A 72,089-nucleotide genomic window follows, 5' to 3' on the forward strand; every position below is an offset into this window, starting at 1 on the left:
GGATGATAGGAGTCTCAACAAGTTTTAAAGTTTTAAACTTTTTAGAGCAACAAGGGAAAATTATTTCTCTGTATAGCTTGACCACTCCTCAGGTATTCCTTACTGGCAGGCAAATAGAATTTTCACATGGAGACCAAAGCTTAGAACTGAAACTCCCCCAATATGATTTGTAAGCATGGGTTATTGCAGGGGGCCTCTGTCGCTGTTGTTCTTGGTCACTAAAACGACTTTGTTTATTTATTTATTTATTTATGTATTTATGTATGTATTTATTTATTTGATGTAAAGTTCGATGATTCATTAGTTGTGTATAACACCCAGTGCACCATGTAATACGTGCCCTCCTTACTACCCATCACCGGTCTATCCCATTCCCCCAGCCCCCTCCCCTCTGAAGCCTCAGTTTGTTTCTCAGAGTCCACAGCCTCTCATGCTTCATTCCCCCTTCTGATTACCCCCCCCCCTTTCTAGGAAGATTAGTAGGGGAAGAAAGGGAAAACGACTTAATTTTTAATTGTACTGAAACTTCCAACCTAATTTAGAAACTAAAAACAGTCTTTCTCACTTTCTCACTAACTCTCACAAGTTAGTCTTTCTAACTTAAGTAGAATGTTATTCTTCTAAAGTTGATCTGTGTACATGATATTTAAAAAGATTCATCTAAGAAGTTTGGCATCAAATCTCAGATTCTGACTTCTTGCATTTATCTTAACCCCCCAAAATTAATTTATTCATTTAATAATTAATTTAAATTTTTCCAACCCAAAGAGAATATCTGGCAAAATGAGAAAGAGAGAGAGAGAGAGAGTGAGAGAGAGAGAGGCAGAGAGAGAAATACAGAGGGAGAACTAGGGAACAACATTAAATCCAATTAAAAAACCCCTCATATTCTCTAGATTATTATTTGGGAGAAAGGAACTATAGGCCTAAGTATAACAGAAACTCCAATGTGAGTCAATAACGTGGTAAGAAAATTAATGGTGAGAAAAATATCCATTAATTATGTTTAAGAAATATGAAGAATTTCATCTCCTATTTAGCATCACTTAAATATTTTCATAAGACTGTTCCTGTTAGGCTTCACCATGCTTACAGTGGTTTATGATATTTATTTATTTTTGCAGGGAACGAGAGCCACCAAGCCAGTATCATCTGGGTCCCCACAGAAGTGGCTAACAATGTCACTGAGTTTATATTCCTAGGACTTTCCCAAGATCCTGGAATGCAACTGATGTTCTTTGCCTTATTCCTCCTCTTCTACATCGTGGTCATGGTGGGAAATCTGCTCATTCTGCTCACGGTCTTTTCTGATCCCCGGCTCCATACACCCATGTATTTCTTCCTCAGTAACCTCTCCTTTGTGGACATTGCCTATTCCTCAGCCACAGCACCCAAGATGATTGCAGACTTTATTTCTGAGAAAAAGACCATTTCCTACTGGGGCTGTGTAACTCAGATGTTCACCTTCCACTTTTTTGGTTGTGCTGAGATTTTTGTCTTGACCGTTATGGCTTTTGACCGCTACGCTGCCATCTGCCACCCTCTCCGTTATACCACCATCATGAGTGCCAATGCTTGTATTGTGCTGGCATCACTGTCCTGGTTAGGAGCCCTGGGTCATTCCTTTGTTCAGACCCTCCTGACCTTTCAGCTGCCTTTCTGCAATAATCGGGTCATTGACCACTACTTTTGTGATGTCCACCCAGTCCTAAAACTTGCCTGTGCTGATACAACCCTGGTAAATATGTTGGTGATTGCCAACAGTGGTCTCATCTCTCTGGGGTGTTTCCTCATTCTTCTGGCCTCCTACACCGTCATTCTATTCAGTCTTCGCAAGCGGTCTTCAGAGAGCCGGCGCAAGGCTCTCTCTACCTGTGGGTCTCATTTCACTGTAGTAACTTTCTTCTTTGTCCCTTGTATTTTTATTTATCTGCGTCCATCCACTACTTTCCCACTGGATAAGGCTGTGTCTGTGTTCTATACTACCATCACCCCAATGTTAAACCCACTCATCTACACTCTGAGGAATGAGGATGTAAAGAATGCCATGAAACGGATATGGAGTCTCAAGGTCTCCTTGAAGGAAAAGCAGAAGGCATAGCTCTTCAGAATTGCAAAATCAGAGAATTAGCTGATACCTTCAGTAGTCTATAACTTATTAATGAGCTTAAAGGATAGTCTTTAAAATTCAACTGTCTTGTACAAAGTTTTCATTGAACAGGCAATAATTTGAGACAGTTCTCTTTTTCTGTCTTTTGGTGGGCTAAACTTAGACGTTTCCATACTGTCAAGGTTTATCTTCTTTTACTTTTAGAGTAGGAGGGTAAAAACTCCAACTCAGTATCTCAGTTAAAGGGGTCTCATGTTGTAGACCCCTTTAATTCAAATTAAGATTTCTTAATCTATAATTGAATGATTTAGAATGAGGTTACAAGAGAAAACTGTCTCTGAGGAATCTGACCATTTCTCTTAAAAACGGAAGTGTAATAGCTGAGTAGAATAGCTGGGTGGAAAAGGCAATTTTATTCTGAAGAACTTTTAATTTACTTTTTATTTTTTTACTCTTAAGATTATATTTTATTTATTTTTTTTTTTTTTTAAAGATTTTATTTATTTATTCGACAGAGATAGAGACAGCCAGCGAGAGAGGGAACACAAGCAGGGGGAGTGGGAGAGGAAGAAGCAGGCTCATAGCGGAGGAGCCTGACGTGGGGCTCGATCCCATAACGCCGGGATCACGCCCTGAGCCGAAGGCAGACGCTTAACCGCTGTGCCACCCAGGCGCCCCTATATTTTATTTTTTTAAAACATTTATTCTACTTATTTTGGAGGGAGAGTGTGTGCACATGGAGGGAGGGGCAGAGGGAGAGAATCTTCAAGCAGACTCCCTGCTGAGCCCAGAGCCTGATGTGGTCTTGATCTCATGATCATACCTGAGCTGAAACCAAGAGTTTGACACGCATCCACTGAGCCACCCAGGCACCCCAAGATTTTATTTTTAAACTGTCTCTACACCCAATGTGGGGCTTGATCTCACAATCCCAAGATCATGAATCGCATGCTCCACTAACTAAGCCAGCTGGGCACCCTCTGAGGAACTTTTTAGATCTTGTTTCATAACTCATATCTTCCAAAAATTCTGCCCTGATTATTTTCATCAAACATACATTTATTTATTTATTTATTTATTTATTTATTTATTTATTTATTATTTATTTATTTATTTATTTATTTATTATTTATATATTTTTCTCTGTGTGCTTTAAGCACACCTCCTTATAGTTCATAAAATGCTTTCAGACACTTCTTTTCTTTCTGGTTTTTGTTCCCTTAGTGTATTTAATCTCATTTCTACAACTTATTAAGGACGTAAGTAATGTATCTTACTTCTTTTCCACTCCCCGTATATGGCACGGGGCTGGATGCACCATAGATTCTTGTGACACAGTCTACCTGTTGTTACCCCAGTATCCATGGTTCCTTTTTCCTTAGTAACAGAGACTTGACATTACTTATGGTGGCCCCACTGAAACATAACATTTACCAGTCTGTCCCTTTCACGGGAGGTGGATACTATGATGTTGGTTGTAGTTGGTGAGTGAGACTTTTGAAAACTCTTTAAAATGATTTCTCTGCCCTTAGGCTTTCTATACATGATCACCACTAACACTTTTTTATGTTATTTTCTTACATGTCACTATATTTTTATCATATATGTTATTTTATGTCATTATATTTTTCATATTATTTTTTCTCTGCAGAAAAGGATGTCTATCCTTTTTATTAATACCTATTTAAAAAATAAATATATTGAACTTATATTTAAAACTGTGGGCTACATTAGTTTTCCCTTTTCCCTCTAAGATCTAAATAAGTTAACAACAATAACAACAGTGATGGGGAAACAAGTTTATACTCAGAGCAACAAAGAAAACAGGACAGAAGTTAGACTGTGCAGACAGAAGATTCCAACAAATATTTGGAAAAGAGAAGACAAAGGTGTAATTGCTTTGGCCATATAAAAAGGCTAACACTAAAATAGCAACTGAGGGGGATACTGAGGAGAAATAGACAGATTTATCTCCCAGAATCCCTGACATGTTTGAGATGACAGGGCACCACGTAAAGGAGATGGTGGCATTCAGGGCTAGTAATAGGGAGATTAAGAGAAAGGAATGGTTCAGTCTCCCATCCTCTCTCTTCACTCCCAAAGGCTCACACAGGCATATGCTGCACATACAGAACATTGACATCTTTGCATTAAGAAATTAAATTATATTAGAGAAAAGTCTTTCACATTCTGCCTTTGGAGATCATAAATAGGATGGCTGTTTCTCTGCTAGAACCCTGACCAGAATCCGACCAGTTCGTTGGCTCTGCTCTATTGATCGATCCAGAGTTTTGGTCAAAATTTTGGTGCTAAATTCTTTAATACACATAAGATGTTAAAGTAAAAAGTAAGACTTTAGGAAGGCCCACAGGAATTTTGTGGAATCCAAGATAACACAGAAAAAAATTCACTTTGAAAACCACTGATATCTTTACATTGATCAGAGATAATACTTGCAATTCTGAAATGAGAACATGATATTAAAAAAACTAAACAATAAAAATATTATTTTTGGAAACAAAATAAAAGGAGTAATAAATAAAATTAAGACAAATCAACAGAGGTTGAAAGATAGAGTCAAAGAAGTCTCCATGAAAGTAGAATTTAAAAAATCAAAGAAATGAACAATAGAAAAAAGTATGAAAAATCTAAGCAAAAGGTAAAACATTCAACTCATATTTGTTTCCAGAGAAAATGGAGGGGAAGAATTTAAAAGAAACAATGAAAGGAAAACTCATAGCAGGAAGATTTAAGTCTCCAGATACAAAAAATGTATTGATTGCCCACCCTAGTGATGTGAAAACAAGAACTAAGGTGCATTATTATGCAATTTTATTCCCCTAGAGGTTGAGAAGATTATAAGATTATTGAGAGAGACAGAAAAAAATATAGGCCACAAAACAATAAGTAAAATCCAAAGGCATTAGAGTATTTAGTAACAACACTGGACCCTTCAATACGGTAGAAAAGTGTCCAAAACTGATTTTCAGCCTAGAATTCTAGACAGAACAAAACCATCAGATATGAAAGTAGTATAAGACCTTTTCAGCCATGCAAAGATTTATAAAATTTATAAGTACCCTTTCTTTGAAAGTATGAGAGGATGTGTCCCAGCAAAAGCAACAAAGAGAAAGAGATAAGCTCAAGGAATCAGTGTAGGGGGTGGCCCAAAGCACTTTTATGGTGAGAGCTGTCTAGCAGGCATAGGGGGCGATAGAAAGCAGAAGGATAGAAGCCCCAGGAGGCGAGGCTTCAGAAAACAGAGATAAGTGGGAATTTTATTATCTATGATGATGGAGCATCTTAGTCATAGGGCATAGTCAATAGGATGGAACAAGTTGATGGGCTTAAGGATACATTTATGGAAAATTATCTATATCATTTAGGACCCTAAGAGAAAACTGATGACACACTCCAAATAGAATAATTCACAAAGAGAAACTCACAGATGGACTGTCTATAAAATGTTAGATATGGAGGAGTCATATGGGGCAGTACCATAACCAGGGATTAGAAGCAGTAGAGCTGTTAACGCCATTATGCCTGAAGGGATTGGCAGAAAGAGTAGATAAAGAAATGCAAAAGGAGAGAGATTTTCTTTTTCTAGATTTTTTAAAATTAAGACTTAATTTTCTTAAAGCAGTCTTAGGTTCACAGCAAAATTAAAGGAAAGGTACAAAGGTTTTCCATACCTCCCCTGCCCTCACACACACATAGCTTCCCCCGTTTTCAGTGTCCTCCAGCAGAGTGGTATATTTGTTACAAAACATCATAATCACCCAATGTCCATAGCTTACATTATGGCTTACTCTTGGTGCTGAATATTTTGCAGGTTTGGACAAATGTATAATGACATGGATCTATCATGATATTATTATACAGAGTAGTGTCATTGCCCTAAAAATTCTCTGTGCTCTGCCTTTTCATCCTTCCTTATCCCCACCCCCGCCCCCTGCCCCCCAAGCCCTGGCAACCATTGATCTTTTTACTGCCTCCATAGTTTTGCCTTTTCCAGATGTCATATAATTGGAATCATACAGTATGTAGCATTTTCAGATTGGCTTCATTCACTTAGTACTATGCATTTAAGTTTCCTCCATGTTTCCTTTTTTTTTTAATTGAAATATAATTGACACACAATGTTACATTAATTTTAGGTGTATACCATAATGATTTGATAAGTCTATATATTATGCTACACTAACAACTAGCATAGGTATCATTCGTCATCTTACAACACTATTACAATACCATTGACTATATTCCCTATTCTTAATCTTTTACCCCTGTGACTTATTCATTCCACAAATGGAAGTCTGTATCTCCCACTCACCCATTTTGCCTATCCCCCCAACCTCCTCTCCTCCAGCAACCACCTGTTTTTTCCCCCTGTATTTATGGGTCTCTTTCTGCTATATATATATTTCACCTCTGGGTAAAATCATATGCCACTTGTCTTTCTCTGTCTGACTTATTCCACTCAGCATAATACCCTCTTGGTCCACCCATGTTGTTGCAAATGGCAAGATCTCATTATTTTTTATGGCTGAATAGTATTCTATTGTAGATATATACCACATCTTTTTTATCCATTCATCTATCAGTGGACACTTGTGTTGCTTCTATATCTTAGCTATTGTAGGTAATACTGCAATAAACATAAGAATTCACATTATCTCTTCAATCTTATTCTTTCAAAGAACCAGTTCTTAGTTTCATTGATCTGTTCTACTGTTCTTTTGGTTTCTATTTCATTGATTTCTGCTCTGATCTTTATTATTTCTCTCTTCTGGATTTAGGCTTTATTTGCTGTTCTTTCTCCAGCTCCTTTAGGTGTAAGGTTAGGTTGTGCATTTGAGACCTTTCCTGTTTCTTCAGAAAGGCTTGTACTGCTATGTACTTCTCTCTTAGGACCACCTTAGCTGCATCCCAAAGGTTTTGAACAGTTGTCTTTTCATTTTCATTTGTTTCCATGATTTTTAAAAATTCTTTAATTTCCTTGTTGACCCATTCATTCTTTAGTAGGATGCTCTTTAGGCTCCATGTATTTGAGTTCTTTCCAAATTTCCTCTTGTGATTGAGTTCCAGTTTCAAAGCGTTGTGGTCTGAAAATATGCAGGGCATGATCCCAATCTTTTGGTACCATTTTCCATTATCTTTAGGTATATACCTAGTAGCAGAATTACTGGATCATACGGAATTTCTATTTTTAATTTTTTGGGAAACCTCCATGCTGTTTTCCATAGTGGCTGTACCAATTTATATTCCCACTAACTGTGCACAAGTTTTCCTTTTTCTCCATATCTTCAACAATACTTGTTATTTCTTATCTTTTTGATTCTAGCCATTCTGACAGGTGTAAGGTGATATCTCATTGTGGTTTTGATTTGCATTTCTCTGATGATTAGTAATGCTGAGCATCCCTTTATATGTCTGTTGGCCAGGTGTCTTCTTTGGAAAAATGTCTATTCAGATTCTCTGCCCTTATTTATTTATTTATTTATTTATTTATTTATTTATTTGACACAGAGAGAGAAAGAGAGAGAGTGAGCACAAGCAGGGGGAGCAGCAGGCAGAGGGAGAAGGAGAATCAGGCTCCCTGCTGAGCAGGGAGCCCAATGCAGGGCTCGATCCCAGGACCCTGAGATCATGACCTGAGCTGAAGGCAGTCGCTTAACCAACTGAGCCACTCAGGTGCCCCATCCTCTGCCCATTTTTAAATTGGACTTTTTTTTTATATTGAGTTGTATAAGCTTTTTATATATTTTGGCTATTAACCCCTTATTGGATACATTAGTATTGCAAATATCTTCTCCCATTCAGTAGGTTACCTTTTTTGTTTTACTGTTTTTTTCCTTTGCTGTGAAGAAACTTTTTATTTTGTCATAGTCCCAATAGTTTATTTTTGGTTTTGCTTCTCTTGCCTGAGGAGACATATCTAGAAAAATGTTGCTATGGCTGATGTCAGAGAAATCACGTCCTATGTTCTGGTCTAGAAGTTTTATGGTTTCAGGTGTCATATTTAGGTTTTTAATCCATATTGAGTTTATTTTTATGTATGGTATAAGAAAGTGGTCCAGTTTCATTCTTTTCTATGTTGCTATCCAGTCTTCTCAACACCATTTGTTGAATAGACAGTCTTTTTCCCACTGTATATTCTTGCCTCCTTTGTCATAGATTAGTTGACCATGTAAGTGTGAGTTTATTTCTGGGACCTGTATCCTGTTTCATTGATTTGTGTATCTCTTTTCGTGCCAGTACCATAATGTTTGGATTACTACCACTTTGTAGTATATCTTTAAATCTGGTATTGTGTGATACCTCTAGCTTTGTTCCTCTTTCTCAAGATTGCTTTGGCTATTCAGGGTCTTTTTTGGTTCCATACACATGTTAGGATTATTTGTTCTAGTTCTGTGAAAAATGCTGTTGGTATTTTGATAGGGATTGCATTGCATCTGTAGAATTCTTTGGGTAGTATGTCCTTTTTAACATTAATTCTTCCAACCCATGGGCATAGAAAATCTCTCCATTTGTTTTTGTTGTCTTCAATTTCTTTCATCAGTGTTTTATAGTTTTCAGAGTATAGTTCTTTCACCTCTTTGGTTAAGCTTATTTCTAGCTGCTTTATTCTTTTTGGTGTAATTGCAAATGGGATATTTTCTTAGTTTCTTTTTCTGCTATTTGTTATTGGTGTATATAAATGCAACAAATTTCCATGTATTAATTTTGTATCTGCAACTTTACTAAAGGTAATTCTGTCATCATCACTTCACAGAGTATAATATAAAGATAATTTTAGGAAGAAAAATTTCTGAAAAACATGAAATGGAGATCACGCTGATAGAATTAAATTGAGATAGAACCTAAAATTCTTTTTTTTTTTTGAAGTTATCATACACAGGTATTAATCATAGTTCTAAATCTTGTGGGCAAGGTGACGACATTGCCACAAAACTAGGTTTATCCAATCCTTCCCCCAAGATAATAAATGAAGTGGGATAGCAAAAAAGAAACAAACAAAAAAATCCAGAAAACGTCTTCAACAAAAATATGTGACAATATTTTTCTTAAAATACCAGATTATGAGCTAAAGGGGCCAAACAATATAAAATAATTATATACTACTATTTACCCCCAAAAGGAAGGTCCCACACTTTAATTGAAGTACTCAACAGATAAATCTATGTTGATTTATAAATCCAGTTGAACCTTAGGGAAGCTTTCAAGTTTTCAGCATTAGATTAGATAGCAGGGCATAGGAAAAAAGGCTGTCTGAGGAGACAACTGACATCTTCAGGCTCTCAGAAATATTCTGAGAAATGTGAAGTTTTACCCTGAGTAGAAATTTCCCAGGATATAATAGAAATTCACAGACCAGGAACTCTGGGACTGAAGGAGAGATATTTGGTTATTGGTGGGGGAGGGAATAAGAAGGGATATATCTCTGTAAGTATGGGAGAGACGATCATCCTGAGATTATACTAAAAGAAATAAGCCAGGCAGAGAAAGACAAATGCTGTATGATCATGTGAAATCTAAGAAAAATAAATAAATAAAGAGAGAGAGAAAAGGAAATGAGAAAAAGCTAATTCCATAGAAACAGAAACTAGAATGGTGGTTGCCAGGGGCTGGGAGAGGGGAAATGGGATGATGTAGTCAAGGGTGCAAACCTTCAGTTATAAGAAGAGCAAGTTCTGAGGGTGTGATGCACAGCATGGTGATTATAGTTAATAAGTGGTATTGCAAACACAAAGGTCCCAGAGAGGAGGTGTTAAGACTCCTCACCACACTTACAAAACAGCTCACTCTGAGGTGATGGATATGTTAATTACTCTGTTCTTGGTAATCGTTTCACAATGTATGTGTATTTCACAGCAACATATTGTACACTTTATATGTATACAATTTTATTTGTCAATTATTTCCCAATAAAGTTGGAAAAAAATTAAGCCCTGCAGCAGTGAGACAGGAAAGTTATTCAGGCTCATCTTATTTTCTATAAAGAATTTCATTGTAATAATATCTAAAAATTCAAAACGATGTGCTGCATACAACACTGAAAAGGAATACATTCTGTACTGGGAAAATTGACCAAAATGGTTAAAATTGAGGCATTTCTAATAAAACTATTGAAACTTAAATAGAAGGAAAAAAATCTCTGCATGCAAGCAAAAAGACAATATTTCTTATAATTGTTTTTTTTTATAATGATTTTTTATTATATTATGTTAGTCACCATACAGTACATCCCCGGTTTCCAATGCAAAGCTCGATGATTCATTAGTTGCGTATAACACCCAGTGCACCATGCAATACGTGCCCTCCTTACTACCCATCACCAGCCTATCCCATTTCCCCACCCCCCTCCCCTCTGTAGCTCTCAGTTTGTTTCTCATAGTCCATAATCTCTCATGTTTCATTCCCCCTTCTGATTATCCCCCCCTTTCTTTATTCCTTTCTTCCCCTACTGATCATTCTAGTTCTTATGTTCCATAGATAAGAGAAATCATATGATAGTTGTCTTTCTCTGCTTGACTTATTTCACTTAGCATTATCTCCTCCAGTGCCGTCCATGTTGTAGCAAATGTTGAGAACTCGTTCTTTCTGATAGCTGAGTAATATTCCATTGTATATATGGACCACAACTTCTTAATCCAGTCATCTGTTGAAGGGCATCTCGGTCCCTTCCACGATTTAGCTATTGTGGACATTGCTGCTATGAACATTGGTGTGCATATGGCCCTTCTCTTTACTACGTCTGTATCTTTGGGGTAAACACCCAGTAGTGCAATGACTGGATCACAGGGTAGCTAAATTATTAACTTTTTAAGGGACCTCCACACTGTTTTCCAGAGTGGCTGTACCAACTTGCATTCCCACCAACAATGTAGGAGGGATCCCCTTTCTCCACATCCTCTCCAACAATTGTTGTTTCTTGCCTTTTCTATTTTTGCCATTCTAACTGGCGTAAGGTGGTATCTCAGTGTGGTTTTGATTTGAATTTCCTTGATGGCTAATGATTTTGAACATTTTTTCATGTGTCTGTTAGCCATTTGTATGTCTTCATTGGAAAAGTGTCTGTTCATATCTTCTGCCCATTTTTTGATTTGTTTATTTGTTTCTCGTGTATTGAGTTTGAGAAGTTCTTTGTAGATCTTGGATACCAGTCCTTTATCTGTAGTGTCATTTGCAAATATATTCTCCCATTCCGTGGGCTGCCTCTTAGTTTTTCTGACTGTTTCCTTGGCTGTGTAGAAACTTTTAATCTTGATGAAGTCCCATAAATTCATTTTATCTTTTGTTTCTCTTGCCTTTGGGGATGTATCATGAAAAAGGTTACTTTGGCCGATGTCGTAGAGGTGGCTGCCTATGTTCTCCTCTAGAATTTTGATGGATTCCTGTCTCACATCGAGGTCTTTCATCCATTTGGAGTTTATTTTTGTGTATGGTGTGAGATAGTGGTCAAGTTTCATTCTTTTGCATGTAGCTGTCCAATATTCCCAGCACCATTTATTGAAGAGACTGTCTTTTTCCCACCGGATGTTTTTTCCTGCTTTATCAAATATTAGTTGCCCAAAGAGCTGAGGGTCCATTTCTGGGCTCTCTATTCTGTTCCATTGGTCTATGTGTCTATTTTTGTGCCAGTACCATGCTGTCTTTGTGATCACAGCTTTGTAGTACAGCTCGAATCCGGCATTGTGATGCCCCCAGCTTTGTTTTTCCTTTTCAACAGTTCCTTGGAGATTCGGGGCCTTTTCTGTTTCCATACAAATTTAAGGACTATTTTTTCCAGTTCTTTGAAAAATGTCCTCGGTATTTTGATCGGGATAGCATTGAAAGTGTAGATTGCTCTGGGTAGCACGGACATTTTAACTATGTTAATTCTTCCAATCCATGAGCATGGAATATCTTTCCATCTTTTTATGTTTTCCTCAATGTCTTTTAAGAGTGATTTATAGTTTCTAGAATATAGGTCCTTTACGTCTCTTGTTAAGTTAATTCCAAGGTAACGTATGGTTTTTGGTGCTATTGTAAATGGGATGGATTCCCTAATTTCTCTTTCTTCGTTCTCGTTATTCGTGTACAGAAATGCAACTGATTTCTGAGCATTGATTTTGTATCCTGCCACGTTACTGAATTGCTCTATAACTTCTAATAGTTTGGGAGTGGCTTCTTTTGGGTTTTCCATATAGAGTATCATGTCATCTGCGAAGAGAGACATTTTGACTTCTTCTTTGCCGATTTGAATACCTTTGATCCCTTTTTGTCGTCTGATTGCTGTTGCAAGGACTTCTAGTACTATGTTGAATAATAGTGGCGAGAGTGGCCATCCTTGTCGTGTTCCTGATCTTAAGGGAAAGGCTTCCAGCTTTTCCCCATTGAGAATAATATTTGCAGTAGGCTTTTCATAGATGGCTTTTACGAGATTGAGAAATGTACCTTCTATTCCTACACTCTGAAGGGTTTTAATCAGGAAAGGATGCTGTATTTTGTCAAATGCTTTTTTGGCATCGATTGAGAGGATCATATGGTTCCTGAGTCTTTTCTTGTTGATATGATGTATCACGCTGATTGATTTGTGAATATTGAACCACGCTTGCATCCCAGGTATGAATCCCACTTGATCGTGGTGGATAATCCTTTTAATGAACTGTTGGATTCTATTAGCAAGTATCTTGTTGAGGATTTTGGCATCCATATTCATTAGGGAAATCGGTCTGTAATTCTCCTTTTTGAGGGGGTCTTTGCCTGGTTTGGGGATCAAGGTAATATTGGCCTCATAGAATGAGTTTGGTAGCTTTCCTTCTGTTTCTATTTTTTGAAATAGCTTTAGGAGAATAGGTATTATTTCTTCTTTGAATGTTTGGTAAAATTCCCCAGGAAAACTGTCCGGGTCTGGAGTTTTATTATTTGGAAGGTTGTTTATCACTGACTCAATTTCTTCATAATTAATTGGCCTGTTTAAGAAATCAATTTCTCCCTGTTTCAATCTAGGTAGTTTATAGGTTTCCAGGAAGGATTCCATCTCTTCCAGATTGCTTAGTTTATTGGCATATAGCTGTTGATAAAAATTTCTAATAATCCTTCCAATTTCAATGGTGTTCGTCATGACCTCTCCTTTTTCATTCATAATTTTAATAATCTGTGTCCTTTCTCTTTTCTTTTGGATAAGTCTTGCCAGTGGTCTGTCAATTTTATTGATTCTCTCCAAGAACCAGCTTCTAGTCCTGTTGATCTGCTCTACTGTACTTCTGGTTTCTGCTTGATTGATTTCAGCTCTAATTTTGGTCAACTGCTTCCTCGTGCGTGGATTAGGCCTGTCCCTCTGTTGCTGTTCCAGCTTCTTGAGGTGAGAATATAAAAACTGCATTTTAGATTTTTCTATTCTTTTGAGTGAGGCTTGGATGGCTATGTATTTCCCCCTTAGGACTGCCTTTGCAGTATCCCATAGGTTTTGGACCCTTGTGTTTTCATTCTCATTGGTCTCCATAAATTGTTTAAGTTGATTTTTGATTTCCTGGTTTATCGAGTCATTCCTGAGCAGGATGGTTCTTAGTCTCCAAGTGTTTGAGTTTCTTCCAAATTTTTCCTTGTGGTTGAGTTCCAATTTCAGAGCGTTGTGGTCTGAGAATATGCAGGGGATAATTTCAATCTTTTGGTATCGGCTGAGACCTGTTTTGTGTCCCAGAACATGGTCTATTCTTGAGAATGTTCCATGGGCATTAGAATAGAATGAGTATTCTTTGGTTCTGGGGTGTAGTGTTCTATATATATCTATGAGGTCCAACTCGTCGAGTATGGCATTCAAAGCCTTTGATTCTTTGCTTAATTTTTGCCAGGGTGTTCTGTCTATTTCTGAGAGTGGAGCGTTGAGGTCCCCTACTAGTAATGTATTTTTATTTATATGTCTCTTTATTCTGGTTAAGAGTTGGCTTGTGTATCTTGCTGCTCCCCTGTTGGGGGCATATATATTTATAATTGTCATATCCACTTGTTGAATACTTCCTTTAAGAATAATATAGTGCCCTTCTGCATCTCTAACTAAAGTCTGTAGTTTAAAATCCAGTTTATCTGATATGAGAATTGCTACCCCAGCTTTCTTTTGAGGTCCATTTGCGTGAAAGATGGTACTCCATCCCCTTACTCTCAGTCTGAATGCATCTTTGGGTTCGAAATGAGTCTCTTGTAGACAGCAAATGGATGGGTCATTTCTTTTTATCCAATCTGCAACCCTGTGGCAATATTAAGGAAGAATTTAAGCCATTAATATTAAGACTGAGTACTGAGAGATATGCTTTTAATGATGCCATGTTATCAGTAAAGTCTTCGTTTGTATTGGCTGTGACTTTCTGTTCGGTATCACTCTTGGGGCCTTTTTACTTTTACTTAGAACCCCCCATAATACCTCCTGTAGGGCTGGTTTCTTGGTTATGAAATTGGTTAGTGACTGGCGATTCTGAAATGTCTTTATTTCTCCATCAATTCTGAATGACAGCCTTGCTGGATAAAGGATCCTTGGCTGCATGTTTTTCTCTGAAAGAGCTTTAAAAATGCTCCCCCAACCCTTTCTCTCATTCCAGGTCTGTGTAGACAGGTCTGACGTAATTCTGATGCCTTTGCCTTGGTACGTGAGAAATTTCTTTGCCCTGGCCGCTTTCAATACTGTATCCTTGCATCTAATATTTGCGAATTGCCCTATGACGTGACGTGGCGTAGGTTTGTCGTGGTTGAGCTTGGGAGGGGTCCTCTCTGCCTCTTGGACACGAATGTTTGTTTCCCTTGCTAGATTAGGGAAGTTTTCAGCTACAATTTGTTCAAATATCTCTTCTAGACCTCTGTTTTTCTCCACCCCCTCGGGGATGCCGATGATTCTAACATTGGATTGTTTCATTGAGTCAGTAATCTCCCGTAGCCAACATTCGTGGGCGTGGATTTTTTTAAAAGCATCTTCTATTTTCATTTTTTCCTCTATTAACCCATCCTCCAATTCACTAACCCTTTCCTCTGCTTCGGTGACCCTGGCCGTCTGAGCCTCTAGTTTTGCCTGCATTTGGCTCATAGAATTTTTAATTTCTGTCAAATTCTCTCTCATTTCCGCCCTTAGGGATTCTATATTCTCAGTAACATTTCCCTTAATACTTTTTTAAGTCTACTCATCATCTTGACCATTGTTACTCTGAATTCCACTTCTGATAATTTGGTTACATCCATATCTATTATTTCTGTGGCGGAGGCCACAGACTCACTGTCCTTTCTTTGCTGGGGGGGGGGGGCTTCTCCTTCTTGTCATTCTGATGAGGAGAGGTTGCGGGGTTGTCCAGAGCCCAAATTATTGACTGGGTCCCAGGCCGTGCCCCTTGTTTTATAGGGATCTTAGAGATGTGGGCTTCTTCTTTAAAGATTTTATTTATTTATTTATCTGAGAGAGGGAGACAGACAGTCAGCAAGAACGGGAACAGAAGCAGGGGAGTGAGAGAGGAAGAAGCAGGCTCCCAGCGGAGGAGCCCGATGAGGGACTCCTTTCCGGAACGCTGGGATCACGCCCTAAGCCGGAGACAGGCGCTCAATGACTGCGCCACCCAGGCGCCCCCGGGTTGTGGGCTTCTTGATTTTTCAGCCTGCCTTCTGTGTTCTGGGGGAGGGGCCTGCCGCGCCGATACTCAGGCAACCCTGTTTGGGTAGAGTCTCCGTGTCCCCTGCGAGGGGGGATGGGGATGGGCACTCTCTGAGCCAGTATTTCCAGGCTTTTGTTCTCTGGCCGCTTTCCCTGGCGGTTTGCTGTCCCTCTTCTGAGAGTCAGAGCAGCAGCGGCCGAATTTCAGCCTCTGTCACAGAACAGAGGGATTGCGGCCCGTTCTCCACTGATGTTCTGGCCACTTTAACTCTATTACTGTTGGTGCTGCTCAACCCTGCAGCGTCCCGGGATGTGCACCCCACACCCGGCATCCCTGCCCTCACTTCCAGGGCCGGCGCATCTCTGTCCTTTGTGTTTCTAATGCCGCCAGCCACCGGCCGCCCCGCACGCTCCCGGGTCTCCTGGTCTCAGTCTATGCCCAGTGAGCACACCGCGATTCCGGAGTTCCGTGAGAAGCCTGGTGGCGTGCGCACCCGGTTCAGGGTCTCAGTCTGCTGTTTCGAGGGTGCCGACCACGAGTCCGCCTGCTCCCCCGTGCAGGTGGCCCGCCAGCCGCCAGCCGCCCCGCTCACGCTCCGGGAGCTCCCCGTCTCATTCTGGATCCCGTGAGCACACTGGGATTCCGGTGTTCCGGGAGATGCCTGGTGGCTCGCGTTCACGGCTCACCGGTCTCAGTCCGCTCTCTCCCGGGTGCCCTCCGTGAGTCCACCCGCTCCCCGGTGCAGGTGGCTGCCGCTTCCCGGCGCCCAAACGCGGCGGCTCCCTCCCCCTTCCGTTTATCTTCCGATATCTGTGCGCGGTTTTAGGGCTCCCCTCTTGGTACCTCAATACTCAGCGCTGGAAATGTTCATTTGTAGAGATCCAGATGTATCTTCCTGCGTCTCAGGCTGATTCCGTGGTTATTTAGGCTGGTCTGTTACCTATCCAGCTCGACTCAGGGAACCGGCTGAAAAAGCGGTCCCCTACTTCTCCGCCATCTTAACTCCTCTCCAGAACCTAAAATTCTTTATCAGAGAACATTTCTAGGTGAGAGGTATTGACAAGTATTTGTGGATTCATAGATGGGACAGTCAGTTACCGGTTGATTTAGGGAAATAAGGAGTTTCTATCTTATTCATCATTATATGCTTGGTGCCTAGTACAGTGTCTGACATACAGTAGCTAATCATGAAGCACATGGAGAAGACACTGAATAAAAGAAATATTAAGGAGTTATTACTTAAGGCCTGTAAGCTGTTCAAGGAGTTCGTGTAGTATTAGGTTTGGATAGGTCTCCATTTTCCTAAGGATCCAACATCTCTAAGCGATATAGTCCTTTGGGACAGTAGAATTGGAAATGCACATCACAGTCTAGAGGGGGTATCACACATCATAACATTTTCTACTTGTAACCTAGGGAAATGAGCCATTTCCTTACTTGTTCTGGGAAATTCAGATGTGTTTCTATGCTCCTTGGATGAAGCACACACATCAACTTTTAAATTATTCCCTCACTGTTTTGATTCCTAGCTGGCTGACCCTGGCCTCCAGAGAATTGATTTTCTTAGTCACAATCCATGATACTAGTTAGCTCACTGTTACATCATGGAAGGAACTGATGTATCCCAAAATATAGAAGACAGAGCTTTCTGTTGTAGATGGGGGAAGAGGAACCTCTACCACTCTACAGTCCCTGACTACACCAAAACTGTCGCCAGCAACTGGTAGGTGGAAGGTTGGCATTATATTATTTACATAAACTACTCTATTTTTTGAGACAATGGGGTAGATATAGTAATGGGAATAACTCTGTAAAGTACTCAAAGAATAGTGGTAAGAAGCAGAAGCTTCTAGTAAGGAAAGGTGTTAGGGAAACAGTGATCCTATAGAGAAGACCTTAACCAAGGTGGACAAACAAGTTCTTCTTTTGTTTCATGCCCACAGGGAAGGCATTTTGAATCAAGGCTGAACAGGGCATTGAGAAGGATGACTTGGTCATCTCTTATTTACAGGGTGAGCCATTCTTAAACAGTCTCAATCAGGGAAGGTTGTTCTGATTTAAGAGTCTTCAGGGAGTGCCAAATCATTAAAATAATCTTCCAAAATTTTGAATCCTGTCATTCCTAAAATGAAGTCAGGAAAAACCTGACCTTATGATGGTTTCTCAAGATGGCCACTGTGAAGAAGATGGGGGAGATAGGGCCTGACATGTTTCAACTGGAGTTGGTAGTAGCAACAACTCTGGAAGTGATAAAGAAAAAACAACAACAACAACAACAACAACAAAACTTAAAAGCAAAGAGACTCGACTCTTATTTGAAATTAATATGGGTAGAATAGGTATCTTAAAAAGAGGATTCCAGGAAACAAAATCCAGATCATGAAGCAGAGTCAGAAAACTCCAAATGGATTAAGGAAACAATTAAACTTAGAAGTATTTAACAGTTTTTTCCTATAAGGTCATCAACTAGTTTATTCACTTACAAATCCATCCATCCATCCATCCATCCATCCATCCATCCATCCATCCATCCAACAAACACATATTAAGGACCATAGTGTGCACGAAATTATATTAGGCACTAGATAGATATATAAGTGAGACATGCCTTCATATTTTTGAGGGGCTCAGAGTTTCAGTTGTATTTTGGCTAAAATAGAAACTGAAAACCTACAATGCTATGAGTACAGGGTTTTTGTTTTGTTTGAGATGTGAACAGGGTATTACTTTGGGAGTCCAGATTTGTCTAGTGTTCATTAGAAATTATTCATACAGAATTTCAGGCATTTTGGTAAAAAGGCCTTCTGAGACTAGCCAGATGATTTAACAATAGTGATTTTTTAAAAAAAAGATTTATTTATTTTTAGACAGAGACAGCGTGTGCACAAATGGGGGGAGGGGCAGAAAGAGAAAAAGAAGCAGACTCCCCACTGAGCGGGCAGTCCGATGCCGGGCTTGATCTCATGACCCATGAGATTGTGACCCATGAAATCATGACCTAAGCCGAAACCAAGACTTGGACTCTTAAAGGCCTGAGCCACCCAGGATCCCTAACAATAGTAATTTATCAACAGTCGCATAGGATTGTAGCCTGGGGAAAACAGGAGGAGATGGTAGTGTCTAGAAGTCAGATTTTCTTGGCCTCTTCTCTAAGCTGTTTCTCAGATTTAGTCTTCTGGATCCAAGGAGAGTAGTTGGGGATAGAGTAGGAATAAAGACGTCTAAACAGACATTGAAGGGCAATATTTTCGACATCATATATAAAAACAGTAGTTTCTCTAATGAACTTGCTTCTTTGCAAAGGAAATACAAGCACCATTATTATCATAATGACGATAGTGATAATAATTTAAGTAAGTATAAATTATATACCAGGGTTTTTTTTTCCTGAGCTTTACATGCATTAGCTCATTAATCCCCACAATAATACCTATGAGGTAGGTACTATTACTATCTCCCTTGCACTAACGGACACATTAAGGGAGAGAAGTGAGTGAGTTGCTCAAGGTCACATAACTAGTAACTTATCAGCTGTGATTAGAGCCAAAGCACTCACACCCTATATCTGTCTATTTTAAGAGAAATGCACAAGCAGCAGATGATTCTCTCGTATTGAAATCTGCCCTTCTCTGATCCTAATGCTTTCTTCTTGCCTAGTTTCCTTTGGGCCACAAAGAATATAGGAAATCAAGATAATTACTACGCTTTGGTATTCTCTGCTGCTGGTTTATTTGTGAGACTAAAGATTCCTGGTATCCACATATCCTTCTATATGGTAAAGATGTGTTTGTATGCTGCCTCCTCACAGAGTAGTCTCAGAGGTCACAGAGTAGTCTCAGAGGTCACAGAGTATCTCCTTACAGAATAAGATAGGTAAGCTCGATGTCCTAGCAATCGGAAAAATGAATTTATTTCTTTTACATGTTGTCTGTATCCACAATGATGATTAAATCACTGTCCCTGCACGTTGTCCCCCACATTGTTCTTAATATACCTTCCTGGGGTCTTCACTCTCAATCCACTTTTTTCTTCATAGAATCATAGAATTATACAGCTAAATTATTCATTAAAATTCTAGTTGAAATCCCTTATGTTGCTACGAAGAAACTGTTGTAGAGGGAAGTTGAATGAGCTTCCTAAGGTCACACAGATTTTGGTGGCTAAGCTTTCATGGGAATCCAAGTGTCTTAATTCTTCTTCAGCGCTCTTTATAGCTGCCTTTCAAACTGGAGTACATGTCACATAAGTACCCCACACTTTCTAAAATTCAATTCTTTATAAAGATTTTAGAGAAATTAAAGGAATGTATAATATTATATGTGCTTGTCTATATACAACAATATAAGACTCATAAAGATAAAATGTTTCAAATAATGACTGTTTTTGTGATTCCTTAACCTATGTTCTAAAAATATCCTTTTTTGAATGGTTTGCTCTAACATGGATCCTACTGAGGTAGAGTACTCTTTAAAAATAAACACATATTTCTGTTTTCTAAAAATCTAGTACCTTCCTATTATGCTTGCCTCGAGGCTCCCTTCCTCACTTGACCTTAGTCCCGTTTCTCAGGGTTTCCTTTGTTCTGTTCCCTAGCTCAGGGAAGGCTTAAGTTCTACCACAAAGCCTTCACCACAGTCCCATGATCGGCAGGTTTGAAAGGCTAAAGTACTATTCTTCTCTGGGGAAGAATTTTCAATAAATCTTCATTTGAATCTATTTATCATCATTTTCTTTCTTTATTTTATAAAACTATTTTGCTTTTTCGTTTAAATGAATACTCACCAGTGGCAATGTGACCTATAATGATGACTGTTTTCATTATCAGAAGAAATGCAGGACTAATAACGGCCTCTTTCTTTTACAGCTTTCTTCCCCTTCATCAGTACATTTCCCTTTCTTCCATTTTCCTAGCCTCTCAGTTTCAGCTTGCTCCTTCTACATTATGTTATTAAAGCAGGGTCTGAAAGCAGTTCTTTGCATTGTGAGCTTTTGGTTTCCAGGAAGGGCTAAGATGAGTGACTTTTACTCTGGGAGACACTGCCTTCTCATTCACATCTTTATGTGGGGAAAGAGAATCAATAGTGCTCATGATGATAGCTAACATTTTAAAATGCCTCTTGTATGAGGGTAATCCAGTATCTCTTGAGTCATTTAATCTTTTACTATTTCAGGATCTCTGTGCTAGACTCCCCAGTTCCTCAAATTGGCAAGATAACTATTCTCCGTGTGGTTACTAAGAGCTTGGCTAGACACATGGACAAACACTGCATTGTTGGTAAGGAAGAAGTTCTGCACAGATTCTTACTTTTCCCCAAAGCACTTGTTCCCTTGAGGAGAGTTCACGGTTCACTCACCTGTAGGGAAAGCTTCTGTACTTCTAGGTTTCTCCATAGTCATCCTCTAGATACTATATCCCTGCAGATTAAGCACGGAATGGGAATTCACTAGATGTTATTAAAAGAGGAACAGGCTTTTTTAGATTTCACATATAAGTGAGATCATGCAGTATTTCTTTGTTCGGCTTATTTCACTCAGCATAACATCCTCCAGGTTCATCCATGTTGTTGCAAATGGATGATAGCTAAAATTTCAGAATCTCTTTTTTTAAAGACAGAATTTTATATATATATATATATATATATATATATAATTATTATTATATTATTATTATATCACATTTCCTTTTTCCATGTGAGTGTAGAGTGGTTGTTACCAGGGACAAGGAGGTGGGGGAAATAGGGAGATGTTGGTCAAAAACAAAGTTGCAGTTATGTAGGATGAATGAATAAGTTTGGAGAGCTAATGGACAGAATACTGACTGTCATTAGTAATACTCTATTGAATGCTGAAAATATGCTAAGAGGGTAGGTTTCAGGTGTTCTTGTAACTGAAAAAACTGTGAAAACTGAAAAAACTGTGTGAAGAGATTCTGTTAATTAACTTGATGATAGTACTTATTTCACTTTGTATATGTGTATCAGATGATTGTGTTGTACACCTTAAATATATACAATTTTTACTTAGAATAAAAAGAGGAGCAGCCTTGGGGGGTGTAGTGTAGGCAGGATAAAGTAAAACCTGCCGACCAACCAGTACAGCTGCTCTAAGAGTAAGTGCTGGCTCAGGATAGCTAACTCTTTCTAGATGACAGCCTAGGAAGGAAATGCCCTAACCCAGCACCCACGGATGGCTTATCTCCTCCCAGAATTCCCACAAACAGAATTCCTTGCTCCAGATTATATTGGCACATCCCCAAACTTTTCTTAGAGTGTGGACAGAGTGTTCCTAAATATTTACGGCAGATTCATTCAAATTTTATTAAAAACTTGAATGTGTTGGATGAACCTCATTTTAGACATAGAAGATATAAAGTTACATTTTTAATAGCTTAGCAAGCTATATAACATAACAATATATTCCAAAATATATTGGAACCTGTTAAAATCTAATTTTCTTTTTATTGACCACATTACTTGGTCTTTGGCTATTTCTACTCTGTTCTTGTACTTCAGTAAGTTGCAGGTCTTCTGTAGTTCCTACAAACTTTTCCCTGCCTCAAAGCCTTTGTATTTGCTATTCTCTGTTCCTAAAACGCTTTTCTCCTATTTTCAAAGTTAGTTGAAATGTCACCAGTTGAAAGATGCTTTTCTAAAAAAATCCTCACCATCAGTACCATGTGCCACTACCATTTATTTTCTATCATAATTCCCTTTTTATTTCCCTCTTGTCTCTTATTAATAGTGGTAATTATTTATTTTGCTTATTTATAATTCATTTACTTATTGATGTTTACTAAGTTGTTTGTCTATATTTCTAAAGTGGAAGTTCAGTGAGGCAGAAACTGAGTCTTCCTTGTTCATTGTTCTGTTCTCAGCAGTTAGCACATGGTAGATGTCCCCTAAATACTTGCTGAATAAACAGTTTATAGAAGTGACACAGAAGGTGTTTATTTTGGGATAGAGCTTTCAATGTCATATGTAAAGTTTTATGGAGGCTATCAGTCACCTTCTCCAGGTAAATAGGATGAAAGCATTGCTTTCTGGGTTGCTAGGAAATATGTCATTCTGGATAGTCATGCTCTTAAGAAAGTTGAGGATTGAAAACTGGCAGCATTATCTTTCTTTCGACTAAAATCTTTCTAAACTGAATTTTAAATTTCCTTCCTTACTAAACATGATTAATTAAATCACTGAGGCCCACCCTGGGCTATTCATGGATGTGGGAATATTTACCCTTTTGCTAAATAGTCCCATAATGCTGAGCTTTCTGAGTGTTTTTGTTTTCTGCTTTTTGTGTCAGATTGCTGCTAATTACTGGTCTTTTCTCTGTGTGTCTACTTGTAGTGAACCATCCCTTCTTTATGAATGCTTTTTTAACAGATCAGGAAGGCATATGTCTATGTTTGATAAAATTATGCACAAATTGAGTCAGTAGATTGCAGGGAAGAAACATTGGGTTTCTTTAGTCAATAGTATTCATAAGCTTTAGTGCCTGGATGCTGTTAAATCTATTTGGTTTTATAGAATCTTTTTTTGTTTGTTTGTTTTGTTTTGTTTTTTTGTTTTATAAAATCTTACGTTTGTTTTTCTATGCTTACCTCCTGAAGAGAGGCAATATTATAAAACTGCACATCAGTAGAACAGAAACAACTCTTCAGTATTGGCTGTTGGTTACAAGAAATGCTTGCTTTGATGGGCAGTTTTTATATTACTTAAAAGAAGAAGCATATCTGGTAAAGTGAATGATTATCTTATTTTTATTTTATGGGTTTTGTTCTATCTTATAGTGGTAGGTTCAATACTAGGACTTGAGCAAAATTTTAGCAATAATCTTATTCCCACTGTCACCTTGAATTGGCAGAATGGGTTAGCTTGGGTGGCAATCATACCCATTCCTCAGATCACTATATCTTCTTCCTACCTTCATGGAACAGTGGATAAACTGCATGGTCAGTGGAATAATGACATCTGGTTACAGCTCGAAGAATTTTCATATATGGCCCTGCATTGTTGCATATTGTGGCTGCTTACCTATTGCCAAGGATTAAGCTGTATAGGCTTTGGTTAAGGAAAAAAATGTCTATTCACCACACATGAAACCCTGAGATCTTTTTGAAAGATTAAAATGAAAATACTGCCAGATCAGTGTACCTGATATTAGACAAGAAGCATAAGTTTTCAAGTTTGCTAGATTTGTCAACAACAAAAAATCTAGAAATAACTAGATTTACTTATTACCAGTCTACAATTTAGCTTCTCTCATAAGTAGTTACACATAATGCTTACTAAGGTAGATATACGGGGAAAGGATCAGTGCACTGCTGAGTTTCATAAAAAATAGAAATTAATAACAGTAATAGATTGGGATTTTGGTTTCAGATATGTGACATACTTCATATGGTTTCAGTGTTTCTAATTTTCAGGTCATCACTTACTCTTTCCCTGTCTTGGCTTATCAGACATCAAATGGAACAATCAAATGTATCCTAATACAGTCCCTTAATGACACAGAACAATCTGATGATTTCAACAGCAGTAAAATAAATCTAGTTAAATGCTATTTGGAATAATTGTAATTTCTGTATTTTTTATAGCTATATTATTAAAAAAAAAGTGAAGAAATGGAACCCGTAAATTACACCAGGGTGACCGAATTTGTTCTCACTGGCTTATCCCAGACTCGAGAAGTACAACTAGTCCTATTTGTCATATTTCTATCCTTCTATCTGTTCATCCTTCCAGGGAATATTCTTATTATTTGCACCATCGGGCTTGACCCTCATCTGACCTCACCCATATATTTCCTGTTGGCTAATCTAGCCTTCCTTGACATTTGGTACGCCTCCATCACAGCCCCTAAAATGCTCGTAGATTTCTCTGTGGAAAATAAGAGAATTTCCTTTGGTGGGTGCATTGCACAGCTCTTCTTCTTGCACTTCACTGGGGCCTCCGAGATGTTCCTGCTCACAGTAATGGCCTTTGACCGCTATGCCGCCATCTGCCGCCCTCTCCACTATGCTACTATCATGAATCGACGTCTCTGCTGTATCCTGGTGGCTCTCTCCTAGTTGGGGGGCTTTATTCATTCTATAATACAAGTGGCTCTCATTGTTCGACTTCCCTTCTGTGGGCCCAATGAGTTAGACAGTTACTTCTGTGACATCACGCAGGTAGTCCAGACTGCCTGTGCCAATACCTTCCCAGAGGAGTTAGTGTGATTTTTAGCAGTGGTCTGATCTCTGTGGTATGTTTCATTGCTCTCCTAATGTCCTATGCCTTCCTCCTGGCCATGCTGAAGAAACACTCAGGCTCAGGTGAGAGTACCAGCTGGGCCATGTCCACCTGCTATTCCCACATGACCCATTGTGGTATTTATGTTTGGACCATCCATCTACATTTATGCTTGCCCATTTGACTCTTTTCCCCTAGATAAGGTGGTGTCTGTGTTCCATACTGTGATATTCCCTTTACTTAATCCCATTATCTACACCTTGGGAAATAAGGAAGTAAAGACAGCCATGAGGAAGTTGGTCAACAGATGTATTTTATGCAAAGAGAAGTGAAAGATAAGTGGCATATTCTACAATCTTTCTGGGTCATCCTCCTAAAGTAGGAAGCATTTGCTGCAGTAATAATGTTTTCACTACCTCTTTTCATCTGAGTTCTTAAATTCTCAGATTTTTCCCTCTACTTGGGGGAAAAAAAAACAAAGCAGTTAAGATGGAAATAAGTATCAGTGACAGAATTCAAGATTTTGCTATATCCTAGAAGCAATTTTTAAGAATTCATAGCAGAGTTTGGTTACTACATGAGACCCCCTCTTATTCCAGAGGAAGTTGCCAGCCAAGTAGTGGTTTTTATAGGCAGTCTCTACTTACATGCTCCAGTGTGAAAGCAGATTTGGAGGAAAGGGAGTCTAGGTTGACTGGAATTGACAGACATCTAGCTGTGTGATTTTTAAAAGATTATCTCCTTTGTCGTTTTTGTGTGTTTTCTGTATTTTCTAATTCTGTTTCTCATGTTAAAATTACATTAGTAAGGTGCTGCTTTTGTTAGCCCTGTAATCTAGAGTTCTTTCCCGTTAAACCATTTTTTTAAGTACCTATGAAAGAGACCTGGGTGTACTGGTTCTCAGAATCTTTTAGTGAATTATTTAGTAGAGATCAATTTATTATTCCCTGATACTAAGAACCCAATTACTGACCGTGCTTCAGAATATAAAAGATAGACTAGTATATTTGAGTTTGTATAAATTTATTTACTTATATTAACTTCCAATTTCAAAACTAGGATAGTGTCCATCAAAGAGTGAGAGGATTTTGTGTGTTCTGAGCTTTAGTCTTATGTTTTCTTTGATAACATAATATGACTAGACTTTGAGGGGAACAGGTATCTGTCAGCATCAGGAAAGAATATATATAAATGAATGATGGAAACAATGATGAAAACCTCAGGTACACAGGATAGAATGATTGCACATAAAGTTTATTCTTTGCTTTGGGATTTTTTTCTCTTTGACGACCCTCTTTCATCTTCAAAGTTAGAGTGACTTCTCTTCTAAGAACCCAGATACGCTGATCGAGATGATGATTCCTGAATTTTGAGTTGACTGCTCATTGGAAATGAATAAAATAGTAGACTTCTCTAATATTTCACAACAGAGCATGGAAAAAAGGATCTAACATACAAAATAGATATAGATATAGATGTAGATATATAATAAAAATGATTTATGTTTCTAGATTTTATGTTTCCTCATTGTTATTTCTCTGTATCTGAAATAGACTTCTATTCATTTTGTCACTTATCCTTCATTTAGCTAGGATTAATGTTTTTTGGGAAAAGACTATGGACTCAATATGCTCTGCAAACACCATTATACTGCTACTACATAAGGGCATTTATTGAAAATAGGGAAGCTAGGAATAAGAAGAAAAAACATCAAACAGCAGTGTAATGAAGATATTAACAATATCTCAATATTAACAAGATGAACTTTACCGTAACATTTGGTAAAAAAACATCTTTATTATCCAAACAAAAATACAATTCTTCTGTTTTTTAATTAATAAAATAATATGTTCATTAAAAATTAAAAATATGTGAACATGTAAGTAGAAAAACAAACATTACTGGCAATCTCTTTTTCCCTAGGGATCGGGGTTTTCATGTAACACAATTTGTGAAGTCCCACCCACCCAGCTCTACCGGAAGCAGACCAGTTTGCCTGTCTGCATTGCTATAAAATATAATGAACTAACAATAAATGGAGGTGAGGTGGAATAAAAATCTTCAGACAAGTAAGGGTAACCTTCAGATTATATACCTAGCAAAAGTGGCATTTAATTTAAAAGGCTACCAACTGTTTCAAACATTAAACAAAATTCTGGGAATGTTGTTTCCAAGAACTTCTTGAAGAAACTATCAATAAATCATTCAGTCACGAAGACTGAGAAAGGAGACTGAAAAAGGACAGAAAGGTGGATACTGAATATTAAACATATTAAAACTACATCTAAGACTGAAACTGATGTGATGATTTGCATGATTGAACAGTATGACGTGCCGCATGCCTCGGTAAGACAGAAACGAGAGAGCTGCATTCCATTTCCACCTGGTGGCATATTGGAGAGCTTTACTGAACCTGTCACTAAAAACGAACATACATGTTGGATAACATTTTTTGAAATACTTTGATTAGCTAGCCAAAAAAAAAAAAAAGTGGTGTAAAATATTGAGAAATCAAATGAAACTGGGAACTCAGAGAAATAAATGCTGACTAGAAATCAGCTTTTATTGTGAAAATTTGTGATCTGTTTTTAAGGCCACTGTGTCGATGGTAGAGACAGAGATGCATAGGTAACAAAGCCCAGGGCAATCACAAGGAAATCCTCCACAACAAGCTGAGATCTCAGAGGATATATTCTCAGGGTAGTGGTGAAATAGAGTTTTAAAAAAATCACCACCTGAAAGGCTAAAAAGAGAAGAAAGAATTATAAACTGTAAGTGGAATCACACATATTTTTTGAGTTTGAATTTATACTATTGAGTTGTCTGAATCACTGCTAGCTGATAATTTTATTCACAGTGTCTGATTCCAGAGATGTAATGCCTCTTGATAGAAGGAACTACAAATACCCTATGGTGGATGCTGCCATTATTCCAGGACTTAAAGTATTCTACAGATAAGAAATACGCTTACAGTCTGACATCAGTGATCACACAAGACAGCAAGGCTCTGGGAGCAAGAGCCAGAAGAACAACAGAAAGAAGAACTGAAAGCACAAAAGAATCACAGAATATAAATTGCATACATTTAGTATTTTTCAAGAAATAAGAAAAGGGCTGGAAATATGAAAAAGGAGGAGGACACTATAAAACATATAGGAAAATTATATGAAAAACAAAGAGAGCTTAGATTCAGTTTAAAAATCCTTCAGATGCATCTCAATGCAAATTAGACACATTCAGAGAGAAACAGGAATCTAGAATATAGATCTGGGTAAATTACCGACAATGCAGGGCAGAAACAAAATGGATAGAAAGAATGAAAGAGAGGGTAAGACACATTGAGAACTGGAAGTTCAGAGTTCCCGGAGGAGAGGATAGGTGGCAGAGGCAATTTTGAAGAGGTAAAGCTGAACAATTTCCCAAACTAACAAAAGACACTAATCTCCATACACAAGGATCCCACCAAAATATTTGTGGGAAAAACTTTTAAAAACACACATTGAGACACATCATAAAATCCATAAAGACAACTCAGCAGATGTTGAAAGTATCTGAATACAAAAGCAGAGATTACTCTCTAGGGAAAGGCAGTTAACAGCAGATTGCTTTAACAGCAAAAATGTAAACTGATGATGAATTATATTCAATATTCAGAGATAAAATAATTATCAACTCTGTAAGAATAAAATAAAAACTCCTTAGAAAAACAGAAACAAGTTTTGCACTCGCAAACAATCAACTAAGAGAAATTTCATAGGATATACTTGAAACAAGAAAGTGATCCCAGCTAGGAGATTTGAGGTGACAGAAAAAGAATGGCAAGTATGTGATAAATCTAAACAAACGTCTACTGTATTAACTACCAAGAGTGACAACAAACTTCTGAAGTCTAGAAAAATGTTAAGAACCAAAGTTCATGGAAATAATATTTACATAAGTTAAGAGTTGTATGATTGGAGTTAAGTGTAGTAGTCCTTATATTTCTCTAGAAGATGATGAGGATGCGGATTTACTTTTAACTTTGGGTTGTTATCAGTTTTGACAGGTTACACCATAGAAATGACAGAAAAATTTCTTTGGTGTTACACATCAGAAGTTTCTTTCTCACATAAAGCCTGTTGTAGGTTTGGGTGACACTCCAGAACACTGAAAAAACAAAAAGGTTAAAATGAAAAATAGCAGATAGATTGGAAGGACTGTTAAGTTAAATGAGTAAAGCTTCTTATATTATTCTAGAGCTGTGCTATCCAATACATTGGCTACATGTGCCTTTTAAAATTTTAACTAATAAAATTTAAGATTAATTTCCTCAGGTTATAGCCACATTTCAAGAGCTCAATAGTCACATGTGGTGAGTGACTACCATATTAGCACCTTTCCGGGGTTTATATTTATATCATATAATAAAACCATTTCTGGAATTTTTAGGCAATATCTCTTAGGTTCACGTTATGAGCAAAGATAAAATTAGTATATACCTTCTTTCCTCTTCTTCAACTCAGATTGTAGTGATTAAAAGTTTTATCTTTCTTAATTGACCTTTCTAGGACTTGTACTTCAATTATTTAATTACAACTTTAGTAACAGACTTTGGCTTCTAGAAATGACATAGGAAGCGATTATTATAAACTTTCTCTCACTTTTTTACTCAACTAAATAAAATTTTGTTATAGCACTTCTTTTTATTATTTATGGAGTCTTATTATCTATTAAAGAGATATGCTAAGCATAGAAATTATAATGATATATTTTTGCATCCATGTTCATCAGGGATATTGGTCTGTAATTCTCCTTTGTAGAGGGGTCTTTGTCTGATTTTGGGATCAAGGTAATTATGGCCTCATAGAATGAGTTTGGAAGTTTTCCCTCCATTTCTATGTTTTTGGAACAGCTTCAGAAGAATAGGTATTAATTCTGCTTTAAATGTTTGGTAAAATTCCCCTGGGAAGCCATCAGGCCCTGGACTCTTATTCGTTGGGAGATTTTTGATTATTACTTCAGTTTCTTTGCTGGTTTTGAGTCTGTTCAGGTTTTCTATTTCTTCCTTGAAGTTTCAGTTTTGGTTGTTTCTATGTTTCTAGGAATTTATCCATTTCTTCTAGATTGCCCAATTTATTGGCATATAGTTCCTCATAACGTTCTCTTACAACCGTCTTTTTTTTTTTGTATTGGTGGTGATTTCTCCTCCTTCATTCATGATTTTATTTGGGTCCTTTCTCTTTTCTTTTTGGTAAGTCTGGCTAGGGCTTTATTGGTCTTATTAATTCTTTCAAAGAACCAGCTCCTAATTCCATTGATCTGTTCTATTTTTTTTATTTCTCTATTATTGATTTCTGCTCTAATATTTATTATTAAAAGCATTTGCACAGCAAAGGAAACAGTCAAAAAACTAAAAGGCAACTGACAGAATGGGAGAACATACTTGCAAATGACATATCAGACAAAGGGCTAGTATCCAAAATCTATAAAGAACTTACCAAATTCAATACCCAACAAAGCCAAAAATCCAGTCAAGAAATGGGCAGAAGACATGAACAGACATTCCTCCAAAGAAGACATACAAATGGCTAACAGACACATGAAAAAATGCTCAACATCACTTAGCATCAGGGAAATCAAAACCACAATGAGATACCACCTCTCACCTGTCACAATGACTAACCCAGGAAACAGCAGGTGTTGGCAACAATGCCGAGAAAGGGGAACCTTCTTACACTGTTGGTGGGAATGCAAACTGGTGCAGCCACTCTGGAAAACAGTATGGAAGTTCCTCAGAAAGTTAAAAATAGAACTACCCTATGTCCCAGCAATTACACTGCTTGCTATTTATCCAAAGGATACAAACACAGTGATTCAAAGGGGCACATGCACCCTAATGTTTATAGCAGCAATGTCCAAATAGCCAAAATATGAAGAGAGTCCAGATGTCCATCGACAGATGAATGCACACACACACACACACACACACACACACACACACACACACACCACACCCATACATACTCATCCATCAAAGAGAATGAAATCTTGTCATATGCAACAGTATGGATGGAACTAGAGGGTATTATGCTAAACGAAATAAGTCAATCAGAGAAAGACAAATACCATATGATTTCACTCATATATGGAATTTAAGAAACAAAACACATGAACATAGGGGAAGGGAAGAAAAAAATGATAAAAACAGAGAGACTCTTAATTACAGGAAACAAACTGATGGTTGCTGGAGGGGAAGTGGGTGGGGAGATGGGATAACTGGGTGATGGTCATTAAGGAGGGCACTTGATGTAATGAGCACTGGGTGTTACATGCAACTGATGAATCACTAAATTCTATCCCTGAAACTAATAATGTACTATATGTTAACTAAACTGAATTTAAATTAAAAAATATTTATTTTTTTTAAGATTTTATTTATTTATTTATTTGACAGAGGGAGAGGCAGCGAGAGAGGGAACACAAGCAGGGGGAGTGGGAGAGGAAGAAGCAGGCTCATAGTGGAAGAGCCTGATGTGGGGCTCGATCCCATAACACAGGGATCACACCCTGAGCCGAAGGCAGACGCTTAACCGCTGTGCCACCCAGGCGCCCCTGTGCAAATTTTCTATTCCTTCCTGCTTTAGTTTTGGTGTGTTATATGCTTTTAACAATTTATCCATTTCTTCTAAGTTGTCCGATTTGTTGACATATGGGTTTTCCTAATATTCTGCTACAATCCTTTGTATTTCTGTGGTGTTAGTTGCTATTTCTCCTCTTCATTAGTGATTTTATTTATTTGGGTCCTTTCTCTCTCCCTCTCTTTTTGATGAGTCTGGCTAGAGATTTATCAATTTTGTTGATCTTTTTAAAGAATCAACTCCTGTTTTCATTGATCTGTTCTTTTTTTTTTTTTCAGTTTCTATATTATTTGTTTCTGCTCTAATCTTTATTACTTCCCCTCTTTTGCTGGGTTTGGGTTTTGTTTGTTGTTCTTTTTCTAGGTCATTTAGGTGTCAAGTTAGGTTGTTTATTTGAGATTTTCCTTACTTCTTGATGCAGGTCTCTATTGCTATAAACTTTCCTCTTAAAACCACTTTTGCTGCCTCCCAAAGATTTTGGACTGTTGTGTTTTCATTTTCATTTGTTTCCATATAATTTGTGATTTCTTCTCTGATTTCTTGGTTGTCCCATTCCTTATTAGCATGTAATTTAACTTCCATGTATATGTGTCTTTCCAGATTTTTTCTTGTGGTTGATTTCTAGCTTTATGCTGTTTTGGTCAGAAAATATACATGCTATGACTGATTTTTTTAGATTTGTTGAAACTTGTTTTGTGGCCTAATATGTGATCTATTCTGGAGAATGTTCTGTGTGCAGTTGAAAAGAATGTGTATTCTGCTGTTTTAGGATGGGATGTTCTGAACATGTCTGTTAAATCCATCTGGTCCAATGTGCCACCCAGAACTACTGTTTTCCTTGTTGATACTCTGTTGGGATGATCTGTCCATCGATGTAACTGGGGTGTTAAAGTCCCCTACTATCATTGTATGAGGATGAAATGTCTTTGATTGTGCACTGTATTCTTTAAGAAAACATTTTATGTTTAGTATTTTAATTTTTTAAATAGTTTGAAAATCTTTCTCTTTAAAAGAAAATCAAATCTAAAATTGAAATGATGTTGCCTTCTACTACATGACTTTTAATTATTTTTCTTCTGTATAATATTTAGTTGAAAAAAATAGTTCTTCATTATTGCTTTAGCAGAGCATAGGAAACAATCATGTCTAAAGTGAAAACCACAAATACCAAGGGTATAATAGGGTCTATTTAGGAGAACATCTTCTCTCCATGGAAGGACTATGTAAAGGAGACTGTGTGATCTATTTAGGAGAACATCTTCTCTCCATGGGAGGACTATGTAAAGGAGACTGTGTGATCTATTTAGGAGAACATCTTCTCTCCATGGGAGGACTATGTAAAGGGGACTGTGTGATCTATTTAGGAGAACATCTTCTCTCCATGGAAGGACTATGTAAAGGAGACTGTGTGGTCTATTTAGGAGAACATCTTCTCTCCATGGGAGGACTATGTAAAGGGAACTGTGTGAGCATCATTTACTTCCTCTTTGCCTATCTTTTTGTCACCAGAAATATGTTGAATCTAACATATTTGCCACCTACTTGACCACAATATTTTTCCCTAGATGTAGCAGTGATTTTGTATCATTTATACTATTTTTCTCTTTTTGAATTGCAGTGTAAAATATAAAATAATTTCCTGTGGCTTTCTACTCACTGAGACCTAATAAATATGCTTGCCATTCCATTGTCTCTGTCACTGATGGAATGTTGATTTTAAATCCCATAAGTGACAGTGTCTGTTTAATTGATTTATATTTGAATATCTGTACCTAACAAATCTGAAGTCTAATCTTTGATTATATCTTGTTGGCATTCTAATAATTCCCATTGAAAGCATTCTATAGGTTTGTTAGCCTTCAAATTCCCAAAGTACGTTCTCCATTGCATCACAAATTGGCTATGCATTTCAATGTGCATGAGGCTGCTGTGTGAGAAGAGATATTTAAGAACAAAGGTCGGAATAATCAGTAATTGTTTCTTCCATTAAGAGGTGATGTCTGCTGTGTGAGAGTAGTTTTGGGTTGCTAGAGAAGTAAATGTTTTTATCTTTATATTTATGAAGAATAGAAAGAAGGAATAAATGGAGACATATTATAATTCTTCAGGTGTGGCATTTACTGTCATGGAATGCAATGGTCAGAATTATAGTAGAAATAGACTAATACATGAGGTCTGAATTCAGTGATACATCAACACCTTTTATCTGTTCTCAATAGTATATCTTTAGTTCTTCTCAATATTTAAAATTACTTTATTGGGGGATATGCAAAACCTTTGTTAAAATACCAACCGTCTTGAGGATGTTAATAGTTGGTGTTATATTTACATACCACATATTAACTGAGAGAAGTGATGGATGTCAGATAGTAATGAATCCCATCTGTTAAAGAATTAATAGAAGAACAGAAGTTTATGATGGAAAATAAAACACAAGCTACAGTGGAAGAGCCTGCAGCTTTTAACCTTAGAGGTACTTTAAGTTCTCTTTTTATAAAATAATTTTTTATTATGTCATGTTAAAGTTTTCTTTTTTTTTTTAAGGGGGCCTGATGCAGGGCTCAATCCCAGGACTCTGGGATCATGAACTGAGTGGAAGGCAGACGCTTAACCGACTGAGCCACCGGGGCACATCCCCCCCCCCCTTTTGATGTCTTAAAGACAGCATCAGGTTTGAAAGACTATGAAATAACCACTGTGTAATAGTGTACAGGATGCACACTACTTAGGAGTTAAGTAGAGAGGGATTTCTGACTTACTGTGCTAACAGCAGGTTTATGCACAGAAGGAATGATAAATATTGAAGCCAATGACTACTTAAGTAAAAAAAAGAAAGGAAGGAAGGAAGGAAAGAAAAGGAAAGAAAAAAGAAAGGAAGAAAAATGATTTGGATGGTGCCATTTGTAAATTTTTGTGCTTTAGTTTTGCTTAGGAACGTGTGTGTGTGTGTGTGTGTGCGTGTGTGTGTGTGTGTGTGCGCGTGTGTGTGTGTGCGCGTGTGTGTGCGTGTGTGTGCACGCGCGCGTGTGTGTGTGTGCGCACGTGTGTGTGCATGCGCGCACGCATGGATCTGCCTTGGTGATGTAAAGTAGCTCTTTCATAATTTCCAATTTAGATTATACATGGAAATCTCTGTTACTAATTAGTCTATTTAGGTTTAGACATAAAAAGCATGTATTTTTGTTTTTAATAGATGTGCTATTATAAAAACTTCCTTTGGTTTCTTGATTTGGGATTTTATTGTGTTTCTCTTCCTTCTTTCCCTCTTCCATTCTGTCTCATCTTACATTTAGTTTGTGGACCCTTCTTGTCCTCCTCTCCACACTCCATATTCCACAACGCTATTTAAAAACGAGGGTACCATGTAACTGAAAGCATGTGAAATATTGTTTTTTTGTTTTTAAAGATTTATTTATTTATTTGAGAGAGATAGAGAAATAGCATGAGTTGGAGGGGCACAGGAAGATAGGGAGGGAGAATCTCAAGAAGACTCCGCTGAGTGCAGTCTGATGCAGGGCTTAATCTCACGACCTGGAGATGATGACTGGAACAGAAACCAAGAATCAGATGCTTAACTGACTGTGCTACCCAGGTGCCCCTGTGAAATATTGTTTTAAATCACTAATGTTTTGCTCTAGTTCAAATGTCTTCAAGCTTTTTAAATTTTTCATTTCAGTAATAAACCATTTTGAACATGCACAAGCAATATCTATATTTTATTTTTATATTTCACATTCAATTACACCATGATTCTGTGTAAAGTATAAAACTTTCAAAATTTAGCTTCATAGAATGGGATATAATAATATATGTATAGAAATTCTATTATTATTTTCATGCCACTAAATTATCATGTGTGTTAGGTGACCACATTCTCAATTTAGAGGCCACTGTACAGATAAGCCTCAGATCATCTTAATGTCTCTAGAATAATCAGGACTTTTTTTTTTTAATTAGACCACATGGATGGGTTGATATTCCATAGAGGAAAAGGAAATATTTCAAATAAGCAAGTTTTTTAAAAAACTTTTTAAGTCAGCATTCCTGACGTATAATTTGCATAGAGTAAATGTAACAATGTCTGTATAGTTTAGTAAATTTTGGTGAAAGAACAGACACTTGCAACCATTATAGTCAAGATATGGAATGTTTCTGTCACCTTCAAAAATTCTGCCCTTCCTCTTTGCTATCAATCCTCACCTTAACTCTCATTCAAATAAAAACCTGAAGAACTTGATAACTGAGATTAAGTTTTTTCTCAGAGACATTTCCTTTTGCCTCATGCAAATCATAAACAAGTCCAGGGCAGGGGCATTGCAGGGTCCCAGGTGAGAGAACAGTTAAATAGAAGCACAGAACTGAAGAAGCAGAAGAGTGTGGCTTCAAACCAGGGTGTTGGCAGATAGAAATGTAGAAGAATAATGGGCAGAAAAGATTTCTTTGGTTGTGGGGAAGTGATGGTATGACAGATGTGGCACATGCTCCTTTTAGTTTGAAAAGAACTATGATCTAGATGCTAGAGACGGAAATAAACTTTCTGATGTTCTGTAGGTAGAGGAGATGGAAAATGACAACAGCACAGTGGTGAAAGAGTTCACCCTTCTTGGTGGACCCAATCTCAAGATATTCAGCTCCTGGTCTTTGTTCTAATTTTAATTTTCTATCTCATCATCCTCCCTGGAAACTTCCTCATCATCCTCACCATCAGATCAGACCCTGGCCTCACAGCCCCCCTCTACTTCTTTCTGGGCAACCTGGCCTTCCTGGATGCATCCTATTCCTTCATTGTGGCTCCCAGGATGCTGGTGGACTTTCTTTCTGAGAAGAAGGTAATCTCCTACAGGGGTTGCATCACTCAGCTCTTTTTCTTGCACTTCCTTGGAGGAGGGGAAGGATTACTCCTTGTTGTGATGGCCTTTGACCGCTACATTGCCATCTGTCGGCCTCTACACTATTCAACTGTCATGAACCCTAGAGCCTGCCATGCCTTGCTGTTGGCGCTGTGGCTTGGAGGCTTTATCCACTCCATTATCCAGGTGGCCTTCATCCTCCGCTTGCCCTTCTGTGGCCCAAACCAGCTGGATAACTTCTTCTGTGATGTGCCACAGGTCATCAAGCTGGCCTGCACAGACACTTTTGTGGTGGAGCTTCTGATGGTCTTCAACAGCGGCCTGCTCACCCTCCTGTGCTTCCTAGGGCTTTTGTCTTCCTACGCGGTCATCCTCTGCCATGTACGTGGGTCTGCTTCTGAAGGGAAGAGCAAAGCACTGTCCACATGCACCACTCATGTCATTATTATACTTCTCATGTTTGGACCTGCTATCTTCATCTACACTCGCCCCTTCAGGGCCTTGCCAGCTGACAAGGTAGTTTCCTTTTTCCATACTGTGATCTTTCCATTAATGAATCCTCTGATTTATACCCTTCGCAACCAGGAAGTGAAAACTTCCATGAGGAGGTTATTGAGTCGGCATGTGGTCTGCTGAATAGATTTTATAATATGAAGTAAAGAAGAGGAAATTCTTGCTGTAAATCATAACATTCATTTAACAAGTATTGTTTTTCACTGAGTACCTCCCATTTTCCAGGTACTATTGTAGGCAATGAGGGAGAGTTATGTATAATTAGGGAATAAACTCAGTATGCTTAAAGAATATGAAAGAAACACCTGAGTGCTTCTCAGTTGGAGTGTGATGAATAATTGTGAGAGATTTAGGGGATAAATAAATATTACTGTAAGGGTCAAATCACTAAGGTCTTTTCGGCTGAGATAAGGAGTTTTATTCTAATTGCTATAAGAATACATGTTAGTATTTCAAACAAGAGAGTCACTCATTCACAATTGTTTCTTCTTTGGTTTAGAGCAACATGAAGATTCTGGGCAGAGAGCAGTAAGCTGCAAAACACCATTAAGAGCCAAATGTTATTCTGCAGACTTGTTTTGAAAAAGTCTCTCCCTCTCTCTCCCTCTCTCTCTCTCTATATATGTATATATATAATTGATTGATTGATTGATTGATTGATAGGTATATTCCCCCCCACCCCAATTTGGTAAATGGGTAAGAAAGGAAAATAATTGGTTTTATAGAAAAATGTCATGAAATGATTTCACTTGATTTTTTTCAGAGCTTCATGATTGTTACTAATGGGTATTTACAAATCCTACCTGTAAGTTAAACCTTGCCATCAATTGATTTCACTCATTATGATAATGATAGTTATTTGGTACTATAGACTGTATTGGAGATTACATAAACTACTTTAGTTATTTTAAATATAATGGGGCTTAGTGTGGGAAATTAGGTACTTGTAAAATCTTTTAAGGGATAGAAGGCTATTTTTTATGCTGGGCATCCATACATGACTACCAGAAAAAACAGTATAAAACTAACATGCCAAGTGATCTATCTTTGAAATAATCAGGGGAATAGGGAAACAAGAAGCCATTTTGCCAGCTACTGACTGAAAGACTGTACCAGTTAGCCATGGTTTGGGAACAGGAGGATGATATAGAATACCTTTAATGTTACTGCCTCTCTCTCCAATTAATTTTTTCTAAATTCAAGTTTTACATGAGCTCATTTGATAGTCCGAATTTGGAACTCTAGACACAAAGTCCTAGAAGAACCTGTTTATATGTTTTCAGCTTTATTGGAAAACAAAATAAAACAATGCCAAAAATGGTGGGAAAATGTAGGATAATAGTTTTAAAATCTTGGAAGTGAGAAAGTATGATACGAAAATAGTAAGTGAAAAGGAAAATAGTTATATTTGTATGATATGAAAATAGTAAGTGAAGTATGATACGAAAATAGTAAGTGAAAAGTAGTTATATTTGACATGTTAAAAAATATATGTGTAGTTAAAATGTAAAAAACTGATGAAAATCTGCCTGCCACATATGGATATGCGGATTATTTTCTGCGTAATTATAGAGGCTTGCATGGAAATTGAATTGAATTCCTTCCTACCCCAGAATGGCACAAGGGAGAATCCATGCATAAAAATCATTAACTAAAAATTAATATAAATGATAAAAGATTAATTTATTTAATACACAAGTAACTTCCATAAATGAATATGAAACAATTACATACCCAGAAGGAAACTGGAAAGGGGCAATTGAAAGTAATAGATAACTAACAGGAAAAAATGGAAGAGCTTATAATTTTATTCTCAAAAACAAATCATAAGAATACAGAGCACTGATTGTGGTCAGCTTGTAGAATAATGTTGCTCATGTATTATCAACAACAGAAAAGTGAAAAATAAAAATCATACATTTCTATGAGGCTTCTAAAGAGGGGGTGGAGCAAGGAAGCCTTATTACTGAGCTCCAGAGAGGGACAAAGCCCATCTAGATGAGCAGAGAGTTATGGCAGTTTTTATATCTGTAGGCAAGTTATCTGGCCTGGATATGGGCACATGGAGGAGTTATGCTACCATAGATTGAGATATTTGGTAGAGGTGAGGAAAAAGCGCTAAGCCGTGGACAGACTGGAATCCAAAAAAGTCCCAAACACAAAAATAAATAGCTCACTTTTATAAATTTCTCCCCCAACAACCACTGATACCCATACCAGTAATTTTCTCAGAAAAGGGACACTGCAGGAAGAAATGAAAATCAGAGGGGATTTGTACTTTCCCAGCCATTATTGTAGTGCTTGGGTATTGATGTCTATAGAGTTGAATCATAAGGGAAACAAAAATATCTGAAGTGTGGCTCAAACTCCTCCTGGCTCCAAGTGTCAGCTCCAAGTGTCAGAAAAGACCTTGCTGGCAGTTGGCAGATGTTGGAGGTAAAACTAATCTGAGCTAAGTTCATTTTAATTAAAGATGATTCCAAGTCCCAGTTAAACTAGACCTATGAAGGAATCTGAAGATCAGATCCTCATTCTAACTTCTTTTTTATTTTTTAAAATACTTTCTTTATTTGTTTGTCAGAGAGAGAGAGAGAGCGTGAACACAACCAGGGGGAGCCACAAGCAGAGGGAGAGGGAGAAGCAGGCTCCCTGCTGAGCAAGGAGACCAATGCAGGACTCGATCCCAGGACCCCGGGATCCTGACCTGAGCTAAAGGCAAACACTTAACCAACTGAGCCACCCAGGTGTACCCTTATTCTAACTTCTGGACAGAGGAAGAGGATTGAAGTTTCTGAAGAATTAAGCAAAGTAAAATTAAATACTACTCTTCATCTTCCATTGAATTTTTATTGAAAGTATTAGGAATATAATAAAAAATCAGGAGCTATGCCAAGAAAATAAAACAAAGAAGAGTTATCTCATAATTAATAGAATTGATAGACAAAAACTACCAGATGAACCATATGTTGTAATTATCAGACAAAGACTTTAGAAAACTACTATAAATATATCAAATAAGTGATAAACGGATAAATAGATGAGGATTTCAGGAGAAAAGTATGAACTTTAAATATAAATGGATATGCTAGATTTGAAAATAACTATGTTTGAAATTAAAAGAAATGCTTCAGATGAGATGAATGAACAGCACTGTGGACAATGTAGACAGAATGACTACTGATGGTGAGGACAGGTAATTAGAATAAACCCAAGCTGAAGTGCTGAGATAAAAGATTAAAAATATTAATAGTATTAATATACTTGGGCAATATCAAATAGTAAAACATATATGTAATCGGGATTCCAGAAGAGGAGAGAGAGAATGGGACAAGTAAAAGAAGTAACTGTCAAGAATTCTCAAAAACATTAACTCAGATATCCAAGAAACTCCACAAAATTCAAGCAGTATAAATACAAATAAGACCACAGTATAATATGTGCTAACCAAATATGAAAATAAAATCTTTTTTCTTTTTTTTTAAGATCTCATATTAGTTTATTTTGAGCAAGAGAGAGAGCACATGAGCAGGAAAGGGCTAAGGAAGAGAGAGAGAGAATCCCAAGCCGACTCCACACTGAGCATGGAGTCTGACTCAGGGCTCAATTCCACAACCCCGAGATCATGACCTGAGCCAAAATCCTAAGAGTCAGACGTTTAACCGACTGAGCCACCCAGGCACCCCTGAAAAGAAAATCTTAAAAGCAGTATAGAGAGAGAGAGAAAAAAAAAAAGACAGTTCAGAGGAGCAACAAGAATGGTGGTTGACATTTTATCGAAACAATGGACACCATGTCAGTGAAATACAATTTTTAAAATTCTTAAGAAAAACGAACTGTGGAGCTGGAATTCCATATCTAGTGAAAATAAACCAAAAAGAAAGGTGCGACAGGCATTTTAATATTCATAAAAGATGAGAATTTGTTGCTAGCAGACCTACATAAAAAAGTCATGCCAAAGGAAGTTCTTCAGGAAATTCTTCAACAGTAAAATATGTCGGATGGAAACCTGAATTAATGAGGAAGAATGAAAAGATCTGGAAATGGTAAATAAGTGTGTAAATATGGCAAAAGTCTATTTTTACCTTATATTATTTACTTTATAAGATACTTAGCTGCTTAAAAAATAATAAGGTATTATGGGGCTTATAACTTTTATAGAAGCAAAATATATGACAACAATAGCACAGAGGACTTAAAAGAGGATAAAATATATATATATATATATATATATATATATGTATATATATATATATATATATATATATATATATATACACTCTTCATGAAGTATCCTTGAATAAAAATTTGGAGTGGCTGGTAAGCTACAGATGAATATTATAATCACTAGAGCACCCCACACACAAAAATAATACATGGAGACTTTATTAGATAGTCTTTACAGGAGAGAAAATGGAATATTAAAAATATTCAATCCAAAAGAAGGAAAGAAATGCAAAGGAATGAAGAATAATGGGACAAATATAATGAACTCAAATATCAACAATAATTTTAAATGTAATGGACCAAACATACCAATTAAAAAAGATTTTCAGACTGTATAGAAGAACAAGATTCAAGTATATACTGTTTATAAGATATATCAATTCTTAAATATAAAGTCACAGATATGTTTTAAGTATGAGGGTGGAGAATGATATAACATATGTGATGTTTAATTTTATGTGTCAACTGGCCATGGATCTTCAGATTAAACATTATTTCTGGTGTGTCTGTGATAGTGTTAACATGAGATTAGTATTTGAACTGGTGGACTCAGTGAAGTAGATTGCCCTTCCCAACATGGGTAGAGATCATTCAATCCGTTGAGGGCCTGAATAGCAAAAAACTCAGAGGATGGAGGAATTTGCTTTTTCTTCCTTGCTTCGCTGATTGAGCTGGTACATTTCAACTCATCTCTTCTAGTTCTTGGAATTTATGCCATCAGCTCCCCTGGTTCTCAGACCTTTGAACTTGGACTGAATGACATGGCTGGCTTTCCTGGGTCTTCATTTAGCAGATGGCAGATTGTAGGACTTCTCTACTTCCATAATCACATGAACCAATTCATCATAATAAACTGCATCCCTCCCACCTTCCCTCCCCCTCTCTTTCTCTCTCTTAATTATGTATCTATCCTACTGGTTCTGTTTCTCTGGAGAACCCAATATACCATGGAAACATTAACCATTTCATGGCATGGTTGTATTAATAACAAAGTAAACTTCAAGGACCTAGAGGTATTACTAGGTATTTATTACTAGGTATTTCATAGTGATAAAAATGTCAATTCATCAAGACATACAATCTTAAATGTGATTCCTCTAGTAGCAGAACTTCACAATTTATGCACGAATACAGACATATCTAAATACAGAAGTGGAGAACCCAAAAGCATGGATTGAGATTTTAATAACTTTTTTTGAAAATTGGTAGAACATGTGATAAAAAAATCAATAGGGTAATAGAAACTAAACAACTTAACCTAGTTGCTATTTATAGAGTATTACACTCAACAATTAAGAACACAAGTTTTTTCAGGTGCACACAAGACATTTGTCAAGATAGAGGATATGCTGGCACATAAAAAAGCCTCAGTATATTTCATACAAAATATATTTTCTGACCACAATGGAGTTGAATTTGAAATAATTAAGAAAAAAAAAAACTACATATACTTGTGAATTAAGCCAGACACTTTAAGCCAGACACTTTTAAATAACTCAATGTGTACAAGATATTAGCAGATATTAGAAAATATCTTCCCTTTTATATTGTTTTTTTTTGAAAGAGTTTGTTTAGAATTGGTATTATTTCTTCAAAAAATGTCTGATAGTTTTCACTAGAGGAGCCATCGGGGCCTGGAGTTTTTTTAAGGGAAGATGTTTAAGTACAAATTGAGTATCTTTAATAGATACACATTTATTCAATCTACTTCTTCTAGAATTAGCTTTGGCAGTTAATGTCGTTAGAATTTTGTTCATTCAATTAAGTTATCAGATTCATTGGCATAAATTGCTCATAATGTTTCCTTAATATTCTTTTAATTTTTGTAATACCTATAGTGATTGCCCCTCTTTTTGATTCCTGATATTGACATTTTTGTAACTTCTTTTTTTTTTCTTGACTAGTCTGGGTAAAGTTTTATGAATATTCTTGTTCTTTACAAAAAGAATAGCTTTTGGTTTTATTTATTTTTCTCTATTTTCTCAATTTCTTGTATTTTTTCTTGTATCTATGTTATTACATTCTTTCTTTCTTTGCGTTTAATTTCCTGTTCTTTTTTCTAAAGTGGAAGATTAGATTATTGATTCAAACCCTTTGTTATAGGGGCGCCTGGGTGGCTTAGTCTTTAAGCGTCTGCCTTTGGCTCAGGGCGTGATCCCGGTGTTCTGAGATCCAGCCCCGCATAGGGCTCCTCTGCTGGAAGCCTGCTTCTTCCTCTCCCATTCCCCCTGCTTGTGTTCCCTCTCTCACTGGCTGTCTGTCTGTCAAATAAATAAAATCTTTAAAACAAAAACAAAAACAAAACCCTTTGCTATAAACCTTTAATATATTCAGTTGATGCTACACACTTCTCTCTAGCACTGCTTTATCTAAATCTTGCATATATTTAGAAATTGTGTTTTCATTTTCATTCAATTAAAACTATTTTCTAATCTCTTTGACTTTCTTACTCAAGGGGTTATTTAGAGTGTGTTTCTTTCTTGAATATTTGGGAATTAGCCTAATATATTTCTAGTTTAATTTCATTGTGGTCCAAGAACATATTTGATATGATTTCAGTTTTAAAAAAATGTGTTGAAATTTGTTTTATATCCTAGAATAAAATCTATCAGATTAAGACCTGCCATGTTGAATGACATAATAAATTCTGAACTTTAAATGTAAGAGTATACTTTTGAAACTGAATTTACTCTGATGATGTATCTATAGGATATATAAACAACATGCTGAGACGTTGTAAATTTTATCAAGTCAGCTATATATATTCCTTACATACAGTGTGAAACAGCACTCTCATGGGTATTTCCTGAATTTCCTTTTGCTGAATTACAAACTTAATCAAATACAACTACTCTTAGCAATTACCTTGTTTTTCCAATCTTGTCTGTTACTATTTCTGCACATGCACAGTTCTGATTCTTTGATGCTTTTGCACTTTCCGTTCTCTCCTTTTACCACTCTCTAGTGAATATTTCAATCTAGACCCAGCTATAATGCTTCTTCCTTCTTGAAATATTTCTAATGCCCCACACTGTGTTCACTTCTCTTTGCTCTTATGATACCCTAAGCATTGTTCTTTAACAAAACATCTCACGATTATTTAAATTCTTGTGCATTATTCACAATTTTCTGTCTTCCTTGAGGTTAGTGTTTGTCTTATTTTTGTACTTCATCTCTGGCACATTGACTCACTCTGGTAGACTTTCCATAATGGTTGGAAGGAGAGAATGAGTAATTGAATATATTATTTTTTTACTGTAAAAAGCAGAATGGGTAATTTTGAAATGGGCAATATAGAGTTTTACATAATGTGATGTTAATAACAATAACAGTAATTTAAAAAAATGACTGGTAGAAAGGAATTGATGAGAAATATACACAGTAGGAGAAAGGCCAGAGAATGTATATAATATTCTGGAATATATTTTCCACATTTTTCAGCATGTAAAAACTTTAAAAAATATTCTAGAACCTATATTATACCTGAGCTTACATATTTTATATATCTAGTATTTTAAATACCTGTGAATGAAGTCTTGAATTGTATGCTGTTATTAAAATGTATTTAAATAATCCCCTATTTTGGGATGTTTACCACATTTGTTTATTAATAGGGAAAAATGTACAATCCATTTGCTTATGTATGCATAATACTCTTTGGAAGATACACAAAGAATAATAATATTAGGAATTTTGTGTGTATGGAAGTTATAGGTGGGGGACAAAGATGGGAAGGAATTTTCTCTGTATATAAATTTTTCACTCTCTTGGCACCCTGGCCTGTTTTCTCTTCCTCAGCACACCAGATCTTTCTTTTTGATGACTTCTCTCTAGAATGGCTTCTTTTCAACCTTCAGATCTCACTTTTACGAAACTGCCTCAGAAAGAACCTCCCTGACCATCTAAAATAGCAGTATTTTTCTCAAGATTTCTCCATCTAAAATAGCAGTATTTTTCTCAAGATTTCTCCAACAAACTGTAATATTTTCATTATCACACTCATTAGTATCTGATGTTCTTTTTCCTGCTTGTTTATTGTCTGTCTCCCTGTGGTAGAATGTAAAATTCCAAAGAACAGGGATGTTGTCTGTCTTGTCTCTACTGTATTCTGGACACTTAAAATACTACCTGGTTCATGGTAGACAGTAAGTGATTGTTGAATTGGGTATAGAATCGAAGGGAGTGTCAATAAACTCAGTAATAGAGATAAATTGTTCATATATTAATATTTTAAAAAAATCCAAAAATACCCCGGAGCTCCTGGGTGGCACAGTCAGTTGAGTGACCAACTCTTGGTTTCAGCTCAGGTCGTGATCTCAGGGTCATGAGATGGAGCCCTGTGTAGGGTGCTCGATGTGGAGTCTGCTTGAGGTTCTCTTTCCTTCTCCCTCTGCCCCTCCCGCTCATGCTCTCTCTCAAATAAATAAATCTTAAGACAAAACAAAACAAAAATGCCCCATCTATAGGTGGGATAACAGTCTGTGAAAGGTGGTATTATTTTCCAAATCCATGGAACATTTATAGATTGAAGCCAGCACTACAGCCTTAGCTTTTTACTTTCTATCTGGCAGTCTTTTCACTATAATGGGTTATTTTTGTGTATATGCTTTTTGATCAGTAAATCAACTATACAATATCTGAAGTCAATCTGAGGATACAACTTTTGAAAATGTGTTTGTTCATTTGTTTTTTCTCAGGTTGTAAATCTAACATGATAATGCTTTCCCAGCTGGGTTAAAAAGCCTCCATGCTGAGAATTAGTTTAGATCTTCAGCTTAATTTTATCTTACGTATTGGGGTGAATATTAAAAAGAGAGGAAGTCCCAGATTATAACTACAGAAAAATATCACATTTTTAGGAGTCTTTTGTGGCAGGATTCTAACCTACTCCATGATGGGGCTGTTACTCCACAATTCTATATTATTATGTATATAATTATATATTTATATTTATATAATTATATATTATATACAATTATATATGTAATTTATTTATATAATTATAACATATTATTATATGTAATATATAATTGCCTTTCCATTTATGTCTCCTTTCTCTGTTTTCCTGTTCTATATTTTGATCATCCTTTATCTCTTTTTTCTCTCCCCTTTTTCTACTTTTCACACTGTGGTTTTGAGCTGAAAATAGATTAGGACAAATACATATTTGATTATGAATTACAGTTCACAAAAATGTGTGTTCATTATTTCAACTGTAAAGTGACTCATAAACTCAGGTTTCCCTTTAATGCAAAATAATAAAAACAGATATAAAATATTAAGTTGCATTTAATTGCTCTGACCCTTAATTTATTTGAATAATCTTCAGTGGAAAAAACAAAAAGGTATTCGTTTTTGGTTTTGCTGAGCAGAGTAAAAGTGAGTAAACAACAAATACTGAGATCATGATATATCTTTTCACATCCTCTATGGGAAGTCACTTTCCCTTGAGTAAATGGTCTGTCTTACACCAAACAGTTCTTTCCTCTAAGAAGAATTATGCCTTCAAAGTCTTCACGAGCATTATGTCTTCATCACCAGCAGTATGCTGACTCTTACATACTCATTACTGACTTGGCCACATTATTTGATTTCAGAGCCAGATCATGGTGATGCTAGAGAATAAGTCAAGCACTTGCCTTGAGTGTAAAATCTAAGGGAGTGACAAAAATACCCCAATAACTTAGTGATAAAGAGAAACACTATTTTAATGTTTTTAAAAATCAAAATTAATTTAAAAAATCCATGATGAACAAAATAAATGCCAAACTTTAAGTAAAGACAGGATCAGTAACTGTCATGCTGAACCATACTGGGAACTCCCGCAAAAGGAAATATCTGTAATTCTGATGTCTTCATTTAAAATTTTGATTATTCTGTTCACAATTTTCACATTAACTGTGATTTTTAAGATATTACATTAAAATGTTATTTATCTTCATTATTAAGTTTTTTGGTACCCTGGTAATTTTTGTGCCTAAGGCAAATACCTCACTTTTCTCACCTTCTCATCCTGGCACTGCTTGCTTTTTTCATATATATATTAATCTTCTATCACTTATTTACATTTGGGGGGTTATTATAGGATTTAAATGAACTTTTCTTAACCTTCTATTTACTTTTGACCTAGTAAATATGCTTCCAAATAGGATTCTATTATTTCATTCACTGATAGGATTTTGGTTTTAGAATTCAGAATTAATCCAGTGTGGCATTATGTGACATATTTAAAAATATTTATCCCTTCCAAAGCGCTGGTATTTCACATTCTAATAGCTCCCTTTGGAAATATTCAGTAGGGTTGTGGTAGTCTCAAGTCTCCAAAGCACTTTCTCCATTGCATCATAAAGAGTTAAAGAGGTTCCAAAATATAAGATCCCTATGTGAGAACAAATATTTGTGAACAGTAAGAATGGTCAATTAATGGGGTTTTTTGTTGTTGTGTTTTTTTCAGGGGAGGAAGTATGGCTACTTTGTGAGAATTACATAAAACCCCTGGAGACTGAAATTTCCAGGGCTGGGAGTAGGATTCATATTTACAAGAAACAAGGAGAGGACAATGGAGAAGATAATACAGCTATTCTACTGCTTTAACTGCTGCCTTGGAATACAATGGAATAGAGGTCAGAGTTTCAGTAGGAACAGCAGAGCCAAAGACCTAAATTCAGCAGTGTGGCATTTTCTTCCTTTCCCCTAAGAGATCTCTATATGTTCTTGATGCTTAGAATTACTTTACTGATGCTCAAAAACTTTTATTCTCTTATCATAAGTAAGTGAAATTATCAATAGCCTTCAGAGAATTGACATCTGGTGTTAAAACCAAGGAGCATACGAATGAATGATATGTTTTGTTGTCCTTATAAACTACAGATGAAAGGAAGGAAACTACAGAAAGTTAGGCTAAAGTCTCTAGAGAAAAACTTAACAGATTTTATCATTTTGCAGAAGATTAGCCCAGATATCTTAATTTCCATAACACAACATATTTGAGAGTTTCTTCTGTTGCCTCTGGTTCTATTATTCAAAACATAGGGCTTTGACAGAGAAAGCTGTAAAACTGAGAAAAGACTGATATATAAACAACTGACAGCATTGGCAATTTTACATGAAAAGCTTTACTGCACCACCCCAATTTCTTCTATTACTCACTCTGATTTTTGTGGCTACCATCACCCAGGGTTTACCCTACAGCCATTGACAAAGAATCTCATGGCAATATGTCCATTCAGTAGAGCTACCTCTTAATATCTATGTATTTGCAGGGTTAGCTTTGGTTTAAACATTCTTGAATAAGTTACTTATTATTGCCGTCACCCTTATATACCATGAGCCTTATATCCCTGTATGACAGAAAGAGTCAACACATTATTCTATGTGAAAGATGAAAAGCCAGCCTTCTGAAAGGTGGGTGACTTTCCCAGGGTCATACATTTACTGAATTGCTGAGCCAACACTCACTCATCCTAAAAAGGCATTAAAATCATATAAAAGGGTTCCAAACTAAGGATATTTCTACATTGTTAAATTGCCTAAAAAATTAGGGAATTTAGAAGTAATTTAACCATCTCGTTTTACTGACGGGTGAATTGCCTGGCTGAAGACCTATACATTTGTTTAGTGCTTTATATGTCCGCCATTACCATCAGTATCAATTACATCTTTGATCACGTTCTTCAGCTTGATCCACAGTTTTAAGAATATGTAAAACACCAATTTACACTTAAATAACTTACAAGCTTCAATCAATATGCTGACAGACATTACCTCAAATTTTGGAAACTTTGTTAAATATATTCATTTCACTAGAATGATACTGAGATTTGTTGAAAAAAGGTAAAGCATCTCATTTTATCAGGTTCACTTATGTGCAGAAAAAATATATATGAGTGAATGGGAAGTAATTAATGAGTGGTTCAGATTAATTAAACCACTCAAGAGAAAATAATTAGTATTTAAGAGTGACATAGACTTTATTTTGTAGACTGTTAAGAATGGATTACTCCTTCTGATACACGTATTTTCTTTTTGTAAGAATTCTAAATTTAATAATGGAAGAACTGCTAAATTTAATAATGGAAGAACTGCTACATCTGGTCAGTTCAAAGGTCCATCCTGTCAGGTGTCCAGTGTCCATGAACAGCTCTAAAGGACATCTGTCAGTGACCACTTATGTGATGTAATGAGGTATATAATAAACACTCAGATGATGGAATGAATGTTGAGACAAATGGCTGCCCAAATGTTGAAAAGTTAAGAAGCGAATAGAGAAGCTAATTTGGAAAGCCTGCAAAAAAAATTTTTTTTCATGTGTCTGTTGGTCACTTGTATGTCTTTGGAGAAGCGTCTGTTCATGCCTTCTGCCCATTTCTTGACTGGATGTTTTTGTTTCTTGGGTGTTGAGTTTGATGAGTTTTTTTAATAGATTTTGGATACTAGCCCTTTATTTGATAAGACATTTGCAAATATCTTCTCCCATTCAGTAGTTTTGTTGACTGTTTCCTTTGCTGTGCAAAAGTTTTTTACCTCGATGAAGTCCCAATAATTCATTTTTGATTTTGTTTCTTTTGCATTTGGAGATGTGTCTAGCTAGAAGTTGCTAAGGCTGTCAAAGAGGTTGCTACCTGTGTTCTCCTCTAGGATTATGATGGATTCCTGTCTCACATTTAGGTCTTTCATCCATTTTGAGTTTATTTTTATGTATGTATAGTGTAAGAAAGTGGTCCAGTTTCATTCTGCATGAAGAATGTCTGATTTTCCCAACTCCATTTGCTGAAAAGACTGTCTTTTTCCATTGAATATTCTTTCCTGCTTTGATGAAGATTAGTTGACCATAGAGTTGAGGGTCCATTTCTGGGTTTTCTATTTTGTTGCACTGATGTATATGTCTGTTTTTGTGTCAGTACCACACTGTCTTGATGACTGCAGCTTTGTAATACAGTTTGAAGTCTAGAATTCTGATGTCTCCAGTTTTGGTTCTTTTTCAACAACACTTTGTCTATTTGGGGTATTTTCTGGTTTCATACAAATTTTAGGATTGTTTGTTCTAGCCCTATGAAAAATGTTGATGGTATTTTATAGGGATTGCATTGAATGTGTAGATTGCTTTGGGTAGCATAGTTAAAATTTTGTGTAGGTCCCACTTTCCCTGTGTGTGGTGTTTGTGTATATGTATACTGTGTATATATACTGATTGATATGTTGAATAAGACCTTCATAAATTCTACCTTTGGCTGTAAGTAATACAATGGAAACCTATATATTATCCACTCAACTAGCTTCAGACATACTTAAAACAGATATTTTTAATGTTTCCTAAAATATGTATCCTAACAGTACACTATATAGACTTACTGCTTTGTTTTGGGTTTTGCTTTTCTATTTCTCTCCTCTTCTTTCTTTCCTTCATCCTTGTCTCTTCTAGTCTTTCTTTCTAATTACTGACCCATTAGCATTTTCTGGCAAAGATGTCCCCCTTTTTTGGCACTCCATATTCCACAGAACTTACTTAAAGCAACTGTGCTATTTAAATAGGATAGGGGAGCACTGGTATATGTCACATTATATTTTTCTGTAGATTAGCAATTTTCAAACTTTAAGAACATTTCATATCTGTGACAAAATTTTTTGAACATGTACCTTAAGTATATGCAGTTTATTTACAAAGTACATATATACCATTATACCAATATGTAAATACCAAAAAGTAGCATTTTGAAAAGAGTAAAATTAAAATGCAATATGTACATATGTGCATAATTATATGCTATATATATACATATATATATATATATACACACTATTTTATGTTCACTCTTCAATGAATCTCATGTGTCCCTTCTGAAATGAGACCCCACTAAATAGCCTGAGCCTTAAGTCTGGATTTTCCCTCCAATAACTTAGCCTTAAGTCTGGATTTTCCCTCATCTTCTAATTCTAGGCTCCACAAAGGTGTGATTTTTAGACTAACAATATTATTTTTATTTAAGTACACAAAAAAAGGACATCCACTGATGAGAGTTGTGTTAGTAATTTCTTTATTTAAATGAAAAAGAACACACTTGCATTCTTCCACTACTTGTCAATCAGAACAAAAGAGAAAACTCATTCTAGACTTAGGTAACCACAGTTGCCTTAGTTTTCTTATATTTGAAAGGAATATATTAGACTATAGGATCTTTTTTGTTACTTCGACCTGTTCTATGCTATGATTTTATGCATTGACATAACTAATTTTTTAAAATGTTATATTTGCAAATTTTGTATTGTAGCATATTGTTTGTTGAAAGACTAAAGGCTCTCCACCCTTGGGTGTTATACGGGGATCAGAGAGAGAAGGAGACTGGGAGTATGTAAGAAGTGTTAATTAAGCTAGATGAACAACGTATGGAGTGGCTATATAAGTGGTATTTAACCAGGGACATAGCCAGGAAATTGCCTCTACGTTACATGAAAACTGGAGTTATCATTGGGATCCTGATGATCAGTTTGGAGTCAGGGTAATAGAAAGACACCAGACCAGAGGAGGGTAATGTAATAAGATAATTAATAAAAGAATACAGAGGGCAAGGCAGGGAGTGAGCAGGCAGGAACTAAGAATTCCACAGGAACTGAAAAAAGGAAATACTTAAGAAAAAAATTGGACTTGGTGAATGAAAAGAGGTGTAATTTCAAGAAAATAGCTAAGTCTCAAGCACAGTACAACAATAAAAATGCAAAGATCTTAAAAATTGGAGTTATGTTGTATCTCAATTAGGAACCTTCTCATATGACCCAGGAAGGTAGGAATCCCAACGTGTAGGATGCCAGATTCTTAGAGTGGAGAGCAGTTCTACAGAAGCGCATGGTTGGATGGGAATAAGAATTGTGGTATGAAAACAGTATTTTTGTTTGTTGGTTTGCTTGCTTTAAGTATGGAGTTAACAAAATGTTTGGAGTTTACCCAGGATGTTGGTGAGGGTTGAGACATGATTTTAGCTGATATGACAAACATGTCAAAAAAAATTTTTTTAATAGAGGAAGGGGGATCAAGGGGGAAGGAGGGGCAGAGGGAGAATCTTAAGCAGGTTCCATGTCTGGGGCTCAACCTTACAACCCTGAGATCATGACCTGAGCCCATATCAAGAGTTGGATGCTTAACCAACTGAGCCCCCAGATATGTCAAATATTTTTAGTTGGAGAAGAATGAGGTTCTAGATGGAAGAAACAATAACAACAATCACTCTGCTTCTTGATGTACTGCAGGCAGAGGAGATGGAAAATGACAACAGCACAGTGGTGAAAGAATTCATCCTTCTTGGTCTGACCCAATCTCAAGATATTCAGCTCCTGGTCTTTGTTCTAATTTTAATTTTCTATCTCATCATCCTCCCTGGAAACTTCCTCATCATCCTCACCATCAGATCAGACCCTGGCCTCACAGCCCCCCTCTACTTCTTTCTGGGCAACTTGGCCTTCCTGGATGCATCCTATTCCTTCATTGTGGCTCCCAGGATGCTGGTGGACTTTCTTTCTGAGAAGAAGGTAATCTCCTACAGGAGTTACATCACTCAGCTCTTTTTCTTGCACTTCCTTGGAGGAGGGGAAGGATTACTCCTTGTTGTGATGGCCTTTGACCGCTACATTGCCATCTGTCGGCCTCTACACTATTCAACTGTCATGAACCCTAGAGCCTGCCATGCCTTGCTGTTGGCGCTGTGGCTTGGAGGCTTTATCCACTCCATTATCCAGGTGGCCTTCATCCTCCGCTTGCCCTTCTGTGGCCCAAACCAGCTGGATAACTTCTTCTGTGATGTGCCACAGGTCATCAAGCTGGCCTGGACAGACACTTTTGTGGTGGAGCTTCTGATGGTCTTCAACAGTGGTCTGATGACCCTTCTGTGCTTCCTGGGCCTTCTGGCCTCCTATGCGGTTTTCCTCTGCCGTGTATATGGGTCTTCCTCTGAGGGGAGGAGCAAGGCTGTTTCCACATGCACCACCCATATCATTGTTATATTTCTCATGTTTGGGCCTGGCATCTTCATCTATACTCGCCCCTTCAGAGCCTTCCCGGCTGACAAGGTTGTTTCTCTTTTTCACACAGTGATCTTTCCTTTGTTGAATCCTCTGATTTATACCCTTCGCAACCAGGAAGTAAAAGCTTCTATGAGGAGGCTGTTTAATCAGCATGTAGCCTAGTTAAAGGGAAAAAAAAGAATTAAAAAATCAAGACCAGAGAATTTTATCTGAAATTAATTTATCCATTTCCAAATACTGCATTTATTGAACATTTTATCAGGACTATTTCAGGCACTGGGAGAAAGAGGTATTGAAACAGGTAAAGTCACTGCTCTCCTAAAGGTACAATCTGGTGGGAATAGACAGCCATTAAAGATAGAAAATGAACTGAATGGTTTCAAGAAGAGATACAGAAACTAAAGGATAACAAAAGTATAGATAAATAGATAAGAGAGAGTGTGGGGTGAGGGTAATAAGTCGACTTTCCATCTTAAACTAGGCTGTTCTTGTGGATGTGACATTTTGGCTGATAACTAGATGAACTAAACAGTCAACCATGCAAACATCTGGAGGTAGAGCATTCTAGACAGAGGAAACACGTAGTGCAAAAACCTGAAGATGGTGATTAACTTGGTATATTTGAAGAATACAACAAAGTTCAAATTGGCTGAGGTATAATAAGTGAATATGAAAAAGATTGAAGATACCAGGTAGTCTAACACATGAGTCTATGAAGTGAATATAAAGAGTCTGATTTTTTTTGTAATTAAAATAAGAAACCATTCTAAGGCTTTAAGCAGCAGGATGATTTATCACATGCAGTTTTATAAATGTCTTAGGGCTCTAAACTCAAGATTCTGTGCAGATATCAAGAGTTAAAAAATATCATTAAGAGGGAAATATATTTTGAAAGAAATTAAGCTGCCAAATTTTTTCCATAATTTGTTGAAGGCCAAAAAAAGCTGGTTATTTTCTTTAAAAAATATTTTTTGAGTATAGTTGTCACACAATGTTAAATTAGTTTCAGGTGTACAACACAGTAATTTAACATCTCTATATGTTATACTATGTTCAACAGAAGTATAGCTACTGTCTGTCACCACACAACACTATTACAATACCATTGACTATGTTCCCTATGCTGTATCTTTTACTCCCTTGACTTACTCTTCCATAACTGGAAGCCTGTATCTCCCCTTCCCTTCATCCATTTTCCCCATCTTGCCACTGCCCTCCCCTCTGGGAACCATAGGTTTGTTCTCTGTATTTATAGGTCTGATTCTGTTTTTGTTTCTTTGTTTAGTATTCATTTGCTTTATTTTAGTTTGCACATATAAGTGAAATCATATGGTATTTGTCTTTATCTCTCTTTTTTTTTACTTATTTATTTAAATTCCAGTTTTTTAACATACAGTGTAATGTTAGTTTCAGGTGTACAATATAGTGATTCAGCACTTCCATAAAACACCCAGTGCTCATCACAAGTGCCCTCCTTAATCCCCATCACTTATTTAACCCATCCCTCTATCCATCTCCCTTTTGGTAATCATAAGTTTGTCTCTATAGTTAAGAGTCTGTTTCTTGGTTTGCCTCTCTCTCTTTTTTATTTTCCCTTTGCTCACATGTTTTGATCATTAAATTCCACATACAAGTGAAATAATATGGTATTTGTCTTTCTCTGACTTATTTACCCAAAGAATACAAAAATACGAATTCAAAGGGATACATGCACCCAATGTTTACAGCAGAATTATCTACAATAGCCAAATTATGGAAAAAGTCCAAGTGTCCATCAGCTGATGAATGGATAAAGAAGATGTGGGGTGTGTGTGTGTGTGTGTGTGTGTGTGTGTGTGTGTGTGTGTGTGTGGAATATTACTCGGCCATAAAAAAGAATGTAATCTTGCCATCTACAATGACATGGATGTACGTAGAGTGTATTATGCTAAGCAAAATAAGTCTGTTTCACTTAGCATAATACATTCTACGTCCATCCATGTTGTCACGAATGGCAAGATCTTATCCTTCTTTATGGCTGTGTAATATACCATTATATATATATACCACATCTTATTTATACATTCATCTATTGATGGGCACTTGGGTTGATTCCATAACTTGGCTCTTGTAAATAATGCTACAATAAACATAGCAGTGCACATATTTTTCAGATTGGAGTTTCATTTTCTTTGGTTAAATACCCAGTAGTGGAATTACTGGATGATATGGTAATTCTATTTTTAATTTTTTAAGGTACCTCCATAGTGTTTTCCAACAGTGCATGAGGGTTCCTTTTTCTCCACATCTTCACTAAAACTTGTTATTTCTCTTCTTTTTCATTCTAGCCATGTTGCCATGTATGAGGTGATATCAGATTGTGGTTTTGATTTGCGCTTCCCTGGTGATTGGTGATGTTGAGCATCTCTTTATGTGTCTGTTGGCCATCTGTCTTCTTTGGGGAAATGTCTGTTTAAGTCCTCTGCCCATTTTTTTAATTGGATTATTTGGGTTTTTGTTTTTTGTTTTGTTTTGTTTTTGATATTGAGTTGAATAAGTTCTTTATATATCTTAGACAGTAATTCCTTATCAGATATATCATTTGCAAGTATCTTCTCCCATTTAGTAGGTTGCCTTTTTGTTTGGTTGATGGTTTCCTTCACTGTGCGGAAGCTTTTTATTTTGATGTAGTCCCAATAGTTGATGTGTGCTTTTGCTTCCTTTGGTTATGGAGATATATCTAGAAAAACGTTGCTACAGCCAGTGTCAAAAAGATTACTGCCTATGTTCTCTTGTAGGAGTTTTATGGTTTCAAATTTCACATGTAGGTCTTTAATCCATTTTGAGCTTATTTTTGCTTATGGTGTAAGAAAGTGGCCCATTTTCATTCTTTTGCACATAGCTGTTCAGTTTTCTCATCACCATTTGTTGAAGAGACTATATTTTCTTCATTGTATATTCTTGCCTCCTTTGTCATAGAGTAATTGACCATGTAAGTGTGGCTTTATTTCTGGACTCTCTATCCTGTCCTATTAATCTGTGTGTCTCTTCTCTGGCACTACCATTCTGTTTTGATGACCACTTTGTAGTATATTATCTTGAAATCTGGAATTGGATACCTCCAGCTTTATTCTTCATTTTCAAGACTGCTTTGGCTATTTGGGTTCTTAGGTGGTTTCATACAAATTTTACTTTTATTTGTTCTCATTCTTTGAAAAGTGATGTTGGTATTTGGATAGGGATTGCATGGAGTCTGTGGATTGTATTGGTAGTATGGACATTGTAACAACATTAATTCTTCCAATCCATGAGCATGGTACATCTTTCCACTTTTTTGGCGTTATCTTCAAACTCTTTATCAATGTTTTATCATTGTAACAACATTAATTCTTCCAATCCATGAGCATGGTACATCTTTCCACTTTTTTGGCGTTATCTTCAAACTCTTTATCAATGTTTTATAGTTTAGAGTATAGTTCTTCCACTAACTTGATTAAGTTTGTTACTAGAGACTTTATTCCTTTTGGTGCAATTGTAAATAGAATTATTTTCTCAATTTCTCTTTCTGCTACTTTGTTACCAGTGTATAGAAACACAAGCAATTTCTGTGTACTAATCTTGTATACTGCAACTTTACTGAATTAACTTATCAGTTCCAGTACTTTTTGGTGGAGTCTTTAGGGTTTTTTATGTATAGCATCATGTCATCTGCAAATAGTGACAGTTTAACTTCTTCCTACCAATATGGATGGCTTTTTCCCCTGATTGCTGTGGCTAGGACTTCAAGTACTATGTTAAATAAAGTGGTGATAATGGGTATCCTTCTCTTTTCTTCTTCTGGGACCTCTATAATGTGAATGTTTGTTTCTTTGGTGCTGTTCGAGAGATCTCTTAACCTATCCTCATTTTATTTTTAAAAATTCTTCCCTGCTGTTCACCTTGGGTGCTTTCCATTACCTTGTCTTCCAGATCACTGATCTGTATTTCTGCATCCACTAATGTACTGCTGATTCTCTCTAGTGTTTTTATTTCAGTTACTGTGTTCTTCAACTCTGGGTCCTTTTTATATTTTCTATCTTTTTATTGAACGACTCAACTGAGTTCTTCCACTCCAGCCTGGTGAGCATCTTTAAGATCATAACTTTAAACTCTTATTAGGCATATTCTTTATCTGCTTGTCATTTAGTTATTTTTCTGAGTTTTCTTGTTTTTTCTTTTAGGGCTTATTTCTCTGTCTCCCCATTTTGCTTGACTTTCTATGTTTGTTTCTATGGATTAGGTAGAACTGCTGAATCTTTCAGTCTTGAAGGAATTGTCTTATGTATGGTTGTACTGTATGCAGATTGTGTGTGTAGTGTCACTGGATGGCAGGAGCTGTGGCTGGTGTGGGCTGGGTCTGCCCTGGTAGGATGGCCACAGTTGAAGTCGACTTGAGCTGCAGTGGCCCTGAGACTCTGTGGGAGCCCTAGAAGGACAGCAGAAGCTGAAGGAGGTGAAAGCTGAGGGGTCCCAGGGATCTCTATGTACTGTAAGCTCTGGGAAGAGTTAAAGCTTAAGTAGGTGCAGGTTGGTGTTAACAGTACCTGGGCTCACCATGCAGCAGGTGCTCTGGCAGGAAAGCTAAAACCGAAGTGGGTGCCGGCTGGGTGGTTGGCAGGTAGGGGTCTTGGGGTTGTAAGCACAGAGGACACCCTGGCAGGACAGCTAAAGCTGAGGTGGGTACAAGCCAGGGAGTCTTAGGGCTCTATGTGCAGAGGGCACATGAACAGGATAGCTGAAATTGAAGTGGGTATAAGCTAGGGTCCTGGGGTGCTCTGTGCTCTCCATCAGAGCAGCTAGAGCTCAGGCAGTGTGCAGGCTGGGAGGTCCTGGGTCTCTCCATGCAGGTAGCACTATGGCAGGACAGTTGAAGTTGAAGTGGGTGCAGGCCTGGAGACCCCAGAGCTCTCCATGCAGAGGGTGCCCTGGCAGGATTACTAAGCTTGAGTAGACATGGGCTGCTATGGTCCCTGGGCTCTCCACACAGAAGATGCCCCACCAGGGTAGCTGAAAATGAAGTGGGTGCAAGTGGGGGTGTCCCATGCACGTAGGGCACCTTGGCAGGACAATGAAACTGAAAGGAGTGTAAACTAAGTTGTTCCAGGACTCTCTACACAAAGATGCCCCAGTGTGTTCCCTGGACTTTTCAAAATGTACCCTGACAGGACAGTGGAAGATGAAGGTGATGTGAGCCAGGGTATCCCAGGGTGCTCAGTGCAGGGGCTGCCCTGGTGGGGTGGCTGGAACTGATGGAGGCACAGCTGGGGGTCCGGGGGTACTCTACACAGGGGGCACCTTGGCAGGGCCACTGGAGCCAAAGTGGGCATCATCAGCTGGGAGGTCCTAGAGCATTCTGCAGCAGGGATGCCTCAGCAAGCTGGCTGAAGCTGAAGTGGTGTGGGCATGGACTGTTCTAGGATGCTTTGCCCTGTGTCACCTTTGCCCCTGTGTCACCTTGGTGCAAAGGCTGGAGCTGTGATGAGTGCTGATCAGGGGTGTCAGTGTACTAAACTGTGGCCACCTTGGTGGGACAGTTGGGGCTGGTATAGGCCAGGGGCTCTAGTGCTTGCTAAGTGCCTAGGGTACCTAGACCCTGCCCCAGTTCAGATTATTAAGGTAGAGGCAGAGCGTAAACGATGTCTCTCAGGAGCCCCTCTGACTTGCAGAGTTCCAAAAGCCTCCCCCCCCTCACTGTTTGGTGGAGTTCTAGGGCCAGGTTTTTTATATGCTAGTTGCTTTTAAACTGTGCTTTTATTCTGTGCCCCTGAGGGTCTAGGGCTAGTGTGGGCTAGGTGACCTGGGGCTGCTGAGGCAGCAGGCCAGTATGGCCTCTAGATCCTGCACTGGCCTGCACTTAGGAGGTGGAGGGAGAATGTAAACCACAGCACTCACCAGATGCTCCAACCCTGAGAGAGTTCCAGCAGTGCCTCTGGCCATTTGGCAGAGTTCCAGGGTTGGATCTTTTATAAACTAGTTGTTCTTTCAAATCACGCTTTTTTTCTGTGCCCCAGGGCAGAAGAATCTGTTCACATCCCTCATTATTATCCCTCCCACTGTAGTTCACAGTTTCAGGGATGGGCATTCCCTTCATTACCCTATCTCTGTCTCTCCTGCCATTTTCTTTTGCTGTCCTCTCTTTTGTGCAAACGCTGTTCAGCAGCCCCCAGTTCTTCTTCAGGAGAAATTGCTCTATAATTAAATGTAAATCTGGTGTGTTTATGTGAGTTCAAGGCCTTCCTACATGGCTATCTTGGACCAGAATCCCCCAAAACTGGTTATTTTCATATGAAAAGGTCATGGAAACTTTTTTTGTTTTGTTTTGTGTTTTTTTTTTCTTTTTCTTTGAGTTCTAGCTGTTTGTTGATCTCATCCCCAGTTGATTTTACACTGAGTATAATAATTCTTTGGTGGGCCAGTCATGAATCTATTGCAGATAGCAGAAACTATCCTAGTTATTTTATTTTATTTTTAAAGATTTTATTTATTTATTTGACAGAGAGACAGCCAGCAAGAGAGGGGACACAAGCAGGGCGGGGGTGGGAGAGGAAGAAGCAGGCTCCCAGCTGAGCAGGGAGCCCAATGCGGGGCTCAATCCCAGGACCCTGGGATCATGCCCTGAGCCGAAAGCAGATGCTTAAGGACTGAGCCACCCAGGCGCCCCTATCCTAGTTATTTTAAACACAGTATTGTTGGGTTTGGCCAGCAAACCCCGAGACAGCAAATGAAAAGATGACTCCAGACACCTTAGTAGGAGAAAGAGAGGGCCTGGGGACCAGACGCTCTAGTGTTGAAAGGTCCTCTGTCTCCGCTTTTATTGTGAGTTTATCGATACACCAAGAGCAAGTGCAAAACAAGAAGGAAATGTGTAGCTTTAATGATTAGGACGATAGTCTATGGGGCAACTGCGTGATGGGGCGAGCAGTGCTAGTGAAGTGCATGTGAGGCAAGGAGATGGTGAAATATGTGAGCAGCACAGGTGCCTGTTTTTCTTCAAAATGTAAACATTTACTCCCTAGATAAGAACCTGGAGCCACAGGAAGAATCTGGCTGCTTTCAGCCAAGAAACTTCAATGGAGGCCCAGGGTTCCGGGCACATCTCCTCTGCTTTTCAATTAGTCTCATCCAGGGAGGCATATGCAAGTCAGATTTTATCTATCCAGACACTGTGAATCCCCACACAGTATGATTTAATATAGAGAATTATGTATTTACAAAACAGCTAAAAGGTCTAGAAAACTATAAGTTCGGCATCCAGAGATGTCTCCTAGAATAACACAGGAGACCCAGGCTGTCAAGCGAGCCATTCCTGCTATAATCTTTGTCCTCCGTTTGAAAAATTCCACCACATTAACCATAGGACTAGGGTCAAGAGAATGATCCAGAGCACTGTGTACCTATCAGATCTCCTCTACCGAAACAGAATCTTCTGCTACTGCCTCTCTGCCCATTAAACTTACCCAAATTTAAGTCACTTATAACTACACTGAATAGGCAGTATCAAAAAAAAAATCTGTAACCAAAAATGCAAATAAGTCTATGATTTTTTATATTTTATTTTTAAAAATAATAAGTTAAAATGTTTATGAATATAAATCATGTGCATGGTAAAAATATTCAGGCTATAAAAATGTTCTCATTCCTCAAATATCTCCTCCATCTTCACTCCCAGCTTATCATGTTGCTTCCTATTTCACTAAAAAAAGAAGAGAATTCCTCAAGCTCCTACCACTACAACTACCCCTATACCTGCATCTGGGACCATGCTGCCTTTCATCCCTCCTGAAACTGAGTCACCTGATACTGCTCCTACAAAAATCGCCTCCCCCATCTACCCAGCAGAATCCATCCTCTCTTTGCTACTAAAGGCAATTACTCTGGTAATTCTTTTTTCTCTCTTCACCATTAACTTTTTCTTCCCAATTGTTTTTTTTTCTTAGTGTATAACCACATATTTTCATATTAAATAAAACTGTTGGCTTTTCCCCTCTACATATTATCTCATTTCTCCTTTTTACAGCAAAATTCCTCAAAAGTTGTTTCTACGTAGACATTAGTAGACTTTTCCTGTGTAGTATTTAGGTTTACAGAAAAGTTGAGCAGGAATACAGAGTTGCCGTACTCTTTGCCCTCCACTACACATACATCACACACATATGTTCCCCTGCATTAGTGTAGTATATTTGTTACAACTGACGAGCCAATAGTGATATAGTTTTAATAAGGTCCTTAGCTTATATTAGGTTTCGCATTGTGTGTACAACTATGGATTTTAACGAATGCTTGACATACATCCACCAATATAGTATCACACAGAGTAGTTTTAATGCCCTAAAAATCCCCTGGGTCTGCCTGTTCATCCCACTAAATTTGTAACTTAATTACAAATTAAAGCAATGAGATACTACTACATACCTACTAGAAGAGCTACAGTGCAGAGAACCTGACAGTACTAAACGCTGCTGATGAAGTGGAATAAGAACACTTATTTGTTGCTTGTGGAAACACAAAATTGTACTTTGGAAGTCTTTGGCAATTTCTTACAAAGCTAAACATACTCTTACCTTATGACCTGGCAATCATATTCCTAGGTATTTATGTAACTTATTGGAAAACATGTCCAAACGAAAACATGCTCAGGAATGTTTTTAAGAGTTTCATCCTAAAAGCTAAAGCTGGAAGCAACCACAATGTCCTTTGATGGGTGAGTGGATAAACAGACTGTGGCACATTCACACAACAGAACATTTTTTGGCAATATAAGGAAATGAGCTATTAAGGCGTTTATATATGGATGAATCTTAGATGCATACTGCTAAGTGAAAGAAGCCAGTCTAAAAAGGCTACATACTAAGTGATCTCAAATGTATGAAATTTTGGGAAACACAGAACTTTAAAGACAGTAAAAAAAAAAATCAGTACCTTGCCAAAGGTAGACAGGGATGTGGGGAGGGTTGAATAAGCGAAGCAAAAGGGATATTTTAGCATGTGAAATTTTTCTGTGTAATACTGCAGTGATGGATATATGACACTATGGATTTATCAAAACCCACAGAACTTTAGAGCACAAGAATGAACTTTAATTTAGGCAAATTAAAAAAGAAAGTCATTCAGGAAGTTAAAAGATTCCAGGATGGAATGTAGACTGTGACCACCCAAAATGTAACAAATGTATGAAATGACTTATTTAAGGAGATAGGAGAAAAGGGGCTGAGCTAAGTAACTTTGGAAATTAGTGGAATCTGTAAGACTAACGGCAAAAGGAACTGCACCTAAGCACTATATTCTAGTGACAGAGTTGTCTCCCATGGGGTATGGGTTAACAATTTTGACACTGCTATATATGTATCTACTGGAACTGAATAATTAAGTAAATGGATGATGGTAGCCAAGCTTCTCAATGCTGGAGTGGGAGTTTACAGATTATGTGAAGAGGCTAGAATGATCCATGAGATAATGGATTAAAGCTGAAGACATCAGTATAAATTCATGTTTAGCTCAATATAGATGCAGACTGTTACAGACAGAAGGATTTATAGATATGTGTGTATGTTAAGGCTGCTGTACAGGCATATAGTCCCTCGCTCTGTTGGCTGAGAGGGCCTAGGGCAATGACAGCCTGTGGCAATAAACACACCTAGTGTTAATCACAATGGTTTCTAATACCATTTTACAAGAAAAAGGACCAGGGCTTCTTAGGTTCTAGTAGTGGTCCAGGAAATACACGAAATGAGTGTTGGATATCTTATAGTACCAATGCTCAAAACAAAGCATAAAAACCCAAAAACCACGCTGTTGGGGAATATGTCAAAGTGACACAGGAACCCACTGAAGGAGCTTCCAACTGAGAAAGCGCAACAATTTTGGAAATAAAATAAACGTAGTAGTGATGGATTATAACCTAAAGTATAAAATAAACATATGAGTCTTACTGCTGCTATAACAAATTCCCACAGACATAGGGGCTTAAAGCAAATAAAATGATCTCTTACAATTCTGGAGATCAGAAGTCCTAAAATCATGGTGTCTACAGAGTTGTGTTCTGAATGCCAGCCCTGCCAACCAACAAAAATCTCTCAGGAGGCAACACAGGGAGAGTTCCCTGCAGTTCAGTATGCAAGCAACTATGACAGAGTGCAGACAGCTAGCCTGACTGCTGACACGGCCCAACTATAAGCCCACAGAGGCCTCAGACCTCTCAACAGCACACGGACCAAACACTGACCTATGCTCCACAGCCAGCAAAGTGGGCCACTGCAGCCAACTGAACTGAAAGCAAACATGGCTCAGTCATAATGCTAGGATACATGGACCCACACAGGAGACACCCACGGACAGTCTGGTTCTGATGACCAGGTAGCACTGCACTACAGGGCAGGCACCACATGACTTCTTCATAAGGCCACTACATTCAAGATCAGGAGACACAGCTGACCTTCCTAAACAGAGAGTTAGACAAAATAAGGAGACAGGATTATGTCCTAAATGAAAGAACAGAACAAAATCAGAAAAGAGCTTAATGAAATGGAGATAAGGAATATGTCTGATAAAGACTTCAAAGTATGGTAAAAAGATACTCAGTGGACTTGAGAAAAGGAGAATCTCAATGAGACCTTCAACAAAGAGATCACAAATGTAAAAAAGAATCAGTCGGCGATAAAGAACTCAATAACTAAAGGGAATCAGTAGCAGATTAGAGCAGGCAGAAGAAAGGACCAGCAGCCAGGGTAATGAAAGCAATCAAACTAAAAAGAAGAAAGAATAAAAATGAGAATAGGTTAATGAGACTCAGTGACATCATCAAGCATACTATCATTGACATTATAAGGATCCCAGGAAACATACTGGAAGAAGTAACAGCTGAATAGTTCTCTAATCTAGTGAAGGACACAGACCTCAGATTCAGGAGGCACAGAGAGCTCCCAACAAAATCAACCCAAGAAGGTCTACACCAAGACACAGAATAATTAAAATGGCAAGAAGTAAAGTGGTAAAGAATTTTAAAGAGAAAAGAGAACAGTTACATACCAGGGAAACTCTGTAAGGCTTCAACTGATTTTTCACCAGAAACTTTGGAGGTCAGAAGGGAATGACATCAGATATCCAAAGTGCTAAAAGGAAAAATAAACCTACAGTGCCAAGAACACTCCACCCAGGAAAGCTATCATTCAGAAAAGAAGGAGAGAGAAAGAGTTTCCCAGATAAAGAAAAGTTAAAAGAGTTCATCACTACTCAAGCAGCCTTACAAGAAAGGTTAAGGACAATTCTTTGAGTGGAAAGGAAAGTTCACAACTAGCAGTTAAAAAAAAGAAAAAAAAACAGAAAAATAATTCACAAGTAAATGCAAACACAGAATAAAGGTAGTAGATTAATCACATATAAAATCAGTAAGGAGGTTAAAACACAAAAGCAGTAAAAATCAGTTATATTGACCAAAATCATGAAAGGATGGAAAAAACTACATCATATATGTAAATGGAGGTGGGGAGTTAAATTTCAGTATTTTTAGAATGTGACCATCAACTTAATATAGATGGCTGTAGGCCTAAGATGATATATATGAACCTAGCAGTAATCACAAATCAAAACCTGTCACAGACATACACCCAAAAAAGAGAATGAAATACAAGCATAATAATAAAGCCATCAAACCACAAGGTAAGAGAATGAGAGAAGAAGCAGAGAACAATGACGAAAACAACCAGAAAACAAGTAACAAGGGCTTATGGCAATAAGTACATACCTATCAATAATTACCTCAAATGTAAATGAACTAAATGCTGCATCAAAAGACAAAGGGTGACAGAATGGATAAAAAAGCATGCTGCCTACAAGAGACTCACTAAAGACACATGCAGATTGAAAGTAAGGGGATGAGGGATGGCACCTGAAGTAATGAGCACTGGGTATTGCATGCAAGTGATGGATCACTAAATTGAACCACTGAAACTAATAATATGTTAAACTGATTTTAAATTTAAAAAATTTTTAAAAAGTAAATGGATGGAAAAACATTTATCATGCAATTGGAAGTGAAAAGAAAGCTGAGGTAGCAACACTTGTAACCAACGAAATACACTTTAAAGCAAAGACTGTAGTGGGAGACAAAGGACACGGAGACAGTAGACAAAGAGAAAAAGGAAACATTCCAACAAGAGGGTAGAAAAATTATAAATATCTATGCATCCCACATGGGAGCACCTAAATACATAAAGCAACTATTAACAGAGATAAAGGGAGAAACTGATACTAATACAATAGTAGGGGACTTGAACACCTTACTTACATCAATTCGATAGATCATTGAGACAGAAGGAAACAGGGAAACAGGAACAGGACCAACAAGGAAACAGGTCTATCTGGTCTTGTGTCACCCAAAGCCAAACAGACATATACAGATCATTCCATCCCCAAACAGCAGAATGCACCTTCCTTCCAGTGCACATGGAATATTCTCCAAGATATAACACATGTTAGCCCACAAAACAAGGCTCCATAAATTAAAGAAGATTGAAATAATAAAATACATCTTTTCTGACCACAGTGGTAAGAAACTAGAAATCAGTTACAAGGAAACATCTGGAAACAAACCAAATAAATATAAGCTAAATAATATACATCTAAATGATGAATGGGTCATCCCAAGAAATCAAAGAGGAAATAAAAAAAAAAAAACACAGGGAGACAAATCAAAATGAAAACACAACCATCTAAATTCTCTGGAATGTGGCAAAAGCTGCGCTAAGACACAAGTTACAGCAATACAGGCCTATCTCAAGAAACAGAAAAAAATCTCAAGCAACCTAACCTTACACCTAAAGGACCTAGAGAGAGAAGAGTAAACAAAGGCAAAGGCCAATAGGAGGAGGGAAATAATAATGATTAGAGCAGAAATACCAAAAATACCAAAACCAAAGACACTACAAAAAAACCAAAAAGCCAAAACAAAAATATAATAACCCTGCTGGCTAATATCTCTGATGAACATAGATGCAGAAATCCTCAACAAAATATTAGCAACCTGAATCAACAATATATCAAAAAATCATTCAGCAGGATCAAGAGGGATTTATTCCCAGGATGCAAGTGTGGTTCAACAGTTACAAATCAATCAACATGATACATTTCATTAACAAGAGAAAAGATAAAAATCATATGATCATTTTAATAGACACAGAAAAAACACTGACAAAGTACAATATCCATTCATGATAAAAACCCTTGAAAAAGCAGGTTTACAGGAACATAACTCAACATAATAAAGGCCATAATGAAAAAGCCACAACTAACCATCATAATCAATGGTGAGAAACTGAGAGCTTTTCCTCTAAGACAAGGAACAAGACAAGAATGTCTACTCTTACTAATTGTATCCAATTTATCTTAGAAATCCTAGATGCAGCAATCAGATAAGAAACAAAAGGCATCCAGATTGGTAAGGAAGAAGTAAAGCTGTCATTATTTGCAGATGATTTAGTAGTATATAGAGAAAAATGTAAAGACTCTACCAAAAAGTACTAAAACTAAAATTCAGCAAATTCACAGGATACAAAATTAATATAGAGAAATCTGTAACATTTCTATACACTAATAAGTACCAGAAAGAGACATTAAGAAAACAATCCCACTTACAATTGCACCAAAAAGAATAAAATACTTAGAAATAAGTCCAACCAAGGAGGTGAAAGACCTGTACTCCAAAAACTATAGAACACTGATGAAGGAAACTGAAAACACAAACAAATGGAAAGATATTCCATGGTCATGGGTTGGAAAAATGAATATTATTAAAATATTCATACTCCCCAAAGCAGTCTATAGATGCAATGCAATCTCTATCAAAATACCAATAGCATTTTTCAAAGAACTAGAACAAAAACACTAAAATTTGTATGGAACCACAAAGGACCTGGAATAGCGAAAGCAGTCTTAAGAAAGAATAACAAAGCTACAGGTATTACAATCCCAGACTTCAATATATACTACAAAGTGGTAGTAATCAAAACAGTATGGTACTTGTTAGGTAGGAAGCTAGGCATGAGCAACAGAGGATGGACCACAGATGTCCTGACCGAGAGCCCCCATTCCACCCATCTAGCAGTCGGTTTGCAGTTACAACATCCCAGCAGAAAAGGAGTTAAATTTGTTGTGCTTACTGCACTTGGGCAGAAAGCAGCCTCTTGTCCTTATTTGACTTGCCTCTAGAATAGAAATAATGTGGTTTCCTACCCTGTGCAGGCATTTTGAATACATCTTGGGAAAGGATAGGCATAGTCGGCTATTATATAATCCCCTCCTGTCACTCAAATGTTGCGACCCTAGGACGCACCCAAAAGAAAAACATTGATCTTAACTCACACCCCAGAGTTTGCAGGGACTTTGTCTCTCCTGATTGGCCTGCTCCTCCCGTGGAGTGTACTTTAATAAAACTTGCTCTGCTTTACTTTAGTTCCATTGTACTTTCGTTTCTTTGCTGTGGCAGTGAAAAGAACCAAGACTTCTTTCCTTTTCTATCTAACTCTTGGTAATCGTACTCACGAAAATAGACACAAAGACCAATGGAAGAAAATAGCACAGAAATAAATCCACACTTACATGGTCAATTTATGACAAAGGAAGCAAGAATATCCAACGGGGAAAAGACAGTCTCTTCAACAAATGGTCCTGGGAAAACTGAACAGCTACATGCAAAAGAACGAAACTGGACCACTTCCTTAGACCATACACAAACTAAACTCAAAATGGATTAAAGACCTACATGTGAGACCTCAAACTATAAAACCAGAAGAAATCCTAAATCGCAATTTCTTTTATATCTGCCATAGAAACCTAGATATGTCTTCTCAGGCAAGTGCAACAAAAGCAAAAATAAACCATTGGGACTGTATCAAAATGAAAAGTTTTTGCACAGTGAAGGAAACCATGAACAACAACAAAAAGCTGAATAGGAGAAGATATTTTCAAATGATGTATCTTATAAGGGGTTAACATCCAAAATATAAAAAGAACTTACACAATTTAATACCAAAAAACCCCAAATGCTCTGATTAAGTAATGGGCAGAGAACCTGATTAGACATTTTTCCGAAGATATACAGGTGGCCAACAGACACATGAAAAGATGCTCAACACCTCTAAACATCAGGGAAATGCAAATCAAAACCTCAGTGAGGTATCAGCTCACACCTGTCAGAATGGCTACTATCAAAAACACAAGAAACAACAAGTACTGGCGAGGATGTGCAGAAAGGGGAACCCTCATGCATTGTTGGTGGGAATAAAAAGGTGTAGTCACTGTAGATATCAGGATGGAGGTTCCTCAAAAAATTAAAAATAGAAACTCCATATAATCCCGTAATTTCCTTATTGGGTATTTACCAAAAAAACCAAAAATACTAATTTAAAAAGACATATGCATCCCTATGTTTACTGCAGCATTATTTACAATAGCTAAGATATGGAAGCTACCTAAGTGTCCACAGATGGATAACTCAATAAAAAAGTGGTATATATATTGGTATATATAATTTATATATATTTTACATACATACATATGTATATTTTACATATATATATTTACATATATATATTATATGTAATATATATATGATGGAATATTCAGCCATAAAAAAGAACAAAATCTTCCATTAGCAATGACATGGATGCAGCTAGAGAGTATTATGCCAAGTGAAATAAGTCAGAGAAAGACAAATACCATATGATTTCACTCATTGTGGAACTAAAGAAATAAACAGAAAAAAAGAGACAAACAAAAAAACAGAATCTTAAATACAGAGAAAAACTGGTGGTTGCCAGAGGGGAGGTGAGTAGGGGAATGGGTGAAATAGAGAAAGGGGATTAAGAGGTACAAATTTTCAGTACAAAATAAAGTCATAGAGATAAAAGTACAGCATAGGGAATATAGTTAATAAGGTCGTAATATGTTGTGTGGCTGATGGTGACTATACCATTGTGAGCACTGAGTATGTATAAAATTATTCAATCTTTATGCACACCTGAAACTAATATGCTGTATGTTAGTTACACTTTAATTAAAAATTTTCCTTGTTGAGCAATATTGTGTTTTTCCTTCCAATAACAGCATGTATTTCAATTTGTTTTTTTTCCTTTTGCAGAGTATTACAGCTTGTCACACAGATCCAACACATTTCAGATTAAGATTATTCCTATTTATGTATTCTGTTCCTTATCTGAAAAGGCTCTTTTTTTTCTTACTATATATTTTAGCAGTTAATGTTGGTTTATCATGGTTTTATTTGCTTCTTTTGTAACAAAATTATCTAGTTTTGCTTTCTAAAATTCTACTTTATACATTATCTTAAAGTAAAATTGATTTTGGTTTCTCTTGGTATTGCAGTGCTATGAATTTTAATGCATGTATCGATTTGTGTAAAGACCGCCACAACCAAGATACAGAACAGCTGCATAATGTCCCCAAACTCTTTCATAACTCTCTTTCTGAATTATCTTTTATTTCTATTATTTTTTGTTTTTGTTAATTCTCTTGCCTTTCCAGGATAACTCCAGTAGTCTGTATACACTTACCTTTTGTTTTAAAGTGGGCAAATATTTAAAATTTACTGAACTTTTGCAACTGCTTTTGTGTTGGTTGGCCCTTTTTTCCCCTTTATTTCCTTTCTTTCTCTTTACAGATGAAAAATTTTTAAAATCTTCAAAACAAACTTGCTTTTTTTTTTTTTATTTCAAAGCCTGTAAGAAATATGGTCAGCTAGGGAAGATTTTCTTGGGCTCTACTGCTAGTCTTGTGAGGAATGTAGGATAGGTATCATACTCTTGAAGAGTTCAAATTACTGAGAAATTTGAGAAGAAATTTGTGTTTGGAGAGCAATCCACAGATGAATGACTGGCCTTCAAGTAAATATGGTAAGACCCTCAGTGATGGTTTCAGGTTGAGAATCTACATTTAGTATCTTCTTGAATTATGTGTCATGGACATTTCCAAATATAATGTTAATTAGAATCACCCCTGCTAGTTATTCCATATTTTATTCACCACTTTCTCTCTGTCAGATATTGTGCTGAATGCTTTACATTTCTTTGTATAATGTAATTCATACACCATTCCTCTAGGGTACTTGCAAGTACCTGTCTTTACTTCTTTCTGTACTTTGGGCTTTCCAGCTTCTCCTTCCCCAGATTTCACCTGCTGGTACCTACCAACCTGTACTACAACCTGGAGTGTCCTGTCAAAACTTTAATGCATGATTATTCCATTATACCATTCTTCCGGTAAGCACGATTTCTTTTGGTGACAAAGTACCTAAGCCTACAAGAGTAATTTTCCAACTTTGAGACATTGAACCCTGGGGCATAAAGGTGGGAATACTTCCACGTTCAAAGGAACAATTTTTTTGCTACTTAAATGCTCCTTCAGACTGCTCAAAGGTGTCCTTCTCCTAGGCCAGTCCCAGTTGTGCTCTTTCTCTAAGGAACACTGCAGCATCATAAATGTGTATCCTCACTTTAAATAGCAAAGATATGCTCCACAATTCTTGCAACTTTGGGAAAAGTCAGAGGAACATTTTAATAACTCCCACTGCAAGTAGACAGGAGTATCCAATCCCTCAGCTCCTAAAGGCCGCTGCTTTCTACAGGCTCTTATACCAGGACTGGGAAAACATATATCCATACTCCAGGCTTCTGACGCTTACTAAGGACCATGGTGATTTCAAAAGGCTTCTGAAGCTTGAAGGATGTAGTGTTTTTGATTCCTGATGTATAGCTGGTAGGTTAAAAGCTGGAAATAATATGAAGGATCTTGAGAAGCAGTCATGGTTTGTGTTTGTCAGGTGGCAAAGAAAATTCATTTAATAATTCTATAGAGCAAATATAATGAAGGGGTAGTAAGGAAAAATATATATAACTTGAAGACATAAAGATGGATGATTTCATTAAATAGGTATTAGAGATGCCTTTCAGGAAATGAAAGGAGAAAAAACCTGGCAACTGTTTATTCACTTATAAATGAATACACAATATATTATCATATATACATATATGTGTGTATATACATATATAAATTAGGTATAATAGTTTGCATTCTCATTACTAATTACATTAAGTTAGGAAAATAGAACAAGTATTCAAATGAGTGAGGCTGAGATTTTTGATACATCAAGGTACTCATAATTTTCATTTGGAAAGAAGTAATTTAACTTCAAAAAGATGAAATGATTTTATAAGCACATATCTTCTTCTAAATCCCTGAATTTAAACTAGATTTGAATATGTTTACTGCAATTATTATAATCATTAATGAAATAAAACAAGCTGATTACTTTTGAGCAGTATTCTTTTTTTTTTTAAAGATTTTATTTATTTATTTGACAGAGATAGAGACAGCCAGTGAGAGAGGGAATACAAGCAGGGGGAGTGGGAGAGGAAGAAGCAGGCGCACAGCGGAGGAGCCTGATGCGGGGCTCGATCCCACAATGCCGGGATCACGCCCCGAGCTGAAGGCAGACACTCAACCACTGTGCCACCCAGGCGCCCCTTCAGCAGTATTCTTAAATTTGGATTTTGAAACCTAGAGAGTTCTTGAATGTTGTCCAGGAGATATAAGGGCTTTATGCAAGCTATCTAATTTAATGCTCTCAGGTAAAGACATCAAATCTTACAGAGGCTACTCAGGTATGATCAAAGTCACAAAGCAGGTTAAGGACACCTTAACCCTTTTAACTACTTTGCCACAGTTCAGTTGTCAGATTTCTAGAATATTGTTCTCTGATAAATCTTACAAATATTTATTAATATTGACAGAACAATTTGAATATGTGCAAATAAGTGAGGATGAAGCCAAACTTTTCTCTAATGGGAAAACAGGAGGTTACTTTGATGAAAAACATCATAGAAGGTATTTGT

At 37.1% G+C, this 72,089-nt stretch overlaps 3 protein-coding genes and 1 pseudogene across 3 annotated transcripts; all 4 read left to right on the forward strand.

Annotated features, from left to right (window-relative positions):
- Positions 1-1,222: 1,222 nt before the first annotated feature.
- Positions 1,223-2,101, forward strand: LOC148110196 (olfactory receptor 4S2-like). The gene has a single exon (XM_087861370.1). It carries the CDS (start codon positions 1,223-1,225, stop codon positions 2,099-2,101), a length of 879 nt encoding a protein of 292 aa, XP_087717496.1.
- A 22,236-nt stretch (positions 2,102-24,337) lies between these two features.
- Positions 24,338-25,288, forward strand: LOC123786320 (olfactory receptor 4M1-like; annotated as a pseudogene).
- Positions 25,289-36,133: 10,845 nt separating this feature from the next.
- On the forward strand, positions 36,134-37,059 carry LOC148110197 (olfactory receptor 4N4C-like). Its single transcript, XM_087861290.1, is given in 2 exon segments — positions 36,134-36,179; positions 36,182-37,059. Coding segments are annotated over 2 exon segments (924 nt in total).
- A 15,339-nt stretch (positions 37,060-52,398) lies between these two features.
- On the forward strand, positions 52,399-53,334 carry LOC123786322 (olfactory receptor 4N2). The gene has a single exon (XM_045788561.2). It carries the CDS (start codon positions 52,411-52,413, stop codon positions 53,332-53,334), a length of 924 nt encoding a protein of 307 aa, XP_045644517.2. The 5' UTR covers positions 52,399-52,410.
- The last annotated feature ends 18,755 nt before the right edge of the window (positions 53,335-72,089 follow it).

This window comes from Ursus americanus, chromosome 4 (assembly GCF_024610735.1).
Source record: "Ursus americanus isolate L20-20 chromosome 4, mUrsAme1.1.p, whole genome shotgun sequence".
NCBI lineage: Eukaryota > Metazoa > Chordata > Mammalia > Carnivora > Ursidae > Ursus > Ursus americanus.

What these genes read in the sequence shown, in the direction of transcription:
- LOC148110196 (XM_087861370.1), top strand. Translation starts at nt 1,223, where the DNA reads ATGCAACTGATGTTCTTTGCCTTATTCCTCCTCTTCTACATCGTGGTC.
- LOC123786322 (XM_045788561.2), top strand. Translation starts at nt 52,411, where the DNA reads ATGGAAAATGACAACAGCACAGTGGTGAAAGAATTCATCCTTCTTGGT.